We start from the raw sequence: 72,089 nt of genomic DNA, 5'->3' as shown, positions 1-72,089 counted from the left end.
TTAAGGGTTTGTTTCTCCTTTAAGGTATTAATAGAATATGCTCAGCAGGGCATGCCACAACCTCGCTGCCCTGACTGTGGAGGACCACCTTCTCTGCTTCAGATGAAAGTTCAATTTCTGGAGTTTAAAGGAGTTGCCTCTTATTCTTATTATTCTTTGTTATCATCTATGTGGAAAAAGATCTCCAGCTATCTGTCTATAATGTTTCCTAAGAGTTTTCCTGAGAAAACAACCCCAACGTTATATACTGAATTTAATGCAGCAGCCTAAAGGTTCAGAATCCGATGGTGGTCAGACAGGTACTAGGACCTGCACCCCTCCAGGCATGTGACTCTTTTGCTTGCACCTAGTTCTGGCCCTGAAGGGTTTACCATCTTGAATTTAATTAGAATGTCAGTGACACTCCCATGTTGAGTGTGCTCTAGGCAGCTATTGATATGGTAAGCTTAAAATGAGGATTGCCTCTAATAAGAGCTGATGCTACAGGGCTGGGTTTTTAAGTTTAAGGCTAATTGCACTTGTTTCTAAACTGGCATGTAACGAAAAACTGAATTAATTGGCAATACGTCATGCATCATGATGTTTATATTCAATCTGTACTGTATATTGTGTTGCCTCTAAGCTAAGCAGCACAGTGCATGTACACAAAAGAAGATGGGGGACAGATCTTCCCTGCTAAAACACTGTGGTTGCCTTGGACTAGTACAGAAGCCAAAAACATAATGTACTGCATTTCTACTCATTTAAACAACAACCTTCTGTGTGGTACTGTATCATATGCTTTAGCAAAGTCTAAGTAGATCACATCCACTGCCACCCCAATGTCTATGTTTCTGCTCACCTCCTCATAGAAGGCAAACAAACGTGTGTGGCAAGATCTATTATGCATAACCCCATGCTGGCACAAACTCATAGTAAAGGTAGTGTGATTTGAAATGTATTCAAGTATGTTTAATATTAGTACCGCTCTAAATGTTTTCCTACCACCAATGTCAAACTAGCTGAGAATGGGATCCATTTTGAATAATGGTACCACATTAGTAATTTGCTAATCTCTTGGCATCATGGCAAACATGAAAGAATCCTGAAAAATTAAGTAAAGAGGTTTGGCAATCACAAATCTTTTGTACTATCCTGTCCTGAATCTTTGTTTACTTTCATATGTTCTAGCCTTTTCTGAACTACCCCATGAATCAGCCATCCCTGTGGTCCAGAGAACAGGGGGTACGGACAGCGGGGTCTGCTTCCTCTATAGTTGCCATCCTCCTAATGTCAAGTAGGGAGGGCGGATGCAGGCGGGCGGAAAATGCCGGCAGGATGGGATTCTAGAAAGGAAAAGCTGTGGTCTAGGCCTCTAGATTTTTTTTGCAGGGGGTCCATTGCACATCTCTCCATTTCCATTTCTTATTTTTAACATTGTTGTTTGGAACCATATGGAATGTGAAGTAGATAGAAGGAAGTATTATTATCTAATATGTATAATATTGGATAATAATACTTCCTTCTATCTACTTCACATTCCATATGGTTCCAAACAACAATGTTAAAAATAAGAAATCAGTCTAATGTTTAGCCCACCCAAATCGGTTAATCAACAATGGAGGCTCATGGTGGAATTCACAAAAGTGATGTTAAGACAAATATGCCATTAAATTTAAGTAAAATGTCAGATTATGGCAGAAAATCAATGGAGGACAAATTCAAGGTAGGCCAAAGTCTTTTTTTTTACTTCACTTTTGTGATTTCCCTGCATAGTGTTTTATTTTTACCTAGTATGGATTGCAAATTGCAAATGGGTGAAACTTTAATCTGCCTACTAGTAAGGAAAAGTAACGTTCCCAGGTTTAACAGGAACTCTGCCTATTTGCTCCTCTCAAATGTGTCCTCCTACCTTCCTATGTCCCCCACCATAGACTTGTCAGCAACTTCAGGCTTGAGGGAGACAGGACAAAGTCATCAGTCAGATTGTACCCTGTATAAATGATATCACAGAACTATTTTATTGGCACATGTATATGTAGGTATGTGAATGCTCTATTTTAGAGATAAATCAACCATATATGCTGAACTGTGAACCAGCACAGGGACACAGAGGTTTGGCCTATTAAGTTGATATATCATTTTTATATATCCAAAGAATTATAGCAATCAAGCAGTGATATTGATACTTTTAAAATCCACAAACCATTTTTTTGTTACTATTTATACATTGTTGAATAGAAATTTGAGGAGGAAGCATTCATACTTGCCATATCAAAAGAATTTCTGTTAGTTTAAAGAACTGCTCAACATACTTCCCCTAAGCCTATGTGCATTGTCTGTCTGCATTACTCTTTACTTTCCCACAGCTTGTACAAGCACATGAAACAGAACTCCACCAAATGAACACACTGCATTTTTCCCTGTACTTCAAATTCAGTGAAATGGCATCATCTAATCTAGAAGGCACTTGAAACACGACTATTTACAGTTTACTGGTTACCAGTTCCACCTTGCAGCCCTGGTGTCTTAAATGTCATTCTGGCAAAGGCACTGCTTGTACCTTGTATTAGTGATGTTCAGGTTGACCTGAAACACTCAGGTTTGGGTTGAAATTTGGCCAACCATTGTATGTGAGGGTTGGAGTTGGGTCACACTGGGGAAGTACACTCATCCTCTGCTCGTGACTATTCGATTGTCTCGGAACCAGAGGCACACAGAAGTAGTGTACAGAGCGAGAAGACGTGGGTATGCATTGAGTGCGGGGTCTACAATGGCAACATCTTACAACTTAGGGTGGGGTGCATGTTAAGTTTCTCCTGACCTGCACAAGATGCACTGTATAGTCTCCCCCCCCACCAAAAGAAAATTAGCGCTAAGAAATTTGAACGGGCTGTAGTTACTCCACTGCAAAAACCAACTTCACATTGTCATCATTTGCAGTCCAGCTTTGTCTGGAGTCAGTGGCATCCATAAGGACCAGGGTCGGACTGGCCCGGGACACTGGAAAAGAACTCAGTGGGCCCTGGTCCCCATGGGTGCATTAGATTGTGCGCTTCCTGCACCCAATTGCTGCTCCCTTCTGCCCAATCACGAAAAGTACATGCTGGCAGGGTTAGGATGGTGGAGGGGTGTTGCGGGTTGGGCCATGGAGGGAGGCCCTGGGTGTGTGTGGGCAATGATGCTGCAGCCCCCCCCCAGTCTAACACTGATAATGTCAATTCAACATTTTAACTCCACTTTTAACAATAATATTTCTTACTCCACTTTCTGTGTACTCCACTTTCGTGAAGTGTTTTTCTCAACAAGAAGAAAATGTTTTGAGACTGGCTAGTGGTGGGGTGGCCCTTGGTGCTTGGTGATCATCTTTTTTCGTTACTACACCCATGTAAGAAAAGCCAATATGGAAAATGCCCTCTGATGTATGTATTTTGCTAATGATATATGGTATGATGTAATGTGTATGGTAACTAGGTGATTGTAGGCATTCTGACACCAGGAACAAATACACCTGGCTGACAGACAGGACTAGTGAACCATAGCAAGCAGTAAGTTGTTTGCTTTCCAGTAGACCATTAAATACAACCCATGTGTCAGTTCAGAGTAGACAAATGGAGACTACAAGTAACCTTACACTTGTGTTGTTTGCATGTGTAACTAATGGAAGTGGCAGCACTTGGGTGCAATGAACATAGGCTGCTGCTTAAAATAAATCCTTTATGCTTTCCAAGAGAGCCTACAGGAGCAGTGAATACAAATTGACCATATGAGTAAAGGCTTTCACAGTTTTAACTGCAATTCAGAATGATAATAAAGCTGATACACAGATCATTCTGTAAATACTGTCGTAGGAAAAATGTAATCAACTTCTATTCATCCTTCCCCAATTCCAAGGGGATGTGTTGCCTAAAGATAACATGGGGGTTTGTAGTTACTGTAACTGATCACGTGACTTTAGTACTCATCCTTACACAGGCATCTCAGTTCTCATTTGTATCAGTGACATAAAGCACGAGACCATAAACTACGTGCGTGGCAGTCTTCACAGGGAATACAGTATCTGATGTACAAGCTGCCTGGCCACAACATTGCTTGTTAACTGCACAAGAGGGCAGCTATGTCACTCAGATTCAGTGACAAAATGTATTTCCAGCCAGAGATCTGTGGTTACACGATCCTTTCTCTATTGTCCATCAAACATATAATCCACTATATCTTTTTCTAAAGCGCAGCAGAGCATTATACGCTGATCAGGTATCAAAAGCCTTCACCTGATCCTCATGTTTCACAGCCTTGTAAGCACGTGTCTCTTCTTGCTTCCCAGATAACTACAGAGAATTGATTCTCTCCTCCAACCCTGAGGAACCTCTAGCAGGATCAGATCATGTGCCTGCATTTATACAAACAGGTGGCACAGAGGCTTAAAGGAGAGCGAAACCCTAAAATGAATAGGGCTAAAAATGCCATATTTTATATACTGAACTTATTGCAGCAGTCTAAAGTTTCAGCTTGTCAATAACAGCAATGATCCAGGATTTCAAACTTGTCACAGGGGGTCACCATCTTGGAAAGTGTCTGGGACACTTACATGCTCAGTGGGCTCTGAGCAGCTGTTGAGAAGCTGAGTTTAGGGGTCGTCACAAATTATCAAGCAGAAAATTAGGTAATATAAGCTGATGCTACAGGGCTGACTTAAATTCTGATGCTAGGTGCACTGGTTTCTGAGCTGCCATGTAGCAATTATCTTTATTAATTACTAATCAGTCATATATTGTGACATTTCTATTCTATGTGTACTATATATTGTGAGTGGGTCCCTAAGTTCAGTAAGTGACAGCAGCACAGAGCATGTGCAGTGAATCAGCAGAAAAGAAGATGGGGAGCTACTGGGGCATCTTTCGTGACACAGATCTTTATGGCCAAGGGGCTGTGGTTGCCTTGGGCTGGTACAGAAGCCAAAAACATAATGGGGCAGATTTACTAAGGGGCGAAGTGAATTTTCAAAGTTAAAAACTTCGAATTTCAAACTATTTTTTGGGTACTTCGACCATTGAATAGGCCTAAATTCGACTTCGATTCGAATTGAAAATACTTCGAATATTCGACCATTCGATAATCTAAGTTCTGTCTCTTTAAAAAACTTCGACTTCGACACTTCACCATCTTAAACCTGCCGAATTGCTATGTTAGCCTTATGGTTACGTTTTTAGAAGTCAAAGTCAAATCGTTCTATCGATCGATGAAATCGTTCGATTCAAAGAATTTCATCGTAGGATAGTACAATTTCACTTCGACCTGAAAACGGCCAAATTCGATGAAAAAAACCCCCGGTCCGGTGCTCTTATGAGGAGAAAACTGCACTGGCCCGGGTGTTATACTAGTGAGAACCATAGAGCACTTCTCTTCCGGTTTCTTTGTGCGGCTGCGCAGTAAAAAGAAAAGCCGGACTTTAACTAAAAATTTAAAGTTAAAAAGTTTTTATTTTATAAAATCACAGCTTGAGGCAATCAACTTTTTTTCATATTTTTAATAATTAATGGCTTAATCTTGATTGTGAAAAAAGCTGCATGCAGGAAAAAACCCTTCTTTAAAAGCTAACAAACACTTCCCATTGAATTCTACAGCATCTCAGCAGGATTGATAAATCACTGCGAAAAAAACACCGATTTTTGTGACTCAAGGCAAAACCCCAATCTGAAATCAATCCCCTACCGTATCTGTAAATTTAGTAGTGGTCCCTTCACTTGAATAAGCCCATATGTAATGGTTTGGATATATGTAATGTATGAATTCTTGGAATCCTGGAGGTGGAAAGCAGCTACAAAAAAGTCAGCCTGAGGAATGTTCACCATTATTGATGCCTTATCTTAACAGACAGGGAAACAGTGTCCCATTGTGGTCTTTCAGTACAGTGACATGTTCGGAGGAGGGTAATATGGAAAATTATGCAGAAGAATAGACTGCTTTTCTTGCAGACAACATTTTTTTATACTTGCCTTCAAGCCCTCCTTTACTTAAAGGACAAGGAATGTGACATTCTCTGGGTAGTGTGAGGCACCCCTTATTAAGTAATGTGTTACAATTTTATAGATCAATGGAGGGCACACCAATGAAGCTAATATTTATAAAAAAAATTGTGAGGTGCAGCCAGCCCAAGAATACCCCCACAAGATTAACGCAATTTTCACATATTGGGCTTGCACACTCAAAGAAATTACAAAAACCAAGTGGTGTCACATAAAAGATATTTTTTTATATAAAGACAATACACAAAATATCAATCAAAGCAGTATTTTGCCACAAACATATATACACGCACAATTCTAACCAGCTAATTGTATATTCAAGGCAAAGAAAGCAACAAGAAGCGGAATAAGAACAGCCCCAATGTTAAGGCGTAATAGCCTTTGTGTTACCACTTGGTGCTTGTAATTTATTTGAATGGGCTACGATTTTGCCATGCATTTTGGTTTGCTGAAAAAAATTACTCAGTATTTTGTGCCAGAAAAAAAAAACACTGACATCATTATTATGTGCCCCTTTGCCTTTTCACATCAACCAATGGGAGCAGAGCCCTCAGCACGTCTATCTCAAGAGATGTCCATGTGCTGTATTTGGAAGAAATTGGCAATATGGCAGCTTTCTATTAAAGCACCAGTAACATCAAAAAATTTAATTGTTTTAAAGTAATAAAAATATAATGCAGTGTTGCCCTGCACTAGTAAAACTGCTGTGTTTGTTTCAGAAACACTACTATTGTTTATATAAATAAGCTGTTGTGTAGCAATGGGGGCAGCCATTCAAAGGAGAAAAGGCTCAGGTTACAAAGCAGATAAGCTCTGTAGAACATAATGGTGTTATCTGTTATCCACTATTTAACCTGTGCCATATAGACTTTTTTCAATTTCTGCCATTGCTCCCCAGCAGCTTGTTTATATGAACTATAGTAGTGTTTCTGAAGCAAACAGATCAGTTTTACCAGTGCAGGGCAACAGTACATGATATTTTCATTACTTTAAAACACTTACATTTTTTGGTGTTACTGTTCCTTTAAGTACACTTGTAGCAAAGTTGAAAGGACCATCCCTAACCAGCAAGGGCAATTATATGTTACTGCAGAGCTAAAAACTTCTTAACTGCAGTGTAATTTCACCTTCCCATTAACCCCAGTGCATTTTGGCGAAATGATGCTATTTTGCTAATTTTCTTTTTTTGGCAAAGAGAAACCTGTTTCAGTCATTGATAACCCTCAGTACTGCTAACATTTGTCCTGCTTAGTTCGTATAGGTTGACATATATCCAACACAGCCAATAAGCATATATATAAATACCATCTTTTCTGACCATCAAGATGTCCCCTTAGCTGCCTTGATTTTCTGACCCCAATAGCCTCAACTACCCTTCATCATGTCCCCTTATCCATAGATACTCTAGAAAAATACTCTAGAGCATTAATGTACATTTTTTAGTTTCACATAAGTCATATTTATATAGTATTTTTTTTTTGTCCATCTTCAGGGCGTGTAATACAAGAGGATCAGCAGCATCTTTCCAACCAGAGAACACTGTGACCCATTGTTTATTCTGTCTGCATCACCGGAAGAGACAAGGAGGGTGACCAAAGCTAAGAAGACTGGCTCCATAACCATCTCAATACAGTAGTAACACTGATATTTTTAAATCCCATGCCTCGTCATATTAGATTTCATTGCGACATGTTTACCAGCCCTGTTTATGCTATACTGTGCCACACTGAGTATAGTGACATGTCTTCATGGTATAATCCTTTGAACAGGGAGCTTTCTCGGGGGCAAAGCCTTCAAACTATTAAAATGAGCTTTACTGAAACTTTCGATTCAGATGAGCTCCAGCACTTGCTTATTGACTTACTTGCAAATGTTTACAAACGCCAATTCCAATCAAAATGAAATGCAAGTGATATTTGAATCCAGCAATGCATGGTGGAATTGATTGTGTCTAGAAAACCAGAGCGATTAAACGTTTTTGGCTTCCATTTCACCCCCTTTTTCCTATAAAGGTAACCGATACCAAAAACAGCTTTCCAAGAATTTTACATATACAAGATTTTTACTGTATCAAGTCAACTGTGGCAAGACAGCATTAAAGAAACAGACCCCATTTAGCCAAAAAATTGTATATTTTGTGTTTTATTTATTTTTGTATACAAAGTTGCTATATTGTTATCTAGAAACATGGACAGATTTAATCTGAAGGGCCCGGAGGTCGGCATCCTCCATTGCCCCATAGTGCCCGCCCCTCCTCCCAGAGGATTGCATGCATGCGCATCCTTTATTTTTACTGGAGCAGCTCCAGAATCAAGGAAACTATTAGTGCAGCTGGGTGGCATGCCACCCCTTCATTTATACTGCCCTAGGCCTGGGCTTTTGTGGCCTTGCTGTAAATCCAGCCTGTCTAGAAATTTGTCTTCTAGTCATTTCAAGAATATATATTCACTTTAAATAATCCCACACTTTGTTTATTTTCATTTATTAAAATTGCTTGAAACATGTTATACTATTTATTATGACTTTGTTAACTGAACAAAACACAAAATACATTTTTTTTTGGAGCAAAGTATACTGATATCAGTTCCTGAGATCTTTTGGCTTGAGAACCCAATGTATTAAGATACACGTGTTTGTACATATTACATGTATATATTGTTTGTAACCATAACTATGTGTTGTGGATATTTTGTCACTAAAAGTGAGATAATGATTGAGACAGGCTGTTTTATCTTTTTTAGAGTCATATATAGTTGTGATCAGGTCCCCCAAATCACTCTGGCCATTTTTTTTAGATACAAGACACTTTTAAAGGGCACTAATTTATTAAGTTTATGTATTTGATTTATTTATTTGGGTATCCCCTAAGGGACTAGGATATTGGTGGTTAATTCTTTCCCATATATTATCACAATGCTTAAAACATTAACTCTTTGGACAGAGCTTTGATTAATCCTTGAACTTTGGTCACTTACAAGAACAAAATGAGCCAAATTTTGCTATGCCGCACACAACACTTGAATAAATAATCAAAGCGGCATTCAGACATGGTCAGAATACACCAGGCCTTTTCTCTGAAAAGCAATTATTTGTGTTTATGAAGGATTTATTTGGTGCCACATGTAAAGCTTTTAAAAGCCTTAAGTGGCCACCTTTGTAGTAACCCTAAGACAGGGATCCCCAACCTTTTCCTTCCATGAGCCACATTCAAATGTAAAAAAGGTTGGAGAGCAACATAAGAATGCTAAAAGTTCCTGGGGGTGACATATATAGGATGTGATTGGCTATGGATAGCTCCTATGTGGACTGGCAGCCTAAGGCTCTGTTTGGCAGTACATCTGGTTTTAATGCAACCAAAGCCAGGAATTCAAAAATAAGCGCCCGCTTTGAGGACCCTGGGAGCAACATCCAATGAATTGGTGAGCAACATATTCCTCACGAGCCACTGGCTTGGGGATCACTGCCCTAAGAAGTTGTTTTCTATCTTTCCTTTATTATAAGGAAATAAAAAACCTATTGTGAATGTAGTGGTCCATTTTCCAAACAACAGTCAATAAAAGAAGCAGAGTCAGACATTTGAGACCCTTCTCAAAGTGTTGATTCTGTAACCTCTTTTAATGGACCAAAGGATAGAGAATGATATAAAAAGGTCTGTTCACTGGATGTAGCTCCAACCACATCCAAGGTAATGTTCTACTGGAGAGATACCACTTGAGGTCTTATATGGGTCTGGCAACTCCATCAGATTCAGGGAAATAAGTCGCCCCAGCAACAAATCTCCTCTTCAGGGCGACAATCTCTCCGAATTGCCTTCCACCTGGCCTCCGCCGGCTAAAATGAAAATCGCCTGCCTCAATGCACATGCGGCGCTTTGTTTTGCGGTCGCCTGAATTTGCTTCTAAGTGCCGGAGGGTACGAAACGCGTAAGGTGGACCGTGTGGGGTCAGTATGTATCTAATTTTTCAATACAACCTTGAATAAACATTTTGTTTTTACCTATGAAAAGCCTGGGGACATATACCTTTTGTATGCTGATTGCCTGTGAACTGGGGCAAGTCCCTTTGGTTTGATTGAAGATATACAGAGATCAGGAAATTATAATTAGTGCTCTGAGTAGCATGGGCTGATAAAATAGTTATATCTACAGTAAAACTTCAAACATCCCCTGATTTTAAGTTTTCCCTCATTATACATCTTTTTTGTTGTCCCACCTATTTATATAATGCATAATACATTTCCCTGATTTACACCATTTTTTTCTGGTCCCTTGAAACACATAAAATGAGGGTTCTACTGTGACTGTACTTTAACAAAGATACATAATCAGCTCAGTGCTTGTGTCCTTAAAGTGTGTGGATTAAATATGACTGCTTCCTTGACACATCTCATAAGTTACTTTAGACTTAGCCAATGCCTACATACACATTTGCAATTGCTTTCTCACATCAGAGTTGTCTTTTTTTTTTGCAGTAGGGGGACCTCTAGTGGGGAACTGAATAAGCCTTTGGCAGCAAATATGAAAAATGTTTTTTGTCCAAACAATCAAGAAAAAAAAAACATTTTACATGGAAAATAACTACACAATTAGTACTAAACAGCAACCTCTACAAAGTTAAAGTGTGCAAACACAACAAATTCTACCCATAAAAAAACAGAAAAAGCCAAAATCACACACCTCAAATATAGTATATAACAATCTCCTTTGAAATGAAATGTAAAACCCAGTGGGCTGATTAGTGATGGTCAGGAATTGCCTTACAGCATTACAGTCACTTTCAGACTGGAAGACTAAGAAAACTGTGTTACAGTGTTCAGAAAACTGTATGGGCTACTGTTTTTGGGGAAGAGGAATGCACCGACCTGGGACTGGAGGTAATGGCTAAAACCAATGGGGGATGCCTAAAAACTTAGCACCCTTAAGTTACATAGTTAAATTGGGTTGAAAAAAGACAAAGTCCATCAAGTTCAACCCCTCCAAATGAAAACCCAGAATCCATACACACACCCCTCCCTACTTTTAATTAAATTCTATATACCCATACCTATACTAACTATAGAGCTTAGTATCAAAATAGCCTTTGATATTATGTCTGTCCAAGAAATCATCCAAGTCATTCTTAAAGGCATTAACTGAATCAGCCATCACAACATCACCCGGCAGTGCATTCCACAACCTCACTGTCCTGACTGGGAAGAACCCCCTACGTTATTTCAAATGAAAGTTCTTTTCCTCTAGTCTAAAGGGGTGGCCTCTGGTACGGTGATCCTCTTTATGGGTAAAAAGGTCCCCTGCTATTTGTCTATAATGTCCTCTAATGTACTTGTAAAGTGTAATCATGTCCCCTCACAAGCACCTTTTTTCCAGAGAAAACAACCCCAACCTTGACAGTCTACCCTCATAATTTAAGGCTTCCATCCCTGTAACCAATTTAGTTGCACGTCTCTGCACTCTCTCCAGCTCATTTATATCCCTCTTAAGGACTGGAGTCCAAAACTGAACTGCATACTCCAGATGAGGCCTCATCAGGGACCTATAAAGAGGCATAATTATGTTTTCATCCCTTGAGTTTATGCCCTTTTCCCCCATTCCTTCTTTACAAATAAAAACAATTTCGCTTTACACTCACTTTAATTTTAGCTCAATTTGGTCTGTTCTTGTCAGATATTCAGCTCTTTGTTGTTGAATCTCCCCACTGTTTGTTGGCCCTGTGTTTGGGATCATTGTTCTGCTGAAAGTCTGTGACAATATCTGTAAAAAAAGGTAAAATCAACTGGACTTTTCCTTGAAGATGTTTCACCAGTCATCCAACTACCTTTCTCAATTCAGAATAACTTGTACATAGGATCTTGTTTCGCTATATATCCTCTGGAATGTTGCTCCAATCAGAACAATCTGTTTATCATAATCCATAATGATGTCATTTAGTTAGGTCTTGATTGTGTTGACGGTAGGGGGCGGGGAGGTCGGAGGGGGGCCCTGGATAGTGGTCCCCGGGTCCCCAGTCCGACCCTGCCTGCACTGATAAGTGGGAGGCAGCATGACGTTACCATCACCTTTCTTCTCTGTTGGTATTGTGTTTTTAGCTGTCAACCAAGTGTTAGATTTGTACAGGTATGGGACCCGATATCCAGAAAGCTCAGAATTATAGAAAGGCCGCATCCCATAGACTCCATTATAATCAAATAATCCACATTTTGAAAAATGATTTCCTTATTCTCTGTAATAATAAAACAGTACCTTGTACTTGATCCAAACTAAGATATAATTAATCCTTATTGGAAGCAAAATCATGATTTACATGATATTCTAGTACATTTAAGGTATGAAGATCCGGAATTACAGAAAGATCCATTATCCGGAAAACCCAAGGTCCTGAACATTCTGGATAACAGGTCCCATACCTGGACCACACACAGAGCTCCGAACTGAGGTCACAAAGCTGCATCTTGGCATGACCACATTAAAAAAAAGAGAAGACAAAGACCTAATTTCTTATGATTCTTTTGAGCACTTTCCTATGCAAACCAGTGTTATAGGGAGCTTTTGGAAGTACAGCATCTTCTGGGTGGTTTGATGTAACTTCTACTTCCTAATAACTGAACCAACTGTGCACACTGGGACTTCCAAGCACTTGAATATTGTTTTGTTACCTTTAATAAATGTATTCCTTTATTTCTAACTCCTTTGGAAATGCTCTTTAGTTATTCTCCCAGCTATCCTTCAGATTAACACCAATAATGATCTTTTAAACTATGGGGATTTATCCAGATGAAGGGTTTTGCTTGTGGTCGGGGGGCCTGATGCTTTGAAGTTATTCCGCTGACAGGGGTAGCATTGTGACACTGGAGAGGACAGGGATCCTGGGTTGGGGACTAAAAAAAAAATGAAGGGTGACATGTTGAATTCCTTTAAAGTAAAAGTCAGGCATCATACAGTTCATGCAATCCACATTGCTACTGATCACTACAATTTTTGTCTTTTCCATATCTCACCCAGAGATCTTCACTCATTGTTGTCTTCTCTATTACACATTCCTCCATCTCTAACCCAGTGACTAGTGGATTCTTTTCCCTCTATGGCAGAGTCACCACATATGAGAGTCTGTCTGAACTTACACTACATTGCTGCTCTCAATCATGATAACTTACTCCTGGCTAAAATAATAATAACCATTAATATCTATATCTACCTTGCTTGGCTGAGAGTACAAGGAAAAGAAGAGAGCCCCTAAATCTATACTACTGTATAAAATGCGTTTCCATATATTACATTTAATTTGCATATTAAAAAATTAGTGTAGTAACCCAAAGCAATTTAGATTGTACTCATGATCATCAATATTTTAGCCATTATGCAGGTACCAATAACAAAATGTAACATTTACCTTTTTTTATTAACTGAAATCACAGCAAAAGCTATGTAAATTCATTTGAAACACTCGCAGTGGCGTAACGTTAAAGGACAAGGAGAGCAAAAAAAAATAAAATCCCATTTTTACTTTCTTTAATGAAAAAGAAACCGATCTCCAATATACTTTAATTAAAAAATGTGTACTGTTTTTATAAGAAACCTGACTGTATGCAGTGAAATTCTCCCTTCATTTACTGCTGTGGATAGGAATTGTCAGACGGTCCCTAACTGCTGAGCAGGGAAACAATTATACTTATGAACAGCAGGGGGAGCCCCCTCCTTACTTACCAGCCATGCAGAATTCAAGCAGCTTTGTTTATGACGATCCCTAAGCAGCCCAGACCACACTGAGCACGTGCAGGGTCAGGCAAAGATGTTTAACAAAGTTACAAGATGGCAGCCCCCTGTGGCCAACTTTGAAAGCATAAATCATTTGTTTGATTAGGCTTGTGGTGCAGTAAGTTCATGCTGATGTTTAGTATACAAAATACAGCATTTCTAGCCTTATTCTATTTTAGACTTTCCTTGTCCTTTAATTTGTTGTAAAACACAACAGAATTAAAAGGGGTGGTTTGGGTTTTAGAAGAAGCATTTCTAGCCAATCTATATACACATTTGTTTCAGTAGGTTTACATTTTGTTTTATTCAGTTTTTTACACAAAACTACATTGAAAAGTGCATCCGGTTCCTGTACTTATGGTCCTGCCACTGCTGCAGCCCAGAGACCTCCCAAGCTAATAAAAGTGTTCCAGTATGATGTTTCTGTTGTATGCCTAAGATGTCAATGTGCATGAGATGATGCCCTTACCAGTCACAATACTGATCTTACCAATTTACTGTTTATATTCATTTTTACATGAAGTAATGTAACATCAACATGCCTTTAAAGTGCAAAGCTTTTCATAGTGCCCTATTTGTCATGGGGCCATGGTGCAATGCAAGCTGGGTCTCAGAATTGCTGCATGTCACCCCATCCAACCCAAAGGTTCTGCAAAACTGGGCACCAGAATTACCAAATATTCCCTTGCTGTTATCCTTTATCCATTTCTGATGCAGTTGGCCGTTAAATTACTACACATAAAAACACGTACTTATGGGAGTCTTCTTGTGAAACTAGGTAGGCAGAATAGATATACATTTACATTTGTTATACATTAACTACAGATATTCCGTGTGGACTCAAATAGGATACATAAACACAATGACGGCCCATTTAGCACAATTTTTGTTTCGAGTCTAATCAAGTTATCCATGAAGTGCTTCTCTGCATGAACATGTGAGTGAGGATGAGGTTAAAATATAACAGAGGGTCCAAACACTGCAAAATGCTCACGATGGCAGCCTAAAAATAAGAAAAGAACAAATGCAGCATTTTCTGCATAATGGAATATTTTATACAACGGTCTTTCAGCATTTGTCCTTACAAAAAACCCCCCACTTTGCTCCTTTATCTGTTATGGTGGGCATGCCCTCAAAGGCTCAAGTTCTGAGAATGCAGTAGTCTGTTACTCAATAGTGTCTCTTCTCTGAACAGTGCCCTTTGTGACATCTGGCACTTGTCTTCTCTGTTAATTTCCCCAATTTGCACATTACAGCAGACATTCCGTGAGAAAGCAGCCAGCCTATGTCGTACTGGCTTGGGACTTTCAGTGAAATATGCCATTTCAGAAAGCAGTTAGCCTCCTTCCTGGTCCAGCTAACAGGCTGTTTCAGTGTTTGAACACTTCCTGCTGTCACTAAAATTTTGCAGACATGCATTTGTCAGGCCGTCTGCAGCAGGCAGCATTTCTTAAAGCAAAGAAATCATCAGAATGTGCTTTCTAGTAAGCAATGGCAACCACAGCCAGTGGGACAGACTTCTTGGGTGCTAAACCACTCCAACATGTGTGCGGTGTGCCCCCCGTGTCCACAACTTAAGCAGAAATTAGACGAGCCTCGGACTGCCACGTGACAAATGGCACACTGAAAAGTGAAACCCTTGCAGATTGCACACTGTGTTCCACGCACCTCGCTGCGGCAGTGACTGCAATACACTCCAAATTCTGCATAGGAAACAAAGGCACAGAGTAAAATAATGGGCATAATGGGTAAGATAATGGGCCAATAAAATGAATGCTCACAATAATGTGCCTTTTTAAAAATCACTCTAAAAGTCCCCCAACTTACCACGCATGGCCAGTTGAAATCTTTACTTGCTACTGGACGCAAGTATGCACCCTGTATTGAAAGATTCTGACTTCAAAAATCCTTTATGAACTGTACCAATTTATTCAGCAGGAAACTGAGAATTTACAACCTCTCTTATCGGTAGAGTTGGTGTATTAACAATTTCTTTAGCAGAGATCTCATGTTAGGGGAAAATATATCACTTAAGCTATGACCCTAAGGGCAATGCTACACTGAGCTAAAAACTTGGCCTCACATGGCGCCCCACAGCAAATTAATTTAAGGGCCCCCAACATATCCAGAGGTTGTCCCGTTTTACCAATATATGTTGAAATTGCTCTTTATTTGGGCCTTGTGGGGCCCCTATAGCTGCTGGGCCCCCCTGCAGTCACAGGGTCTGCTTCCTCTGTAGTTACGCCCCTGATGTCCACATTCCCTACTGCAGCCATACTGTGCTGTTTACTATCACTTACCTATCCCCCGATGAGGCTCAGGGGGACAAGAAACAAATTTTAACACTTCAGCACGTTTCTCCTGTAGACCCCAGCGGTACAAGATTTCTCCATAACACTTCTTAAAGTCATCAAACTGCTGGGCATTTGCAGGGTCCAGCAACCTAAAAAGAATCATACAATGGCATCAGTCCTTTCATCATTTGCATCTCAATGTAAAACTGGGTACACAGAAAAAGTTGCCCAAGGGTTTAAACTGATTCAGTTTCTTTTCCCACTGAGGTATGCTGGTTATAGAGACTATTCTAAACCAACAGGAATACCAGGACTAGAATTAGGGTTAAGCAAAAGAGGCAAGAGCCTCAGACAAATTATTGGAAGTGGTGCAATTATATTAAATATCTTTGTCCCTTTTCTAAAGTCACTCTAAAAAAATGCCCCAGTTGCCATGCACAGCCAGGTGACTCCTCTACCTGCTACAGAACACAAGTGTACACCCTGATTGCTTCATCAAATTAGTTCAGTGCATAATTGAACGCTTCCCATAAAGGCTATACAAACATACATTGAGTGCACTATTAGGTGTTTATGTGTGGCTCCTTTGCACTCCACACCAACTCCACAGGGGGTGCTTAAAGGGGATTCTGTCAAATTTTATGGTTTACTTTTTATTTTTAAATTGCACTGTTTACATTGCAAATATTTCACTCTGCCATTTAAAATGTTATTCTTGAACCAACAAAAGGAGATTTTGTGTACTTGCTGTTAAATCTCTTTCTCTCCTGTTGCTTGCGGGACACAGGAACAATGTATAGCTGGTACCACTAGGAGGCAGGACACAATAAAAGAAGAACTGGCTCCTCCTCCACTGGCTGTAACCCCCATCAGGCAGAGCCCAGTTCAGTTTTGTACCAAAGAAGGAACAGGAGTTAAAAACAACTAAAACAATAACCGATTATAAAAAACATATAAACTAGTAGTCATTACAGAACCATGTTTGATAGATAATAAAGGCCTTTATCCAGGGAGGGAAGTCCTGTGTCCCCCAAGCGACTGGAGAGAAAGAGATTTAACGGTTAAAATCTTCTTCTCTCCATTGTCTGCTTAGGGGACACAGGAACAGTGGGGATGTACCAAAGCTGTCTCCGAGAATAGGGTGGGAGGAGAGGCCTATGTGGAATCAGCCACAGCAGTTTGAAGCACATTTCTGCCAAAGCGAGCGTCAGATGCCACAAAGGTGTCATAATGGTAGAATTTAATGAGAGTTGACGGAGGTCGATGTAGCTGCTTTGAACAGCTGCTCCGCTGACGCCTGGTTTCGAAACCCCCAGGATGTGCTCATTTTTGGTGTAGTGGGCCTTGATAAGGGATTGATAAGGCCAAGACCTGAGTGATCCCAAGGACAGACCCATGGAAAGGCCCTCCTGAAGAAATTCCAGGGTCCACAACCAAGAGGTTGAGAAGGTCCAAAAACAAATTTAGCAGTCCTGGTGTATAGATGAGTATTGGTCATCTATACACCAGGACTGCTAAATTTGTTTTTGGACCTTCTCAACCTTCTCAAAGTTGAGCGAGAAGGGTTTCTGCCCATTGAAAGAGGAGTTTGACTTTGTTTAGTACTGTTCTGCTTCTTGTGCCACCTTTGTGGTTTGTGTGATCTTTACAGCTTGTCCTGACAGTTCCTGTTGCCAATGGGACAGACCAAGGCGGATTGCTCATATTTGGAGCAGGTTGACTGCAGCCTTTTCTCCTCTGGAGTTCATTGTCCCTGTGCTTTCTGACCTTCCAAGTACTGCTCCCCAATCAGAAAGGCTTGCATCCATTATTAGCAGCTTTTTAGCCATAGAGTTCTTGAAGGATGCAGCAGTTTTGGAATTCCAGATGTCACTTGAGACGCCCACACCGGAATGGGTTGTTGGTGGTGTCCCTGAAAAAGGCAGATGGCTCACCCTTTGAGGCCTGGTTCATCTGGGGATGGGGTGGGTCCTGGGAGTTCCGGGCCTTAGTCTAGCGGCTTACAATTAGAACCCATGGGATCTTTGTGGCCCGATGGTAAATGTTTGCGGCATTTAGCACAAGCAAGAAATTTTACAGATGCTGAAGGAGCTCCTCTGGAAAAGTGTCACTGAATCCCCCAGACATGGTGAGGGAATTTGGAGAATGCCTTCCACAGTTGTGGCTCTGATTTGATCCTTCATTGGAGCATGTTCGCTGTTGTGGTCGTGGGAACTTCCGGAAAGGCACACTTCCTGGTCTGTGTGAGATTACCGAGGCACGTGAGGAGAGCCAATGGGGAGAATGGCTCCAATTTTAAACACGCTTAACAATGGAGTGTCATCGCTAGCTAATTAAAATCCAGTAAGGCACAATAAAATACATCGTAAACTCCTGAGGACACAATAAAAAACTTGAACTGGACTCTGCCTGCTGGGGGGGTAAAGCCAGAGGAGGAGGTGTCCTGCCTCCTTGTGGTACAGCTATACCCCACTGTTGTTGTGTCCCACAAGCAGACAATGGAGAAATGTATTTTTAGCTGTAATATTGGTGTGGAGACATTGTGCCTGATTCTGAACTTTGAGAAGGATCCAGCTCTTCAGGATGACACTTCTGTGAGGCAAATATTGTTTCTCACCTTCTTACTGTACTTCAATACTACCCAAGTCGTGCTCCCTAGCCTCACCTAGAAGTGGACATAAGAAAAGCACCCAAGCAGGAAAAAACTGGGCTGCTTGGTTGTGGGCACCTGGGAAACCCCATGCCAAATTTCAAAATTAAATAGAAAAAAAACCTGTTTCCTCTTTTAAAAAAAACAGATTTCAGTGCAGAATTCTGCTGGAGCAGCACTAATAACTAATGTGTTTTGAAAAAACATGTTTTCCCATGACCGTATGCCTTTAAGTAACGTCCCCAGCCAATCCCTCGTGAATACATTGCTGCTGAATCCAGGCAGTGCTGTTTTAATGTGGAAAGTGTAGTTTCTGCCTAATGACCTGTGTTTTAGGAAAACCTATGAAATTCTCATTAAAAAAAAAACAACGAGAATTGTAAACAAACACTGTGATCACCGTTTGTTCTTGTCGTGCTGATCTCTCTCCCGTTCCCGTGGATCCACATAATTTATGTTACAATATCGATATTCATCTGGAGATGCATCTCCCCATGGAGCCCCATGTTCAATATCTTGAGTCCCTGTTAGAGAATATTATATTTTATATTCCAATATAATTGATTTACACATATTATTACACTCAACTAGATTTAATTGTTTTCAGAAACAGTTATTCTTAACACAAATATTCATAAAGCGCCAATACTGTATATTTACCAGCACTATACCACTAAAAGTGTGTATACATCTATTATTTACTACAGTACACATTACTTGTGTATTATACCTGTATTTAAATTATGGAATTAGAGGAATAATAGGTAGCATTAACATCCTGAAGTTTGGATTTTATGGCACCTTGCTGATATCTGTAGACAATCAAAATGGATAATCTCTCCAATAAATATGTAGCCCTGGGACAGTATATATTTGTATTTTATTGTTATAATGACCTGCTTGTGCCACTACTAAATTATTAGTTTCTACTGCACATTGCTGCGTGCAAAACATTGCTCTATATAGATAAATATATATGTACATACAAAATACATATTCCTCTTCAGTTCTCAGCACTCTGTATATCATATATGGTCAGTTTTCTCAGTCTTCATCGTTATATACCCTTATTATCTTAACTTTAACCCTAAAAGTCAAACCTCATTCTATTTACAGAATGGTGTGTAAATGGAACGATTTTAAATTGGACCTGTGCTGATAGCGGAGTACCACAGGGGTCTGTGCTTTTTAACTTGTTTATAAATGACCTTTCATTTGATATTGTAAGTCTCTATTTTTGCAGTTTTCTGAATTGTGAAAACTATAAGTTCCATGCAGAATGCTGCCACTTTACAGGATTTGACTAAACTGAATAACTGGGCATCAAACTGGCAGATGGTACTGTTGATAAATACAAGGTTATACACTTTTAACAAATGCTAGTTATACATGAACTGTTATGTGTTGGAGGGGGGTCTTTGACATTAAGGGGGATTTGAAGATTTTTGTGACAAATAGATCATGCAACTGTAGGCAGTGTCAGTCATCGTCTATAGACTTATTGGACAAACACATTATTTTGCTTCTTCACAGGTTCCTGTTAAGGCATCATCTTCAGAATTGAATGTAACTTTGGAACCCAGTCCTTAAGAAACTATTAATGAAATGAAAAGATTGCAGAGACATGTAACTAAACTGGTTAATGGAATGAAGGAAGCATTATAAAAGTTGGGGTTGTTTTCTCTAGTGAAAAAACTCTTGAGATGGGATGATGACTCTATATAAGCACTTTAGTGGCCATTATAAACATATAATGGGATTATAAATGGGATAGAAACAAGAGGCCACCCCTTCAAACAACAAAATGTCAACTTGAAGCGACACAAATGTTTCTTCAAGGCGACGTCAGCAGCGCCGATCGGCGCCTTTATGCCGCCTGAGGCGGCCTTCCATTCCCTCCTCATGGCGCTCACATTTTCTGCGCAGGAGGGGGTCGGGGCGCTGCACGACGCTAGTGCAGAGAGCGCAATTGCGCTCTCTGCACTAGAAGAGCCGAATTTCCGGGTTGAAAACCGGAAATTCGGCTCTTAGTTACCAGGAGCGGCATTTTTGCCGCCCCTGGTAACCAGGGGGGCGCTGCCGCCTGAGGCGAGTGTCTCAACTCGCCTCATTGGTGGAGCGCCCCTGGACGTCAGTGAGGTTGTGAGCTTGAGTAATATCAAGATACAGCTAGTTTTTATATATGTATATATTGCTGCAATTTTTTTTTTTACTTATATAGCGATACTACTATAAGTGCCAGAACTGTGCCAGGTGTTATGTTCTAAGAGGTGGGAAACAGGAGTAGTAGTGGGAGGTGCAACAAAGTGGTTGCCCTAAGAGGAGCTGGCCAGGAACGTATGGAGATGTAGAGAGGTGCAGAGAAATGAAGGGCTTGGAAGGTTACCTCCAGTCAGCAAAACATGCTTTAAAAGATACGGACACCATAAATAATTTTTTCATTGATCATAACATTGTCGTTGCATGCTATTTATAACTTTGCCATAAGAGTATTTGCCTGATGTGCTTACACTACTTATCTGATCCCCCATGTTTCTCTAGGAGGGGGCGGCAATATTTGTGCAGCAGTAATTCATTAGTATTAGAGGCTATAACTGACAGGTTGGCAAAACAATCAGGTTTAAGAAGTTCAAGTACAATTACTTACAAAAGCCGACTTATCAGTGGACAACAATAAACATGAATTGCAGTTCCAATAATTAAAGATATAGTATGATTGAAGAGTAGTTTTTAAGGGGCAGTATCACTATAAGCCATACCAGAGTGTTAGTTGTAGAAAGTTATACTGGGGATGGAGGGAAAAAAGATTTTCATGCTTCCACACATACAGTAATACGGACACATTCCTGTAGAATGAAATACACATTTCTCTTCTGTAGTGATGGGCGAATTTGCGCCGTTTCGCTTCGCCGAAAAATTCGCGAATTTCGCGTGAAATTTGCGAAACGGCGAAAAATTCGCGAAACGGCGCCGGCGTCTCGTTTTTGACGCCGGCGCCCGTTTTTTCGACGCCGGCGAATTTTTTGCCGCGAATTTTCGCAGGCGATTCGCGAATTTATTCGCTGGCGGCAAAACGCGCAAATTCGCCGCAAATTCGCGCCTGGCGAATAAATTCGCCCATCACTACTCTTCTGCTAATGATTTTCTAGTGTATTCAGTTTAACTTGCCTCCCTTGACAGGAATCTTTTCACATGATGACAATAACGGTTTTAATATTACAGTGAAAAAGGAAATCATTTTTAAAAATTTGGATTATTTGATTATAATGGAGTCTATGGGAGATGTTAATTCCGTAATTTGCAAGTTTCTGGATAACGGGTTTCTGGATAATGGACCCTATACCCGTACTACAGTACTACAATATTTTTAGGAGTCTTACCAATTGTCCAGCTGCTATTACTAAATCCAGGATCAGACATACTGGAACCTGACCCAGAGGAGGTAAAACTGGGCTAAAGAAGAAAAATGAAATATTAAAGTTAAAATACTATAATCTCTCAGTGCTTCTTAATTCACTTTTCTGTGCATTTCTGTGGTTGTCTGCTAATAAATCAGGCCTATTTAGTGGCGCTTCTATGTAGGCATCACTCACCCAAAGCCGTTATTAAACAAAGGAAACCCACACTTTTTGTCAGAAGTCATTTGAAGTGATAGTTGCACAGAATATCAAATTAACTGTAAATAACAAGACTAGTTACATCTGTGACGTTTTGTCACAAAGGACCAAAATCTTAAACACTACCACACTGTGGTTTTACAAACATATTGCCGCTGAACTCTGTTATAATCATTATATCTCAAGTTCAGACTTCTGACACTGGAGCTCATTACATCTATCACATCCGTCGTGCATGAATTAACAACAACCTTCTAACTCTAAACAAATAAGACACTTCTTTACTTGGCATCATAGTATCCCCAGTTTCTTTGGCAAATAAGCTGCCTTGATGCAATGAAAGTACACAGGTATGGTACCAGGATACTTGTATTCAGCCTATGTCATTACTAAGTAGTAAAAAAACAGGGATGCACTGAATCTAGGATACAGTTTGGAATTCAGATGAATCCAAGAAATTTTAGAAGAACGTTGAGGTCAGCCAAATTGGATCAAAACCATTCATGTCATGCAACTTTAAAGCTCTGGCCTAATGAACATGACAATTTTTTGTTCACAATTCATAAAAAACTGTGGATTCAGTGAACCTGTAGTATGACATACAAAACAAATTTCGAAAGAAAGCATACAGAGGTAGAGCACTTCAACATTGTGTGATACAAAACAAATGGTAACTGGAGAGATAATGGATTCAAATTTTAATGTTCAGAAGATGGTCTGAAGGATTAAGAAGAGGCAAGGTAAGCAGATAATTGCGGTGGGGGGGGGGGTGCTATTTAGAATGAAAACAATCCAGAGGGCCAAAACAGCTAGTGCCAATAGAAATTAAGTCAGGGTATAAACTGCCTGCAAATAAAAAGTTCCTCCCAGGTTTTACATGGCATCTTCCCTATTACTATTCCTGTCTTTGAGTCACACAACTTTTAAATGTATAAAATGAATTACCAAGACCTGACTGTCGATGCTACACAACCTATGTTTCTGGGTTTCTCTTTAATCTGTGTCATGGTGTGCGCTTACTGCCAACACGTAGAATGGAATGGCCATATCAGAGAAGCATGGAGGAGAACGGGATAAACCATCCTTCAAAAGCCTGTGGTATCTCTTACGCATCTCTTACACATGGTTTGTGTTATCAATTATATGCAATAAATGTACTTTAAAGAATTTACTAGGGATCTTACATAGCGGCTGTGGGTAGAGCGTGAAGTAAACGTTGGGCAAGTTGTTTGTCCACCTCCTTGCAAGAGAAACTGGGCATCAAAGACACTGCACAACATGGCCAGTGTTTGAACATCATGCAAATGGCAATAATGAGCTAGTCTGTGAAAAAAGACAGTGACAAATTAAAATGGCATCAATCCAAATGTTGTGGAAAAGAGCCATTTATATACAGTCATATGAAAAAGTTTGGGAACCCCTCTTAATTCTTTGGAGTTTTGTTTATCATCGTTTATTGGATTAACAGAAAATATGCAATATCCATCATAACAAAATTAGACAGGTGCATAAATGTGGGCACCCCAACAGAAATATTACATACATACTTAGTTGAGCCTCCTTTTGCTAATGTAACAGCCTCTAGATGCCTCCTATAGCCTTTGATGAGTGTCTGGATTCTGGATGGTGGTATTTTTGACCATTAGTCCATACAAAATCTCTCCAGTTCAGTTAAATTTGATGGTTGCCGAGCATGGACAGCCAGCTTCAAATCATCCCATAGATTTTTGATGATATTCAAATTAGGGGACTGTCAATGGCCATTCCAGAATATTGTTCTTCTCCCTCTGCATAGATTTCGAAGTGTGTTTAGGGTCATTGTCTTGTTGGAATATCAAACCCCTGCCTAACTTCAACTTTGTGATGCTTGAACATCATCCTAAAGAATTTGTTGATTTGGGTTGAATTCATCTGACCCTTCACTTTAACAAGGGCCCAAGTCCCTGAACTAGCCACACAGCTCCACAGCATGATGGAACCTCCACCAAATTTGACAGTAGGTAGCAGGTGTTTTCCTTGGAATGCGGGTTCTTCTTCCGCCATGCAAAGCTCTTTTTGTTATGACCAAATAACTAAAATTTTGTCTCATCAGTCCAAAGCTCTTTGTTCCAAAATGACTTGTAAATTAGCTTTTGCATACAAGTGACTTTATTTGTGGTGTGAGTGCAACATACAGATGTTCTTTGTGCAAATTGAAGAAAGATGTACAGATACACCATCTGCAGCAAGATGTTCTTGCAGGTCTTTGGAGGTGATCTTTGGGTTGTCTGTAACCATTCTCACAATTATCCGCTTATGCCGCTGCTGTATTTTTCTTGGCCTGCCAGACCTGGGTTTTACAGCAACTGTGCCTGTGGCCTTCCATTTTCTGATTACATTCCTTACAGTTGAAACTGACCGTTTAAACCTCTGAGATAGCTTTTTATAACCTTCCCCTAAACCATGATACTGAACAATCTTTGAACAAAGCTTTGAGGATCCCATGCTGTCACTCTTCAGAGGAGACAGAAGCACAACTTGCAATTGGCCACCTTAAATACATTTTGGACACACCTGCCTATGAAGTTCAAGGCTTAACAAACTAATCCAACCAATTTGGTGTTGCCAGTAATCAGTATTGAGCAGTTAGTTGAATTCAAATTAGCAAAATTACAAGGGTACCCAAGTTTTTGCACCGCCATTTTTTCACATTTGATTTAATTTCATACAACTGAATATTGCTTCACTAAAATCTTTGTTCAGAAAACACCCCAGTACTCAGATGTTCCTGGGAAATTAAAGACATACCACCGTTATCTTTTTTGTTGAAAGTGGAGTAAATTATTATGCAGACAGAGGGGGTTCCCAAACTTTTTCATATGACCGTATATTAGGAGCAATATAAAAATCAATCAAGGGGAAGGGAATGAAGAAAAGCTACAATAAAATGCTGGCAGTCAATAAAAAGAGTGAAACTGTACCAATGCATACTGTGCTTACTATAGAAACATAAGAGCTACAAACACACACAAACACTGAAGTAAAGCAAACCATACAGTGATTCCAGTAGCTGCCGGCCAAACGGGTGACGTGCCCATGGGGTCTCCGCATCAGGATCAGACTTGGGGCTCAGACATACATCATTAGCAGCAGCAGCGAGAGCCCAGACCTGCACAAAGCATGATTAGAAACAAATGCTAGTCCTTAGCTATTTACACTGGCTGAATGCTGTACAGAATCAAAAGGTAGGTAGGTTTTTGAACCAAGGTGTTCTGTTTTGTAGCGGTTTTAACTTTTTATCTGTGAACATTCTAACTCTGTTTATAGCTGCTTCTATACCCACCCACCTAAAAGCTGGTTACACAAAGATTCAAAGAGCGGCTTACACCCCACTGATAGAATGCTAATACCCATGTAGAAGCCATAAGGTGTGCTTTATGCTACCAAACCCAGTTGTGGTGAAACAGAAACACACCTGTACCAGATCTCTGCGTCCCACACTCAGAGCAGCCGTTGCATTTTTTTGACACATCTCTTGGAGGTTACCGTGGTTGAGGCTGAAGACAGGGTGGGAAAGGAGAATGAATGGGGCGTATTAGTGTTGACTGACACTAAAAGATCCAAAACTGAGCAAAATAAATAACAAAAGAAAATGCTGCAGGAAGAATGACATCAATTATTTAAATGTATATAAATTGGCTGTGTTAATTCAAAATACTTACAAATCAAAAACAAAAGGTGAAACAGAAGTTCTTACACACTTAGAGGAAAGGACACATGGGCAATTCTGATGCTATGTTTATCCAGCTTGGCTTCTTTTATAAAAGTATATGATTACTAGGTCTTTAAAAGAAGGAAGTTTATCAAATAACTAAAATTGCCAGGGCTGACTAATGTAATTCCTGTAATATTCCCTCAGTCTGCAAACTAGAAGTCTCATATGACGTTCCTTACAGTGAAAATGAAATTTGAAGGAACCTCTTCGCATGCATACAAACAGAGCAGCTTCCTACCTATTAAATTCATTACACCACTTCATGAGACATTCCCCTACCCTACAGAGTTATGAAGGTGCCCTAAAACTTACCTCTTCTGTGAAGCCAACTCTCTAACCAATTAACCTCTAGCAGCCCCCTTGTACATTTCAATTCAGTTCCTGACAATACAAAAGCCTTACCACATCCTGCTGATCTATTATCCCGTCACTTACAGTCATAACGCTAACCTTAATAGGTCTCCAACATAAACAAGCTAAGAACAATAAGCTACAAATGTTATGCCTTATTTCTGATAGATCCCTGCTCCACATAGTTTGTAAACTCTTGAGGGCTGGGCCCTGATTACCTACTGTATCAGTTTGTATGTCAGATATGTACCCTTATGTTCAGCACTGTGGAAATAAATAATTACAAAAATAATAATCTGCTGCTCCACTAGGAACAAAATGCATTAAATGTTTCCATCTTCTCTATACCCACCCACAAGTGTCCTAAGATTAGCAGGGCATTCCAAAACCAGCAATACAGTTAAGAACTAATACCTGCAGAGAAGTTCCTGTAAAGGAAGTTAAGGTTTAATATTGCATTGTGAACACACTTGTCACCTTTTTGAAAAAAATTACAAATAACTTTTCTGTAACTGGCAGGTGCAATTACTTTGTAAGACATGCAACAAAATGACCCAATGAAACATTCCTCTAGGGTTGTTTATACAGGCTGACACACAAAAACAGGCAAGTACAAAGTGCCCTTTGCACAAATCTCACATGTACATCTCTCCCAGGGTCTTGTGCACAGTCAGCAGGCAGGAGATGTCCTGGATTATAACTTTGCCAGCCGCCTTGATTGGCCGAGAGTTTGGGTCGCTGTTTTCACGTTTGGATTTCCACCTCCGAGATTTCTGAGGGCAGAAAAAAAGTCAAGACCTCATTAGCACAATAAGGAACAGAGAAATTGTATACCCTTTAGTTGGGATGGCTCAGTTAAAATAACAGTCCCCCAAATACTATACTACTAGTCAGTTAGCACTAATTACCCAGCTTCTAAAATTCATAGTTTTCATATGTAATAACAGATTGGTCATTGTGCCAGTAGATGACAATTGTTTTTTCAGTTGCTTTCTATTTTTTTTTCTATTTTTTATTAATTAGATTCATTTTCCCCAAACCAAACACAAGTTTAATTTTTTCCCCAGCATTCTCCAGGCAAACTCCACACTTAAAGGGGTTGTTCAACTTTGAGATAACTTTTAGTATGATGTAGAGAGTGATATTCTGAGACAATTTGCAATTGGTCTTAATTTTTTATTACTTAAGGTTTTTGAGTTTTTTAGCTTTTTATTCAGCAACTCTTCAATTTGCATTTAAAGCAATCTGGTTGCTAGGGTACAAATTCCCCTAGCAACCATGCACTGATTTAAATAAGAGACTGGAATATGAATAGTAAGAGGCCTGAATAGAAGGATCAGTAAACAAATGTAACAATAACAATATATTTGTAGCCTTACAGAGCATTTGCTTTTTAGAAGGGGTCAGCGACGCCCATTTGAAAGTTGCAAAGAGTCAGAAGAAAAAGGCAAATAACTATAAAACTATACAAAATAAATAATGAAAACCAATTTAAAATTGGCCATTCTATAACATACTAAAAATTACCTTAATGGTGAACCACCCCTTTAATAAGAGTGTGACTTGATAACACAGATGGCCATTCATTTAAATAGGATGTGATGATAGGGAATTGCAAGGGAACAAGTAGAATGGCCAAGATAAGTACATGAACAAAATATTTATGTATATTCTGTGGTTTGGCACAACTGTTCACCAAAGTGCCAAGTAATTAATTTTGATGGACAAAAAAAAAAAAACAAAACAAAAAAAAAAAAACTTATTTAACAAACTGTGATAGTATTGCATTCAATTATTACAGACAATATGAGCCAATTACCAGTATTATCTAACCTTCTCAAGTCTCTAATGGATCTGCTCATTAAAGGGAATATCAACCCAAAAATGTTTTTTGCTTAATAAAATAAAACATAACTTTGCAATATACATTCATGACATTTTTCTGTTTTTTAAGTTATTTGTATATGTATTGCTATTGAAATCAGTGTATCAGTGTATCCTGTTCCTTTCTAAAGCTGGCCATAGACATGTAAATTTACCTTCACATCGGAAAAACGATTGTTCGGTGTCATCTCCAGACCTGCCACTAACCATTCAGATCAAATGATGTAGTAAAAGAACAGATCAGACTCTGTTATCAAACGAAAGTTAATGTCTGACAAAAGCTGGTGACAGACTCCCACTGATATTGTCAGAACGGCAATACACGCAGAGATATTATCGGTAGCCGACAGAAATTTTCTAACCTGTCCAATCCCTGAACGATCGCCACGGGCCGAAAATCGTACAAATTTTTGCGTCTATGGCAATCTTAAGACGTTTACAACATTGTTTAAAGTGTAACAGAGTTACGCAAATGCTGCTTTTAATAATAATAATAATAATAATAATAATAATAATAATAAAAATAATAATGCACTGAAAATGTTTTAATACATGTACATTGTAAAGTTTATTTTATTATGCAGATTTTTTTGGGGGTTGACTTGTCCTTAAAAGGAGAAGGAAAAGTTAAAACTAAATAAGCTTTATAAGAAAGGTCTATATGAAAACACTAGTAAACCCTCAAAGAAATGCTGCTCAGAGTCCACTGTCAAAAGAAACACCACATTTCTTTCCTTCTATTGTGTCTATTGTGTATACATGGGCTTCTGTATCAGATTTCCTGTATTCATCTTAAACCTCCAGGGCTTGGGCTTGAGCATGCTCATTTTACTCCTCTCCCCCTCCCCTACCTGCTGTAATCTGAGCTCAGAGCTATGGGCAAGCAGGGAGAGACTCGGGCAGGAAGTGATGTCACAGCAAGCGAATATGGCAGCTGCCATCTTAAACAGAGACAGTGGGGGTCATTTATAAAGTTTGCGCAGCGCATATTTTGTCGCAAATGGTTGTATTGCCCATGTTTTTTCCTGAACGCTAAAAAAATTGCACTGCTGTGCCCATCTTTCCGTTTTTTGTGAATTCTGTGAATACATTTTTGCAAATGGCACACTGAGTTTGCGCAAGCGCACCCAATATGCGAGGTTGTTGTGCACGAAAATAGCATTGACAGTAACTTAAATTCGCACTTTGCAAAACTTTTATGCAAATATTTTCTCCACCACCAAAGTTGTGGCATAAAACCATGCACAGGGCAAATATATTCACTTTGCGAACCAATCTGACTTGCGCAAAGTTTATAAATGACCCCCAGTGTCTAGAGCTGTTTACTCAGGTATGGAAAAGCATTCTAAAGAATAAAAATGGTGTTCTATCTTGCACTATTATGGCTAATCTATTGGCAATAAACTGCCTTGGTAGTTTCCTTCTACTTTAATACAAAGAAAGTTTTTGGTAGTTACTGGGCTACTTTTACTATGCTACTGATGTACCTGTAATCTTGCCCTTATTTTCTAGCATGCCTGGCTAGGTACCTAGCATTTTTGAGGTTGGCAGGACAGATGTAGGTGTGACTAATGCAGCATGCCACAATGATAGAATGACTCCATAGTCTTATAGTGGCAGCAGAAAATATATTTTTTTAAATCCTTATAACCATACTTAAGAACTGGGCCATTTTCTCCTAAATGCACTATTTTGAATTCTTTAGCTTTGCATTTAGAAGTCCCCATCTTTGCCTCACATTGCATATTGCTCTTCACAAAGCAGCGTGATTCAGACATCAGAAAAGCAATTCTTTGCTTTACAAACGTGGAGGTCTTTTAGTTTGAAAAGAAGTGGGCACATTTTGTAAACAAAGCCTACTTAGCCACCTTCACCGTTCAAATTTTGAGGGCATCTGCTATGTTATGACTGATTGAATAAAGCTACACGTAGGCAGGGATGCTATTAATGGGTATAGTATACACAGTCAGCCAACTCTGCACAGAAAACAAAGGGGCAGATTTATTTGAATGTGAGATTAGAATTCACCACAGAAAATTTCACTCACTCTTTTTAATACTATGGGATTTTTAGAATCATATCTATCACTGGGTAAAAGTTCATTGATAAATACAATTAAAAAAAAAAACCATAGGATTGAATAGAAAGTGTGTGAACTTTTCTGTAATGAGCTTGAACTGGGGTCCTCAGCTGGTTCTGCTGGCAAAGAATGAAAATAATCAGGTTGCAATACATTTTGATCAGTCTGTAGGGCTGCTTTTAGTCAGCTTGGATTAAAATTATTTTATTGGCAGATCAAGTCTATTTGGAAAAATCAAATTTAATTTCTCAAACATGTAAATTACATGAACGTACAGAGGATGTTGAGGGCAGCAGATATAATGTCAACTGGTGCATTATCAACTGTTTTTCCAAAAAAAAAAAAAAAGGTGTATTAACAGAGCAGAAAGTATTGCTTTGAAATATTCTGAATCAGTAAGCAGCACTTACCTTTGTTTATGAGAAAAAATGCTTCATTTACTTCTCTCTTTCGTAGGATGTCCTCATACAGTATGAGGCAAGACCAAGTGACACTGTGAATTTATTTTACTTTTGCCACACCAAAATTACTATGGTTATCTTTGCTTCCCAATTACAGACAGTGTGCCCACGATATAAAATTACCATCTAACCGTGTCCACTTAAAAATTAACCTTGCTATGCCAACGCAGGATCACCAAGAGTGATTGTGCTAATTGGAGAACAGTCATTTGGACAACTGACATAAACAGAGGGTGATGGCAGGCCAAAGACAATTAAGGGTAAAGAAGTGTTTGCAATAGTCAGCCCTAGATTGAAGCAAACACTACTGGAAGGTGGTTAAAAAGGGAGAAAGAAATGTTGAGTGAGGTAGGGTATTTAGTTCCAGTTTCACACAGAAAAGGAAAATAACACCCAAAGTGGAAAGAAGGGAATAGGAACAAAGCATAGTTAGTGACAAAAAAAAGCAAGATTGTGCAAAAGAAGCAGCACACCAGAAAGATAGGCAACAAATCAAAATAACCAAGAAAATGAGAAAGGGAACATGAGAGGATTATGGGAAGGACTATAGCAAAGAAAAATAGAGTAAAAAAAAGCGACAAGAGACTCAGACATTCCCGATATATATATATATATTTGCAGATTGTGGCAAGAGGGAAAGGATTATTACAAAGCTTGGGGACTAAGAGCCCAAGAATAAAACAACAATTGGTGCAAAGTTAAAATAGTACATAAGCAATTATGTGGACTGGTTTGTGAGTTTCTACTTTATTAGTGTCAGGTTATATATATATATGCATTTAATAAGTGCATGAATTCCATTTTCAACAGTTTCAGCACATGTTAAAACAAAGGCCTTAGGATAACATACAGCCTAATTATGAAAGCCACATTATTTATGTAGTAGAATTAGGAAGCTCTATAATGTATAGAATGTGCCAGTGTCACTACTTTGTTGTATAGAGCTACAGTAGGTGAGAACCAGTCTGCAGTAGCAGTGGTCACTGGGTGTACTGTTAGAGAACATACAGTGAGAGCTTTATTCTTGGGGTCTCAGACAAACTGCACCAGATATTTGAGCAGGAGAAAAAGGCAGTTACTTAGCAAAGGGCACAGTACCGGGAAGTCGTTAATCACTTGGATGGACCATCGCCTGCGAGCAGACAGGGGGGGCGTCTGCATGTCAGAAGAGGTGAAGGGAAAGGAGGATGAAAGGGAGATTGAGGAGATAGAGAAGAAAAAAAGGGAAAAAATCATCAAGAAAAATATCTAAAATTATTTTGCTTGGCCAATGAACTTTGAAAATGTAAAATCACCCTGGCCGTCCTTCATTTTTCTCCAAAGAAGCACAGGTAAAACAAAATTGCAAAGAATGTGTAGTTGTTCTGTTCCAATGATCTAAGAATATACTGCACAGCAGCTGATTTGAATTTAATGACAAGTGCATTAGTGTTACTATTACACTTTATCAAACAAATCTGTGGGGTGTAACTCATTTATGCAGCCTGTGGTAGTGGACAGAGGCCTGATGCTCAGACAGAGTTTGACTGTTTATTTACTGCACTAAATGTTTCTGAAAGACCAACTTAAATGATGTGTGGAATATTGTGTGTAGATTCTGATTTGCCATATTTCTGAAATACACCAAGATGGCCAATTTAACAACACTTTAAAAATATATTTTCAGGGGGACACTGACCTAATTTTGGAACAAAAAGTTGGAACTGAACTTAAAAATAATGAAAAACACTAAACTACAGGGAACCTTGGACGTGGCACAATGGGAAGCGGTAAACCAAGGGATTTCAATACATAATTAGAAAGAACTGGTGTGTGTTAATTTAAGACTAAACTATTTAAGCATTCTGGCCATGACAAAAAAACTAGCAGCAGCAAGCTCATTTCTATATAAATGTGGTTAGCTTCTGAACATGTAACAAATATCACATTTATAAGAGAGAAACTAAAGGAAAGTTCTACAATATTTACTTCCACACTACTACTACTACTTCTAACAACGGAGGAGTAGTAATTGTGCTGCCTTAACCTAAAGCATGTTTTAGGGAGATGGGTGGGGCTGCCAAGCCAAGACACCTGTACTCATTCCTTGTCAAGCACACAGGGATTAGCTGGTGCAGTTTAAATCAAATCCAGCTAATTGTTAAATTGACATATCTGCACTGATGGTCCACAGTTTGCAGAGAGGTAGCTTGTGTACCTGGGGATCTAAAGCATGCTTGTTTCATAAGTGAGTATCTCAAGAACTTGAGTGTCTTGCCTAATAGGTGACAACTAGTCACCTTTATGGTAACTGGACATTGGCATAACTAGAAGAGAGAGAATTTATAAGTAAGAAGGCTATGGCAGAGCCTACATACCCTTTCTTTGTAATAAAACGAACTAATGGAAACTTGCTCCTTCTCACTGCGAGTTGGACTCCCACTATATATACGCAGGTTTCCTGGAGCCTCTGTCCGAATTTTCATGGGTGCCATGACTCCAGTGTGATAAGCAGAGAGGGCAGATAGAGATCTGCAACCAAAGTTAAAAGCATTTTATGGCTGTATAGAAAACTCTGCAAAGGGGCAAACATTAGCAGATATTTAATTCAAAAAATTAAATTTAATGAAGGATTTTTTTTTTTTTTTTTTTACACAGGATAACATTCTTAAAAAAATTAGGTACTCGGCCTCATAAAGGCTACCTAAGGCATGTCCAGGACAAGCTACTGCAAAAAATAGATTTTTATACTTACCGTTAAATCCTTTTCTCTTGTCCTACATTGAGGGACACAGGCACCATGGGGTTAAGACCTGTTGCTGGAGGATGGACACTAAACGGTTAAAGAAGCTCCTCCTCCGGCACTGGGTCTTATCCATGTCGGACTGGGATGCTAGGGGCACACCAGAAAACCTTAGAACTTGGGCCCACTTCACAAACTATTATTCCTCTTCACTCTGCCTTTTTATTCTCCTAGTCTTTTATATCTACTTACTATACCATATTCTTTCATTATTATGCCTCTTTTTCCCATAAAGAAGTAGGGAATGAGCAAAATAGGGCAAATGGTTAGAATCAAGAGGGCCCACTGACACCTGGGCCCACCGGGAGTTTTCCTGGTATCCCGGTGGGCCAGTCCAACACTGGTCTTATCCCCTGCCTACTTCCTGAACCCTCTGTTTTTTAGGCCGAAAAAGGAAGGACCATCCGGATATGCAAACAGAGGAGAAACCTCACCCCTTTATAATTTTAACTGTTACTATAGAACGAGTTTAAAACTTCAGAATATACAGGGAGGGAAGGCCTGTGTCCCCCAATGTAGGACAAGAGAAAAGGATTTAAGGGTAAGTATAAAAATCTATTTTTCTCTTGCCGAGATTGGGGGACACAGGCACGTCCCAAAGATACCCATGAGGGCGGGACAGAAACCCCAATGCTCCGGTAATAACAGTGTGAAGCACCTTTCTCCCAAAGTTTGCTTCTGCTGATGCGAAGGAATGTATCTTATAGAATTTGGAGAAAGTGTGAGTTGATGACCACACTGCCGCTCTGCAAACCTTGGTGGCGAACCGCCCAAGAAGTGCTGAGGGATCTGGTGGAGTGAGCTCGGATTCCGGCTGGTGGAGTTCTACTCTTAGCCGAGTAGGCTCTGATAATGGCTGTCCTGATCCATCTTGAGATTGTGGCCTTAGAAGGGCAGAAGGCCCTTTCGAGGTCCCTCTGGAATGATGAACAGACTAATCTCCTGACACTCTTGGTCGCTGAAATGTAAGCCTTCAAGGTGCGTACTAAATACAGTGTGTGAAGCTTCTTCTCAATTGCCGACTTGGGATGTGGACAAAAGGACGGCACCACCATATCCTGATTAATGTGGAAGGCAGATACAACCTTGGGAAGGAATTCCGGTGTTGGTCGCAGTACTACCTTATCCTCATGGAATATAGTGAGGGAGGCTTGCATGATAGGGCTGCCAGCTCTGACACCCGTCTGGCAGAGGTGATCGTTAGTAGAAATACGGTCTTGATCGTTAAAGTAGGTAAGGGAATCTCCATGAGAGGTTCAAATGGAGGATCTTGCATAGCGGATAGCACCACATTGAGATTCCATGGAGAGACAGGATGACGATATGTAGGAACCTGCCAAAGAGCGCCCTGTAGGAAGGTCCTAATGTTAGGTTGCATAGCCAATTGATGTTGGAACAAAATGGAGAGGGCCGACACCTGAATTTTCAGTGAACTAAGGGCCAGACCCTTGTTCAACCCTTCTTGTAGAAACCATAATATATGTTTCCCTCATCAAGGACCTGCGGATTCTCTGTGTTGCTCTTGCACCAAGCAATGAAGGTCCTCCACACCCTGTGGTAGATGCGAGACGGACACCGGCTTTCTGGCCTTCATTAATGCAGGTATAGCCTCCTTGAGAACCCCAGAGTTGGAAAGGATCAAGGCTTCAAGAGCCATGCCGTTAAATCCAGCTGTGGAGAATTCGGGTGGAACAGCGGCCCCTGTGACAAGAGGTCTTCTCTGCATGGGAGTTGGAATGGGGCCTCTGCTGCTAGCGTCATGATTTCTGCGAACCAAGGCCTTTGGGGCCAGAAGGGGGCTACCAGGATTGACTCTACTGCCTGTTCCTTTATTCTTCGGATGACTCTCTGAAGTAATGCAAGGGGAGGAAACACATACACCCGTTGAAATGGCCATGGAGCTACTAGCGCGTCTACTGCTATTGCGAACGGGTTGTTGCTTCTTGCCATGTATCTTGGTAGCTTGTTGTTGTAGCGTGAGGCCATCAGATCCACCTCCGGTATGCCCCACCTTGCCACGATCTCTTGAAATACATCCGGATGTAGGCTCCACTCTCCCTGGTCTACTGTCTCTCAACTGAGGAAGTCTGCTGCCCAGTTGCCTACTCCTGGAATATGTACCGCTGAGATAGCCAGTACGTTGTTCTCTGCCCAGAGAAGAATCTCTTGAGCCTCTGCTAGAGCAGCCTGACTTCTTGTGCCTCCCTGGTGATTTATATAAGCTACTGCCGTTATGTTGTCTGATTGTACTCGTATTGGCAGTCCGCTCAGGTTGGTTGTCCAATGGGATAGGAACAATCGGATGGCCCAGAGCTCCAAGATGTTGATAGGAAGAGATCTTTCCCTCAGGCTCTATTTGCCCTGAATAGTGAGATTGTCTAGGACCCCTCCCCAGCAGTGGAGACTGGCGTCTGTCGTGACTACAGTCCACGAGTGGTTGGGGGAAGAGCTTCCCGGACTTTAGAGTCAGTGGTCGAAGCCACCATGTCATGGAATCTCGAACAGGGCCTGTCACCAAGATCTTGCGGTCCAAGTCCCCACGAATCCTTCTCTGATGCTGCAGGATTAGTCGCTGTAGCAGTCTTGTGTGGAGTTGTACATAAGGTACTGCTGGGAACGAGGCTACCATCGTTCCCAAGGCTCTCATGGCTACACGTAGGGGTATGTAGTTCTCCCTCTGAATGGTTAGTAGCCGTGTGCAAAAGGAAGCTATCTTGTCTGGGGGAAGGAAGGCTTTTCCCCTGGATGTGTCCAATGTCAGACTGAGGTATTCTGTCCTCTGTGAAGGTGTGAACACTGAGTTCTGATGGTTGATGAGCCAACCAAGCTGGGTTAAGGTCTCTATCACCTTGTGAAGGTGGATTGCGGTCAGGGAATGAGACGGTGTCTTGACTAGGAGATCGTCTAAGTAGGGTATGAACCCCACACCCTGGAGTCTCAGGTCTGTCAGGGCGACTGCTATCACCTTTGTGAAGACTCGTGGAGCTGAGGAGAGTCCGAACGGAGAGCAACAAATTGCCAATGTTCTCCTGCGGCAAAGAAACCAAGGAATCTGTAGTGGTTGGGATGTATAGGCACATATAGGTATGCGTCCTTGATGTCGAGCACTGCCATGAACTCTCCTTTGTCTAAGGAAAACTGCAACTGATTCCATCTTGAAATGCTGCTTCCGGACGTAAAAAACCACAACCTCTGTCCCTGGGGGAAACTTGTTGAATGATCCCGATGATGCAAGGTCGTGAAGGATTCTTCGATATGCGGAGCATTTGGGCTCTCATGGTGGAAGGCGTGACACGAAGAACCGTGGTGGTGGAATCTGTACAAATTCTATGAGGTACTATCTTCTGCACCCAGGGGTCCAGCACCCTCTGTTCCCACACCTCCCGAAAGTTTCTTAGGCGACCACCTAAGAGGATGCCCTCGGGGATGGGCACCCCTTCATGTGGAGGTAGACGTGTCTTGAGAGGGCTTGCTGATAGTTCATGTTGAAGACCAACTGGTGCACTGCTTAGATTGAAATCTGGAGCGACCCGCTGACTGATGTTTATCTGTCTGTGGTCGCTGTCTCTGTCCTTGACGAAAGGGCCTCTTAAAGATTGGACGCTTAGGTCGATTTGAAGTATATAAAGGGGGAAGGAAGGGAAAGCGTTACTTACCCCTCCATGCCAGCTGATAGTGCCCAATACTGGTGCAGAGACCCTGTCCTGACCACTGGGGCAGCCTCCATAGAGCGGGATCCAGCAGTCACAGGGTAGTGAGGGAGCCTTAGCCTGCAGACCTCCGTGGAGCGGGAAGGCTCTAGGGGCACAAAATAAAAATCACCCACAGGATTAGGGAGATTGTCGGCTGGCGGGGGCACTGGAAAAATAACTCTGGCCCCCTTTGCTGGCATGGTACATGAATAAATCCGTACCACTGCTCCCTGCCAGGCAGTATCTGTCCTCCTTCTGAGGACAGTAAAGAAAAAAACGGAGGGTTCAGGAAGTAGGCAGGGGATAACACCCAGTGCCAGAGGAGCTTCGGCCATCCTCCAGCAACAGGATCTTAACCCCATGGTGCCTGTGTCCCCCAATCTAGACAAGAGAAATATTGGTTCAAATGGTAATTCTTATACAATGTGCAACGATGGAGTAGTACTTGGCTTGTCAAAGACTCCTAGCCTATCAGTTGTTAATTAAGCACTATTAGTCAGCAGTTGCAAATAGCTAAGCATCGTCCACTTGCTTAGCCTCACTGCTTTCCTTTTATTGTAGGGATTTGATAAATGGTGCATCAGCTCAATACTTTGCTTTTACATAGTGCTAACAGTTGTGCATAAATGGTCACAGGCATTGTCAAGTGATGGTTCCTTATGAAGAAAGCACTTATACACTTCTCTGTAGTTGCTGTTTTGTGTTTCTCAGTGATACATTCCCTTGTTAACATTCACAGTAATCAAGTCATGAACACAGTGAAATTTCAGAAGACTCAGAAGACAATGGACCACTGACACAGAAATAAACCAGATCAAGTATCTTTTGCTTTGTATGGACAGAAGAGTTAGAATAATAAAGGCACCAACTCATGATTCTGGTTTCTTTTTGAACCAAACCTCCACAGATGAAAAAACAGTGTGGCAAAGCACAATGTGCACATAAGCACACATGGAATTTAAAAGTTGCATACAAAAGGATATACAAAATTCTCATACAAAACACACTTGCTTTAAGTTTTTTTTGTGCTTTATACAGTGTCCAGGTACAGGATGCGACTTACTCTTTCTACCCTGTCTGCAGAACAGAGAGAGGCAGTTGGGACCTCCATCTGAATACAGTAATGCTTCCCGTCTGTCAGAGCTGAGCACTATCCACTTGCTTCTAAATTCTTTACAGGGAAATTTGAAGAAGGGTATCACTTCCTATGTTGTGTTTCTAAACCTACTCTAAATCTTGCATACCTTTCTTTGTCAACAATTTAAATAAATGAGAAGGAAAGGTAATATCACTGGGGGTCCAAATCTTAGGCACCCCCCTGTGATTATAATCACTTACCTGACACCCTGGGCCAGTACTCCTGTTAGCAGCAGACTTAACTGGACCAGGGTACTTATGAGTGAGCTACTTCTACTGTGCATGTGCAGCTTATGCGAAGAACGCTCCTTGATGCTCACTCGGAAGTACCCGGGCTAATGCAGTTTTTTGGTAACAGGAGCAGCAGCATAGAGTATCAGGTAAGTGATTATAATCACTGGCCTAACATTTAGCACCAAACCCAGTGATTTCACATTTCATTCTCTTTAAAGCAGAATAAATGATTGTTTTATTGCCAATGGCCATATTTGATTCAAATAATCTTTTGATAAACTTAAGCTAAAAATTGGTGCTTAACCATGGAGGGAGACAATTATTCCCAATCAGCCAGGTATTGCACACAAACAAAGACAGAAGTCAGCTAGTTAATTTTACAGTAACATATATTACAATTAACAGAAAAACAGGAAAAAAAATTTAAGTTTGAGTATAGAGCCTTAGATACTGTACAAAAAAGTACTATTATTTACTATTATTTATTCTGATTCTTACCTTGGTGTAGGCTCTGTAGGGGACACTGCACGATGCATGGTCATAGGTCTTGTAAAATATACAAGATAACCTGAAAAAATTCAAGTTCTTGGTATGTAAAAGAAAATTAATGAAGTATAATTCAATATCAAAGAAGGTATAATAAGATATAGACACAGAACTTCTGTGACAAGATGAAAGTGTTATCCCCTAGCATTAAAACATTCCCTATCAGTGGAAGACAAAAACAATTCTACACTTTCAAACGATTAGACAATGGCAAACAAGTAATACTCTTGTAGCAACTGTATGAAATATACAAAGTGTACTATGACTTTAAGGCATAAATAATGATTTACTGTGTATGGGGTATTATACAATGGTCAAATTGCATACAAATTGCACTGCTGCCCTTGCACATGTGTTTATTGCATAGTTATGTGCCTTACTTTAGGTCAGCTAAGGACTCAACACTACGTCTTGGATGTAATGCTGCTTTGCGCTTGCACAAGGTCTCCTGTAAGACTTTATCACAGGAGGACAAGGACTTTGCAGGACAAGGTCAGTTAACTAAATAATGGCCAGGGTGTTTAATGATTTTTATTAAAATAGTGACATACAAGGACATTTTCAACAATACTCTTTCTATTCATTAAAGAGGTACATTCAGTTGGCCCGTCATACTACACAGTTAAAGTAACACAAAAAACAGAAGTTGTGACTTCCCCTCAGGTCACTTTTACATAGAAAAAAATTCTGTCAAGACAGTAATGCATTTTGAGTGTACACTTACTCCTAATATAACTAATAACAATATACAGATTACTTACCTGCACCACAGAAACGGGCACCAGAAGTTCTTGGAAAGGGGATATTGGCATCCTGGTATGAGCCATAGGCATTGGGTACACGGGCAAAAGTTGGCAGCGGTGGGGTGATTGGGCCCTGTAGATTGTAGGGGCTGCTTAAAGGGCTGGATTCCTGATTCTGTGGCACGACAATGGACAAACAATGTGTTTAAGCAAAATAGATATGTAATAATTGTTTTAAAATACAAAATGAGAGATGATTTTATGTGTGTAACATGAGGCAAATCCATTCTTGAAAGACCTAGGGGTACTTATAAATAACAAATTTGACTGTAGCAAGTAATGCTAGTCAGGAGCTGGACACACAAGGTTTTGAGCTGTATTGAAAAAAGGCATATATAAACAGGAGGGGTAATGCTTTCTTTTTAAAAAGCACTGGTAAGACCACATCTAGAATATGCTGCACAGTTTTGGTCTCCAGTGCTCAAAGAGGATATGACAGAACCTCTCGTTTTTCTGTCTGGTTGAGACTGGTAAACAGTAATGCCACATGGGCCTGAAACTCAGCCTGCTGGAAAATGCAGGCCGAGAATCAGCCCCTACGCTGCAAGCGAAATACAAGAGTTTGCATTTTGGTGCCGAGATACACTTCATGTAAGGGGCAGATTGCAACCTAGGGGCTCAATCTGCAGTTTACAGCAGTCCGTGTTTCAGCCCCATGTGGGCTGACCTAAACTCTCAAGTTCTTACATTTGTTTGCTACTTTTAGCCCAATTTACACTAACCTCTCTATAACATTTATAATGTTATCATCTAAAATGCCAATCATCTAACATGAGTAACAAAAGCATCAAATCACAATATCCAGTGGCGAAAGGTTTTATTTTTTTTTTAAAGGTTTTTATTTAACATTTTCTTAACACAACACATACACTTGCATTGCTATGACCATATAAAATTAAATGACATGTTTGCTGGGTAATAGTAAGTTACACTCAACGGGAATGCAGAATAGGACATACACCAGTAGTCAATGGGAGGAACCTTAAGGGGAATTGATATTTGGAGGTTGGTTATGTAGAGTGAATTTCCTTGTATTCTTAGGGGGCTACCACTCGATGGATCTCCAGCCAAGGGTCCCAAACCTTCTTAATCTTTCGGGGGCACAGTCTGGCAGTATATTGTTTATTAGCTGGACCCATTGTTGTACCTGTGGAGGAAGGTGGCTCATCCACTTCATTGCCACATGTTTGTTGGCATAGAAGTAGAACGCCTTTAGTAGGGTTCTGGTCGTATTCAGTGGAACCGTGTCCTCTACTACTCTCAGCAAGCATACATCCGGGGCAAGAATGCCAGGTAGCAGGACTTGTTCGTTAATGTACCTCACTACTTCAGCCCAGTACTTATGTACCATTGGACATATCCATAATAGGTGGAAGAACCCCGCGTCTGGAGAATTGCATTTGGGGCATGATGCAGTAGGGTTCCTACCCATTACTTTTAGCTTTAACGGAGCTATACATGTCTTATATTCTGTACTGCACCATTTTGTTTTTGGTGGAGATTAGGTTTTCATATAATCCATCAATTGCCTGTACCCACATCTCGTCATTTAAGTGGGGTATGTCTACAGCACATTTGCTCCTTGCCCTATCAAAGTGTTTCCTGAACTAGGAATCAGATACTTGTATATTATCCAGATTAGCTTCAATAATAGGTCTTTCAACCGGTGAAATCCCACTCTGGGCCAGTAGTGAAACGGGTATTCGCAGAAAATTTACAAAGTGGTGCATTTGGCGAAGGTTGGGGGTTTGATTTGGATACTATTCTAATAGCGAGTGCCCATATTTTCTGTGGGGTCGATAGCACAGGTGGGAATTCAGGGGTGTCTCTAGCTTTCCTATAAGGCGCGTTCCTCAACGCTTCTATGGAGCCCACCATCGTGACCTGTAGTGCAGTGAGTGGATTATCAGGGTCTGGAGTGAGCCAATTCTGTATGTACATTACAGTGTTAATCCACCACAGTCCAGAACGGCCAATAGTGTTTGTCTGCTAACCCTGGGGGCTTTGTGAGCCCAAATAAAAGGAAACAGAGCATCATTCTATACACTTAAATATTTGAGGGGGAAGCCAGGCTGGAGTGTGCTGCATAACATACATACATTAAGGTAGGGATATCATTTTAAACAGGTTTATCCTGCCCCAAAACGTGAGTGGAAGTTTCTCCCATTGACTTGCTCTGGTCTTAAAATTTTGCAATACTGGTTCAACATTCTCTTGCACATATTCACCTGCCTTGCATATTATGACTATTCCTAAATATTAATATAATAAACCTTGTAACCCATTTTAGCCCATGTATGTCTCCTTCTGGCCAGGGTGTCTCAAGAGAAAAAAGGATGTGAGTCCGCTGAAACTGCCCAATTTGCCTGCTAAGTGTACTGCACTATGAAGGAAATCATTGGGGTCTGCTAGAAATAAGAGTATATCACCAGCTGTACTCTTGTTGGGCATAAAGCCAGTTAGATCTGGATGTATTATCAAGGATATTACTTTATTCAATCTTTGGGCCAGAATTTTTGCCAATATTTTAACATCTGTATTAATTAAAGATATGGGTCGATAGGATTCGCACGTTTCAGTGTCTTTCCCCTCCTTGAGTATGAGTATTATGGTAGCAGAGTAAAAGGTTTGTGGGAGAGAGCCTGATTCTTTCGCTCCAGTCAGTGCGGCGTGCAACTTGGGTACCAGATCCTCGCTAAGATGGCGATACCGTGCTGCCGGGAGACCATCTGGTCCCTGGGTTTTGCCGGGGGAAGGTAGCAACCTCCCCCTAAGTTATAGGCCCATCTAGATAAGAGACCCATGTGGTGTAAAGGTCTTTATAATAAGTGATGTGGCGAAGATTTCAGCAATTTTTTCCGCATCAAGTACATAGTTGCCCTGTGCATCTTTGATTCTAGCAATCATTGTAGGGGTATTTCCAAGTTTAGCCAAGTAGGCCAGGGTTTTCCCATTTTTGTCCCCTTGCTCAAAGGACCTTTGACTGGCATATAGTAATTTCTTGCCAGTGGAGGTGGGTTGAGATGTAATGACTCATTACCTTCCTGCAATAGTTTTCCTCAGCTTGTGTCACTTTCCCTGCTGCTTCAGTAATCTCTTGTTTAGCAGCTATGCATGCTTTCGCAATTGCCGAGATTAAGGTGCCGCGGGCAACCGCCTTGGAGGCTTCTCATACTACATTGCTATGAGCCGTGTCTTTGTTTGTCTCCCGGTATTTCACATACTCGGGACAAGAAGCTCCCACTACCTCTGCATTGTTGAGCCAGAGCAGAGATAATCTCCATTGAAAATGGTGAGATTGGGGCTTTGTGCATATTTTCAGTGACAGTGGGGCATGGTCTGACAGGGCTCTTGGGAAATATGTAACTTCTTGTGCCCATTGGATAAAATCTGTGGAACCCAGGGCCATGTCTATACGGGATAGCGCTCCTTTGCCTTTCGAATGACAGGAAAACTGCCTTTCATTAGGGTATTTATGTCTCCATATTTCTAATAGTCCTAGGGCTGAGAGCCATTGGCTGAGGGAAGTAGATTGTGATGTGAAGGCGCGTAGTCTGTCCATTGTGGCGAAAGGTTTTATTCTTATAGAATGCATAAAGTTTATGAACTGGGATAATTAGAGTAGGTATGACAAGAGGGGGAAAAACAAGGCAATTTAATTACACATCAGTCTGCCTTAAATGAAAAAAAAAGGCAAATTATTATTATCTATAAATGTAGTGGCTTTCTATATTTCTTCCTACGCATCACCTAAGATTTTAATCATTCCCTCCTCGGTTCTAATCTCTTACCACAAAACTTTCCAGACAGGAAACGAGTTGGCGTAGACAGGGTTCCAAGCAGCTTTGATTGCGTTTCACTTTTTGCAGCGATGTGTCCTTCAGAATCTGACAGACAGAAGAGAGACAAATAGTGTTTGCTACAGTATCTGTCAGCCTGAGTGTAATCATAATGTCAGCATGCAGGGACTAGGGAGAGCCTGTCACTGTGAGATAAGAGGTATCCGCAGGTATCACCACTGCTAATAACAAAGGGAGATGTTCACATGCCAAATTGATTGCTGATGTAAAAATGCATGTAATAGTAATTTGGTTCATTGGCCATCTGAAAAATAATAAGTATGCATCTATCACATTTGAAAACACCGTATCTAGTATTTATAATACTTTATGCAATGTGTAGGAAAATAAAGTATGCACACTTTAAGAGACCGTTAAAAATTAAGATTAGTAGAATTTACATAGCTATTCCTTATGTTACTTTTTTTTTTTTTTTTTTTTTTTTTTTTTTAAAACAAAACTTTTTTTTATTGATTTTCTTTTAACAATACAACACAGAGATAAAGATGGGGGGGGGGGAACAGTTCCGCCTGGGGTTATGCCTTATGTTACTTTACCAGTCAAACATATTCTTGGTGCAACAGTTGCATTTGTTTTTGTAGTTTACTTAATTATCCACTATTATGTCTGGAGACTTTAAAGGAACCGTAACACCAAAAAATGAAAGTGTTTTAAAATAATTTAAACATAATATAGTGTTGCCCTGCACTGGTAAAACTGATCTATTTTCTTTAAAAACACTTCCTTTAGATTTTATAAACAAGTTGCTATGTAGCAATGGCAGCAGTTGAAATGGGGCTAAATGGCAGAGGTTAAAAAAAGGATAACAAATAAGCTCCATTATATTATACAGAGCGTATCTGCTATATAACCTTAAATTATACTATATACTGTAACTATAGTAGTGTTTCTGAAGCAAACATGCCAGTTGAACTAGTTTAGGGCAACACTTCCTTATATTTAATTACAGTACATACACAGTACAAACAACAACCCAGTATCAGCTCCAATATATTCACTTAAACGTAATATAACGCAATATAATATAATGCAAATACATGTTACAAATATCAAAAAGCAATGCAAAATTAAAGGCATTTTTAAATAGTGTTTTCTATATTTTAAATAAAATCTTCAAAAAATCTTAAAGGGTTACAGCCTCTTTATCAATTTGTCTCTTTACTGCAGCTAAAAATTTCTCATCCCTCCAAGAATAAGTGTAGAAAAGAAGGAGAATTCTAGGAAGGCCAAGGTTAGGAAAGAAATGTTTAAATTTACCTTGAGCAGCTTGGCTTTCATGGCAGAAGATATGGTTGTCGGATGGACAAACTGAAAGGAGGGTGCTGCATTGTTGGGATACTGAACAGGAAACATAACCAACATCCTCACTCTATGATTCCCACAATGCACAGAAACAGTGCAGCTTCGGTTCATTGCATCCATCTAGTAGACAAGAACTGAATTAAAAATGAGAGCCAGGTAGGAGTACTTCAATGGCAGGCACTTACAAATGAGAATTAAAGATGTCAGCTAGTGTTGTAACTTTAAAAACAACAATGTCCCCTACCTACGGTGTGTAGTCTCTCCTCATCTGGACCACTCTCTATCTGCCCACCGCTGCTAGTTGCGCAACAAAGTTTAAGGTAGGAGAGGGGGGACTACTATACTGCAGACCACTTCTGCCCTCCCCTACAGGACCTGCTCTACTGAAGTTGCACTACTGCTGCCAACTCTGCATTTTTGAAGCACGTTACACACAGTGAAACTCTTGACTGTAATAGATGGAGTGAGGGATGGGGTGTGCGCAAGGGTTTATTTCCCCTTTAATAAACACATGCATAAATCACCTAAATTGTAAGATATACAGGGTAGATACCTCATTCTTCTTGTCTATTTAACACTTATCACTTAAACTTGAATGTAAATGTACTTTGTATTTATTTTATTTTTGTACGGTTTGTTCCATTAATGCATTTTTCTACTGTACAGCACTATGTGTAACACTACTCTGCCGGCCTGAGGAAGCCGAAGTGATGCTACCCCCACTCACGCTTAACCATTCAGCATCTGTGGGACCACATTGTTAGTGCAGAGCACTCAAAATCATTCTATGCACAAGTAGAAACAAATTTTTGATTTAAAGAATTACATTTCGGCTCTTAAGAGTTACCAGGAGCTGCAATCTCTTCAATAATTTTTTTTTTTCCACAAATTCTGTGAGTGCTAGATTCTCATATTGGTATTGTTGAACTGTAACGTTGCAGCCAGGCCCTTTATTGTTTGTGAGTGCTTCCTATATTTACACACTCACCTCAATGTTGACATTACGTATATGCACATTGATCAAGGAGAACTCTTGCTGCAGTGTCTGTGGAAGGCCCAGCTGCTCAGAGGTTCCTGGGATTAGAGATGTTGTGGGAGACTCCTCTCCAAAAGTTGCTGAAATAAAAAAATACATCAGTAACAGCAACAAGCAGATTTGTTTTTACAATTATTTGCAGGTACAGGGCTACTTAAGGTACAAACAGGCCCAAGGGCAAAGCTTTTATTTGTGGGTCCCCGCTAATCAAGAAAATGTGAGATAGTAAACCCTCAAGCTCATGAATGTCAATACAATAAGGCAGGCAGAGAAGTAACAATCTGCGTTTTCTGAAGCAGACATGATGCCCATGTGTGTCAAACAGGACCAAGTCATCACAAAATTGGGAAACCACAAAAAAGACCAAACTGTAGCTTGAAATAAAGGACAAGGCTATTTATTTTTTTCTCCTTCCTATCTATTGTTGTTTTATCTTGTTGCACAGATCTGTGAAATGCAACACTGTGAAAATTGCTATATATGCATATACATGACTGTGAAACTTGTAAGAGGTGCACAAAACAAAAGTTGAAAAAGAAAATAAAGATTACTGAAAAAATAAATAAATACATACATAAAGGGCAAGAAGCCTGAATCATATATGTGAATGTCATTCCTATTCTCTTATGTCAATTACATAGGGGCCTGTCAGACAAGCAATTTTCCAGCATGCCTAATGAAAATCTAAATTATCCACAAATAGATACCAATTCAGAACAGTATTATTTTTGGGCCCATATATATGCCAATGGGCTACTTAAGTGTGTAAAGTACTCAGTGTATACCCATGTCAGTACCCAGTGTGTACCCATTTCAGTACTACTCGTGAATGTAAAAAAGAAATACATTGGCAAATAAGAAATTGATTCTTTTTGCTGCTAAGTCCAGTTACTTTCTACTGCATTTACTGTTAATAAGAACACAGGTAGGAAACCCCTTATCTGGAAATCTTATTCCTCAAAGGCTTGCTGAATAAGAGGTTTGTCCAAAATTTGGAGTGCTACATTAAAATCCATTTCAGCAAATGTTGACCAAACTGCATTTGCTTCAGATTCAGAGGAAGGAGGGGGGGGGGCAATTTGCTCACTAATGTCATCTTAGGAGCAGATCTAGTTTTTGGGAATTGGATATGGGCTCCTAACATTCCACATATTTTGGACAACAAATAAGGGGTCCAGTACCAGTAACCTGTGTACTAGGAGAGAAAGACTAAAAAAAGAACTTAGACAGAGACAACCTGTCAATGAATGACCAAGTGGGGTTTTTCAATTTAACGTACCAGTGGTGCTAAAGCAAAACTCAAAATGAACACCTACACCTAAGATGAATCCACAAATCTCCAGTGATAGGCGATATATTTTATACTGCTTACCATCTTCTTCTGAGTGGCCGGAGATTTGTTCAGGTGGCTGCAAAGACTTCTCTTGTTCAGGAATTAAAGATAAACCATCCATAAGTTCATCTACTGGATCCATGATGTCATTAGCACATAGCTAAAAGGCAATTATGGTGTCAAAACCCAGTAAACTGTTCTGCAGTATTTTACAAGGCAAAAAACATTAAACGATGTAAAAACAAATGGACAACACTGGACAAATCCCCTGACTTCAAATGATTAAGACCCACTATTACTGCTATTTCAATACACTGCAGTGTACAGCAATAAAAAGATTTAATGCAATGTGAAATGGACATTTTTACCCTCTGTAGCTGGGCATCCACTCTCCACATGCGTAGTGTCTGATCCCGTGACCAGGTCACCAGCTGATAGTCTTTTAGTGCTGAAAACAGTAGAAAAAAATAAAACACAAAATAATCTCTTGGTAGGAGAGGAATAGGAACAGCAGTAATATGGCTTGGTACACTCTATAGACCTTTCATTCAAATCTATTTAATTTGATCATCAAAATAAAAAATAACTATTATGATATTGATGTCTATAAAGAGGGCTTAAGTTATATATAATTAACCAATTGCTTACTGGGTGAATGAAGGGACCCAAGCACATATGTAAGAAACATGTGCACGGTGATTTGCCAAAATGGATGCCAATTTGTGTATCAGTTCATCAAACGCAAGTTGCGGCAGATACTACTTAGCAACCACTTGCTATTAAGCTGCACTTTGCACACTGTGCACTTTGATGTCTTTGTGAATGAGCCCACACTTGACCAACCAAACATTAAGGGGGTTATTTACCAAAACCTGAATTCATCTCATAATTTAAATAAAAAAAAGCTGCCCAAACTCCCATCCCCGATTTTGCCTTATTATACCCCAGCATTGGGGTATAATTAATCTCCAAAAAATCGAGTTTTTGCCCCAAAAAGCCTGAATTAGGTTTAGTAAATAACCCCATAAACGTTACCTATATGGATCTATTATGGAAGTGCAAACAAACAGTTACATTTAGTTAAGTAATCCAAAAAAAAAATTTTTTCGGACCCTTACAGTAGATCTGCTCTATGCAGTGCAGCCACAGTTCACTTCCCATGACAGAGTTAAAATATTGGTAAACATGAACCCAGTCAAACAGAATATTTTTAAGATGTGTTTTGCACTCCAGTCCTAAAGTAAACAGACCCTTTGAAAGAACATGATTTTAAAGTCACTGACCTCCCAGTGCCTGAAGGAATATTGAGGTCCTACATACATGTTATATATATATATATATATATATATATAAATATAATATACAGATGGGCTGAGCTGGGAAGAGGACATTATAAACAAATAGCATAAACCCATAAAGAGGATCACTGTACCAGAGGCCACTCCTTCAGACTAGAAGAAAAGAAATTTAATTTGAAGTGACGTAGGGGGTTCTTCACAGTCAGGACAGTGAGGTTGTGGAATGCACTGCTGGATGATGTTGTGATGGCTGATTCAGTTAATGCCTTTAAGAATGACTTGGATGATTTTTTGGACAGACATAATATCAAAGGCTATTGTGATACTAAAGTCTATAGTTAGAATAGGTATGGGTATTTATAATTTGTGTGACAGTAAGGAAGGGTGTGTGTATGGATGCTAGATATTCATTTGGAGGGTTTGGACTTGATGGACTTTGACTTTTTTCAACCTGATTTAACTATGTAACTATGTATATTATTTTTTGTAAGTGTTAAAAAAATCATACCCTATACCACAATTGTACCAGCCATTTTTCTACAGCTAAGAGAAAAAGCTCTTGACTAACCTATGTACATTTAACTGTAGATTATAATGAATAATGTACCCCCACTAAGTCACAGAAGAGTAACTTGACCTGTATAAAAGGACTCAGCCTGTGGTCTTGTGTTTTATATGGTCACGTAACTCCTCTGTGATTTTATATATTACATTATCCACTACAAGATACATGATAGTTACTTTGTCTGTGATACAATGATCATTAGCTCAAGCCAGTATTATGCACAAACCTTCTTTCTGTTTCCGCCACTGGAACTCAAGGACAACATCATCATGTCCAACAAAAATGTGAACTGGAGCTTGAAGGTCACACACGTTCCAGAGCAGAAGGCTGTTCTCCCTCCGCAGCTGAGGTACCATGACTGTAACAAGGCCATTGTTGAAGGGCTTTGCAATTACAAATATATAAAGTCAATTATTTTAATTATTTCATACAGCAAGAAAATAATACATTTATTTAATTATCCATTATTTACTGTCCTGATAAAATCAATTCATGGTTTCTGCATTTATGGACCTGCTAAGACTTAGCAAATGCAAAAATAGCTGATCATTATCGTCATATTAGGTTCACAAAAAAAAAAAAACAAAAAAAAAAAAACAGTACACAGTATCAGTATTCCTAAAGACTATTTGATTGTTCGATACTCTGTGGCAACTCATTGTGACCCTGGACAAGTCACTTCATCTCCTGGTGTGCCAGCATACTAAGGGGCTGATTCACTAAGCTCGAGTGAAGGATTCGAATGAAAAATACTTCGAATTTCGAAGTATTTTTTGGGTACTTCGACCATCGAATTGGTTAAATTCGTTCGAATTCGAACGAAATCGAACGAATCGAACGAAAAATCGTTCGACTATTCGACCATTCGATAGTCGAAGTACTTCCCCTTTAAAAAAAACTTCGACCCCCTACTTCGGCAGCTAAAAGCTACCGAAGTCAATGTTAGCCTATGGGGAAGGTCCCCATAGGCTTGCCTGTGATTTTTTGATCGAAGGATTTTCCTTCGATCGTTGGATTAAAATCCTTCGAATCGTTCGATTCGAAGGATTTAATCGTTCGATCGAACGGAAAATCCTTCGATCGATCGATCGCAGGATTAGCGCTAAATCCTTCGACTTCGATATTCGAAGTCGAAGGATTTCAATCCGAGGGTCGAATTTCGAAGTATTTTTAACTTCGAAATTCGACCCTTAGTGAATCGGCCCCTAAGTGTGACTGTAACAACTACCTTGCTTGCTGCAAAGCATGGGAAAATGCCCTACATAAACAATGCCTTTTCCCTTTGAGATTTCCGTCCTCCTATATATGGATACATAGAATTAAGAGGAAAAAAAACGAGGGACAACCGTATGCATTCAGCCCCTAAACAGCAAAATAAATCCCAAGAAATATATCACAGAATTTAGTTCTATGGCATAGGGCTGCTGTGCTGCAGTATGTGGCCTGTAGCCTTATATCAGTAAAGTAAGAGTTGCCTGTGAAAGAAGAACTTAATTTCCAGGTCCCATGCAGAACATACTCTTGGGGGCAGATTCACTAAACTCGAGTGAAGGATTCGAATGAAAAATACTTCGAATTTCGAAGTATTTTTTTGGTACTTCGACCATCGAATTGGTTAAATTCGTTCGAATTCGAACGAAATCGAACGAATCGAACGAAAAATCGTTCGACTATTCGACCATTCGATAGTCGAAGTGCCCTTTAAAAAAAACTTCGACCCCCTACTTCGGCAGGTAAAACCTACCGAAGTCAATGTTAGCCTATGGGGAAGGTCCCCATAGGCTTGCTAACCTTTTTTTGATCGAAGGATTTTCGTTCGATCGTTGGATTCAAATCCTTCGAATCGTTCGATTCGAAGGATTTAATCGTTCGATCGAACGAAAAATCCTTCGATCGATCGATCGAAGGATTAGCGCTAAATCCTTCGACTTCGATATTCGAAGTCGAAGGATTTCAATCCGAGGGTCGAATTTCGAAGTATTTTTAACTTCGAAATTCGACCCTTAGTGAATCGGCCCCTTAGTGTTTGTGTAATGCACTGCCCCTGAGTGAAGAGAGACTATGTTCTCTGCACCCTGTTGACTCAAACTGTTCATGCACCAAATACAGAATACATAGCAGAGAAATATGCTAGGTGAACCCAAAAGTAAAAGGGATCCTTTCCTATATATTATAACAGAAGTATAAGTACTCCCTTCTGGATACCTTCCTAACTGCTTTTGAATATTTGCAGCTCCAATCTTATTCTCAAAGGCACTATATTAATATATACTAATAGATAGACTCTTAAATATAAAAAGCAATAGCAAAAAAAAAAAAAAATTCTTCCAATAATTTGATGATGCTAAATTAACTAGGCATGCACCGAATCCACTATTTTGGATTCGGCCGAACCCCCAAATCCTTTATGAATGATTCGGCCGAATACCGAAGGGAAGGGGGGGGAAATTGTACTTCCTTTTTTTTTGTGACAAAAAGACAAGAGATTTACCTCCCCACCCCTAATTTGCACATGCAAATTAGGATTTGGTTGGGCCAGGTAGAAGGATTTGGCCGAATCCTGCTGAAAAAGGCCAAATCCTGGCCGAATCCAGAAACTGGTTTCGGTGCAACCCTAAAATTAACATATGCAGAGAAAACAAGATTCACTGTCAATTTCCTTTCCCTTCTGCCCACCTATCCCACCTGCTTTCACATTTCATAATTTCCATAAAAATTCCATTTATAAAAAGAAAGGCTTCATTATCTGAAGTTTTTTTAAAAGGTCTTTCTTACCGTGTAACGTGCCTTCCAGACTGGCACCTGACAGGGTAACACATTAAGACACTTTCGTGGCTGCCGGGAATCCCAAAACTGTAAGAGAAAAAAGAATGACCAAGGATGGAATACAGTAGCCTTCTACTTCATGTGCCTTGCCTTGTAGAGGCCTATTGCCCATGTATGGGGTCATTTTCTAAGGTCTATATGCAGCTGGAAGACCTGCAAACCTAGCCTAAATCATGCTGTACTCCTTCACTCTTTGGATAAACACAATTTATCACATGGCAAAAAGCAAAATGAAGTAAAACACACACATGTGGGTACAATGAATCTAGTTTCACATAAATAACAAAAGTATAATATGTAAATATACAATCCAACCAAGTCTGGACTAATTCAAATGGCTTTTATATTGGCTCCAGCTTTGCATGTGTGTGCATAAATGAAACACAATATTAGTCTAGGATTCTTATCAGGCAGAATTTGCAATTTCTGCCTCAGGTAGCTTGACTAAAATAAGAAAGTTGGCTGAGCAACTCATGGATATTCCCCTCCTTTTCGTAAAGTCACTTTCATCTCCCTTTCAGCCTTGCTCGTTTTTCCAAAACATACAGATATTTTTGTTCCACTGAATGAAGCTGGTTCTCCTTTGCTTCTGTTTTTTTTCTCATTAAATTTCCCTTCAACCCTGACAAGCATCCCAGCTCCTGCTGATTAGAAGCACAATGAGAAGATTATGCTGCCAATGCTATGCTTGACAGTAGAACTGCTGTTGGCCAGCTGACACCTGCAGTAGGGGTGAAACAGATAAGATTTTGCATTTATATCAAAAACTTCTGAACACAAAACTGTTCTACCTTTGCAGGATCATACTGCACTTTGCAGGATAGGAGTTTTTATTTTTATTTTTAAAAAAAATAGCTATCCTCTTGACATTTTGGCTAGTATCTAATAATTTTAAAGGGGTTGTTTACATTTAGGAGGGTTATTTATCAAAGGTAGAATTAGAGAGTTTGTGAGTTTTTTTTATTCTAATAAACTTGAATGTACTCGCAATTAAAATGGTACCTTATTTACGAAAAAATCGAACGAATGTTACCAACCCGAAAACTCGAATCGAATTCCAACGCAATTTGACTTCTACATGAACTCTGCAGGTTTTAGGTGGCAACCTAACGAATTTGAATTACTTCCAGGATAGGTGGATGATAAATCACGGATTTGAATTTGAGTTGGTGGTTTTAAACTCGAAATTGTGAGTTTCGACCCAAAAAAACAAACAGAAAATTCAAATTCGATTTTATCATTCAAATCATAGTAAATCTGCTCCTAAAATCAACTTTTAGTATGATTTAGGGAGTGATATTCTGAGACAATTAGCAATTGGTTTTCATTTTTTATTATTTGTGTTTTTTGTTATTTAGCTTTTTATTTAGCAGCTCTTCAGTTTGCAATTTTAACAATCTGGCTGCTAGGGTCCAAATTACCCTAGCAAACATGCCTTGATTTGATAAGAGACTGGAATATCAATAGGAGAGGGCATAAGTAGAAAGAGGAGTAATACAAATTAGCAATAGCAATACATCTGTAGCCTTACAGAGCATTTGGTTTTAGATGGGGTCAGTGACCCCCATCTGAAAGCTGGAGATAATGTAAAAACTAGTAAAAATGGAGGCCACTTGAAAACGTGCTTAAAATCAGTCATTCTATAACATACTAAAAGTTAACTTAAAGGTGAAGCACCCATTTAATGACATGAATATTCTCCCCCGTATCAGCCATGGACTCTGCATTGATTAAAATCAACAAAATACATTTAAGATGGCAAGATTAATGCCTATCGTTCAAGCTGCTATCCATTCAACCACTTGTCACCCCATTTGAACACAAGCTTACCAGGAGCAGCATCATAATGTACTGGCATTATTTTATCTTCACAAAGCCTGTCCCATGAAAGTAAGATATCAGGTAATGAGATCTATCCCACAGTAAGTACATGCTTGCAGGTTTAAAGAGAAATTATACATCCCCTTTTAACATGTGCTCATTCAGTTACGCTTATGTAGAAGAGGTACATGAACACTGAATGAACCTCAAAAAACAGTGATCAAACCCACCATTTGAGCATTATCTTAGATTTAAGTGAAAACATCCATGAATCGTTCATGTTTCTGAACCCAATAAAGAAAATAGTAGATATTCAAATCCACCTTGACAATTAAGGGTTAAACATTTTTGATTTCATCCTTAGTTGTGTAGCCAACCACAAGCCCCGATTCTGTGTCAGATCAATCAGACCTTGCTCTAGTCACAGGCAATTTCTCTCGTCCTTGGACACTAACATTTAATATTTTTGTCCCTGTCTCCTGGGAACATTACCTTAACAGAGTTATCCTGGCTGGAGGTTGCCAGGATATATTCGCTGTCCGGATGCCAGTCTAGTCCGTGAATTTTATACAAGTGGGCAGCAATATATTCCACTGCAGTGCTGGGTTTCTGTAACAAGGACACCACTGTATTTAAAAGCCAGGGCAGAAAAAATTTATGAAATAGAGCATCATGCTGTTAGTTGAAGAAATATAGGTTAATGAAATAGGTCATCTGCATCTGTAAGGTAAATACAAGTCAAGTTTATTGTTCAACTTATGCCAGAAAAACTTGCCTTGAGGTGGCAGACATTTACAGACCATGTAAAAATTGTCCCAAATATTTTAAAGGTAGATTATTATTTATTATTAACATTTATTTATATAGTGCCAGCATATTTCGCAGCGCTGTAAAGTAAATGTGTTTGTACAACTAAATCACATTAATTACATACATATGGAGTTACATACATCACAACCAATACCGGTACAAAAGGTGAGGAAGGCCCTGTGCAAAGAAGCTTGCAATCTAAAGGGAAGGGAATAAGACACAAGGTGTGGGAGTGGGCAGATCAACACTTTTCTTGTACTGCTGTATATCAGGATATGGAATGTTTATTTTGTCTTTTAAAATTGTCCTATTTTTGGAGCACAATTTACTAGTTTTAATTTACTAAGTATGGAATGCAGAAGTCAGTCTGATGCTTGCTTTTTATGTGGGAGTGTGCAGCAGACCATTTGCCTCAAGTGAGTGTGGGAGTGTATTTTGACTTAGATATATGGTATATACAATGTAAAGCAGTTAAATCTCTCCACATGATATCTGGTCATGGGTATGACATAGCAATTTTAGGAAAGTATAAGTATCCCTTTAATATTTTTTACTTTTTACGGTCTATTTAGCTCCCCTAGTTCAAAAATGCAGGGTTATCTAACTGGGAGACACAATCCCCATAGATCATTATTTAATTATAATATGCCCAAAGAGCCTGTGCTGTAACTGACAACTGGTCCACTAGGTGAAAAAGGACATGTTTTATATACTTGGCAAGTCTGGACCAGTTTGTACTACTAAATTTTGCAAAAGTAATAACCATCTGTGATAATATTCATTTTCATTACTTACCCTTCGATCCCATATCCTAACATCACCATCATGGCTTGTTGCGAGACAGTTGGAGTTTTTTTTGTTCCACTTAACCTGTGATGCCCCAGCTGTATAAAATAGAAAACAGTAGTGAACGTTACCTTTTTCCACCTTTTCCTTAGTTACACTTTTTATAATTATACAGAACAAAAAGGCAGCGGCCACACCTATCTCTATCAGAACATTACAGTAAACAAAAAATATACCTAAGAGTTTTCAAAAGCGCTGAGCTTTAATTTGTTTGCCTACCCACCTGGCCCATTAGGCTGCTCTATTTCACAGTACTGGAGAACTATTAATCAGTGTATTATACATAATGATGGTACAGGTCCACCTACCGATCTAACCATGAAATTGTGCTATTCCATTTTTCTCGTGCATCCTGCCTTTGCAATGTTCATTTACAATGCTCAAGGGCAGACTCTTTTGGTTGCTGGCATTAACCCAGCAACTTTTCACTGTCAGCTTTATGTTCAAGAATGGGAAATGGAAATAATTTGTATATATGTGCTTCTGATTTTTGAGCTAAAATATTATTTAATAAATCTACCCTACAGTAAAAACTGTTTTGCAATGCAGGACACTTTTAAAACATATACATAAGATTTCATGGGCAATGATGGGTACCTCAGCTACTACTGCAGACAGTGTTATACTTAATTTTCTAAAAGAGAATGAAACTAAGTGGTATTCATTTAACACTTTTTATTCTCTGAACCCAACTTTCACCTGCATTATTATGCATAGAAATTAGACTACATAAAACTGGCTCAAGAAAAAAAACTTACCCACTGCAGACAAGGACACTGCAGGCTTTCTGGTGTCCCTGGCAAAGATAAAGGTTTTGACTATAGTTTGTGCCTGTTACAGGTTACACGTGATAAACAGAAATGGCTAATGTAACTGTAAATATGCTGTGCAAGGTGGAACTCACTAAAAATGTGGAATATTGTTTACTAAAATAAAACACGAAGAACAGCAATACTTATTTTTCTAATATTCCTTTTTTTGTTCTAAAGCAAGGACCATGAATGTATGCAGTCATGAGGTTACTGTTCCTAATTACAAGAAGTACATTTCAAGACTTCGGTATATGAAAAAATCAAACGAAAAAAACAAGATTATATTAAAATATTTAAATATATATTTTAAATAGATTTCACTTATCCTGTCTTTATTAAACAGTAAAGTATAAAGGCAAACTTTATTTGTGGCATAAAACATAATTTTTATAAATTTGTATTTCTACTTCCATGTTGGCTGCTATAGATCTTTATTCTGCAGAAACTTTAACAGAAAACTATTTAAGGCTACTAGATGATGATATTTCATAGTGAAATCAGTAGAGAAAGCCACTGCTGAGCGAAGAAATATGGAATATATTGGTACAATGGTTAAATTAAGGAATATTCGACTGGAACATAATATTTATAGTAGGATAGAGAGCTGGTTGAAGGATAGATTACAAAAAATGGTGGTAAATGGAACATTTTCTAATTAGACCAGTGTTATTAGTGGCCCTTTGCCTTTTAACTTGTTTACTAATGATCTGGTGGAGGGCATTGAAAGTACTGTTTCTATTTTCAGTGCTGGGCCAAGTTGGCCAGGCGCCCTAGGAAACCCAACTGACCACGCTGGCCCAACTCATGTGAACAAGCACGAGGTCTGAAGAAGCACGAACGAGTGTGCACACATGCCGGGGAGGCGCACACGTGTGGAAGAGCGCACATGCTGAATTTCTCCTGCAGTTGGGGGGCCACTAGGGGTTGTTCATTTCTCATTCTGTAACACTTGTTTGTTTATATTATAATTACTTTATTATATACCACTGGGTAACTTGCTGGCATTATTTAAATAAATGATGGTGATGAGAAACTTTTTTTGTTGTTTTTTTTCAATTCAGTTCTTACTTGATATCCCAAATATAAATGTATGTGTCAATGGAGCTGGTGACCAGTACATCTGGTTCATACACAGACCAGTCCAGATCGCTGCAAGATTAAAGAGAAAACAAGATCCGTTATTAAGGAAAAGCCAAATTTAGACATCTACTAATTTAAAGATATTAAAACAAAACAGAAATATTTCCTTTTAGTTTATTAGCATTCAGTAGCATTTTATGTGCTACTTTCTATAATTTCAAGCACAAAATGGTGGTTACTGACCTTGTTTTTATTCTTAAGGTGGTCATACATACTTGGATATGGTTGGCCAGTTTGTCCAATTTAGGTCATACTAGCTAACCATCTGGGTATATATTAACATTAATGAGGGCCCAGTAATCCAGCAAACCTTGTGGATTATGGGCCCTAACATCCATTTCCATGAGTGAGAGGAAAGGAAGTCAAGGAGGGCCATATTTATACAGCTCCTCTTTACTTCCTGCTATGTGATCCTTGTGGCGGTTGGCCCCAATGAACAGAACAATAGAAAAGTGGCCACATGTTTATGATATCAGTCTGTTATGTCCACAGGCTAATTGGCCAGATACCTTGAAGGTCAGCCTGTGTATGGAAAACTTTAATTTTACATTTTGTTGCTTAACTCTTTAGATGGCCATAACATAGGGAGATCTGTCAGTTTGGCGAAGTCGCCAAATAAGCAGATCTCCCTCAGATATGCCCACCTTGAGCTGGGCTATATTGGGCTGAACTGATTGTGGACCCTAGGGCCCAACGATTGGATCACAATGAAAAGAATAAGTGCGGTCAGATTGAGGACCACATTAACAAACCAATACTGTCTTCGATCAGATGGGATTTTTAAACTAACTTTCGCCCAAAAATCAGGAAAGCCCGTTGGAGGGCCCATACACTGCCCAATAAGCTTCAGAATTAATCTGTCGGGCAGCTTATATCTGTCCTTGTATGATTCATCTTCTAAATTGCCCTAGAAACTTAATAACAGTTAAAAACCCAGGCCTGAGAATCCTTCAAAAAAATATATCAAACCTGATAACTCGCGTGTGACCTTGCAAGGATGTGTTTATATCCCCAGTGCCATCCTTCCACTGATAAAGGTCTACACGTTGGTTACTCTGCAATGGTAAGAAAATTACAATCACCACTAGGTCAGGCAAACAGTTATCAAATAACCTACCTAATGTTCTGCTTTTTGCGAACAATCGAACAATTGGAAGCCTACCGTACATCAAATAATTTGGTGTATAATTATCATTCAGATTTAAACAAATGTGACTGCAGGAGAATCTCATTCAGTACCCTGTGCTTTGCAAGATGGGCCTCTCAGTTTTCTCTTAAGGGCTTTAGCAGACTGGCAGATTCAGGGAGATTTAGTCGCCTGGCGACTAATCGTCTCTTCTTCGGGGGGGAACTGCCTTCGCCCTGCTAAAATTAAAAATCGCCTCGCGGTGCTTCGATTTCGAGCTTTCGAGTTTTCTTCAGGCAACTTTGGAAATCGAAATGCTGCAAGTGCATTGACACAGGCGATTTTTCATTTTAGCAGGCGGAAGGCAGTTCGTCGATTAGTCGCCAGGTGACAATCTCCCCGAATCTGCCTGTGTGCTAAAGCCCTAATACAAATGGCAGATTATGCCTTACATACCAGTTATGGTAAATTGCATGCATAAAAATGCTTAATTATCGAATGGGGATGTGTTAATAAAGGCAATAACATCACTTACGGAAGCAGCAAAGAAGTGAGCACAACTTTCATGGGGGTTCCACTGAACAGTACCAATATCCCATTTACTTTGCCGAGAAATCTTTCGGTGGCCATCTGTTGGAGTGTCTAAATTCACAATATAAAGAAAGCGCCTCCTGAAAAGAATACATAATATGAAACTTATTTTTTTTTAATCTTTATCCTTGTTTTGAAGTAAGGTAGCCCTGACAAGATGTGAGGTTAAGTATTCATTATGGAAGTATAGTTTTCCTTTAAAGTATGGCCACAAACCCATAAAGTCCTAAAAAACATGCCAAAACAGCAGTTTACATAGGAAGTAAAGGGGGTTGTAAAGTGATAGTATTAAATATTGCTAGAAATACTATATAATATATCCTGAAATTACTGCATCATTCCAGAGGTTTAGAAGTTCAATAACATTAATGTTCCAGGCCTTTTTTTAGAGTAGAGCTTGTTCAGAGGGCACTGGGCTGCTGCTGAGAAGCTAAAATTAGGAGTAGAAGGAAATGATGCAGAAAATAGGCTGCAATCAATCACAAAAGTTGATCCTACAGGAATGATTACAGTATTAAATTCTGTAGCATAATACAATTTGCTACAGAACCTAAATTAATGACTTAAAGGGCATGTCAACCCAAAATTCTTATAAAAGAAAAAAACATAATTCTAATATACATTTATTAAAACGTTTCAGTGTTTTTTTTAAGTTATTTGTAAAAACAATTGCTATTGAAAGCAGCATTTGTTTAAAGGGGAACTATCGCAAAAATGAAACTTTAGTAGAAGCTTCATCATACTGATCAAGAAGTTTTATTAATATAATCAATTAAAAAGTCTGTACAGTTTCTGAAATAATCAAGTTTTATCTTCACTATCCATCTGTTTCTCTTCATTCTGTCTTCTTGCAGGAGTTGGGTGTCAGATATTCAGTTTGATTCAATATATCTTACAGGGCCTAGAAGATGAATTAGAGCTCACTCTATTAAAATCATCACACATCACGTCTCTCTACATGCAGGATTTGTGCAAAAGGCAGTTATTTTGTTAAATTTTGTTTGTACGGGAATCCATTATTTGAATGAGATATATTAGATCTTACCGTCAATAAATATTGGATACCCAACTCCTGCAAGAAGACAGAATGAAGAGAAACAATGCAGAATATTTGATTGTATTTAGAAAGTTTCTAATTTTATATGTATGACAAATCTTATATTAATTTTTTTTATTTTCGTTATAGTTCCCCTTTAATTCCTGGTTGTTACTTTTTAGACAATGTTGCAAAATCGGAGTTCCCCGGCACAGACAGGTCTGTTAATCAGCTGCATTGTCTTACATTGTATCAGTCTGAGTCACCAGTACAAAGAACAGAAAGGGAAAGAAAGACCTTTCAATAGCAGTACATAAACAAATAATATAAAAACCATAGAAAATGTGTAATGTATATATACTATACATTACATATATATATACGTTTATTAGAATTATGGCTTCTTTTAGTACGCAACAGATAAGAAGAAATTGAGAATTGTGTAATATTTTATTCAATCAAAATAAGACTACGACTGTTGTGCAGCACACATTATATAGCTCATGCAGCATCAATCTATTTTTTAACTGTACATGTTCATACAAGATGGTTACAAGCAAATGTAAAATACAGAGAAAAAAAACCAAACACTTCTTATTTAGAAATTCTGGGCAAACTGCCATCTAATGACTATGTAAAGCATTTTCTGACACTTGTTTCATAATGTTAAATTGATAGCTGCACATTAAAAAGTTTATGGCAGTTGGCATTCCATGGATATAAAACGGTTTTAGAGGAACACCAAATCAAGTCATTCAGACATGTAAATAAAAAATGCTATCTAAATCTACAGAATAATAGTATGTATAAAAAAAGTAGTAGTCCTAAAGCAAAGACTGGAGGTTTATAGGTATCTTTTAAAAACTGCCCTGTAGTCACCAAACACATGGCAAGATTAATTATTCTGATAGACTCGAGGTTTGCACTGTTGCAAGAGTGAAAAACAATATGAAATGTGACTGCCCTTAGAGTGTCATGTAATAAGCAAAGCATAGGCCAAGCTTGAAGTCCAATAAGAGTGACCTTTTTTATGGGGGGATGCTTATTTAAAGTCTTTCATATAATTTTAAATGTAGCAGAGACACTGTTGTAACCATATTTATTGGTTTAAACCTGAACAAAACACAAAGGCTCCATCAACTATGAAATGTGGGTCTGTGCTCTTAGGAGCCTACTCTACTCCAGTAGAGTACTTCAGCAGCAAGTATTTAATTCATTTATCCTCTTACTGCACAAAATCTCTACAATTAAAGCAGTGTCACTGAATTTGACTGTGAAAATCTGTACAATAACATTAAAATTTGAAGTTGGGCAGTGTGATTCAACCCTGTGGCACAACATGTGCGGTCTAATTCCACACCATCCAGTAGGACAGCAATGAAATCATAATGATCAATGATTATACTGCACCAGAATAAGATAGAAAGCAAGCGTTCTGCAGGAATAACACGGATTAAAGAGACATAGTGCTCAAAAAGAACCCTATGCACCGAATCCAGGATTTTCAGCAGGATTCGGCTGAACCGAATCCTAATTTGCATATGCAAAGTAAGGACGGGGAGGGAAAGCACATAACTTTTTGTCACAAAACAAGTAAACATTGTTTTTCCCTTCCCACCCCTAATTTGCATAAGCAAATTAGGATTCGGATTTGGTTCGGTATTTGGCAGGAGTCTTTTGTGAAGGATTCTGGTGTTCAACCGAATCCAAAATAGTGGATTTGTTGCATCCCTAACTAATAGCAAATAAAGCTAAAGTTTACCATACAGCTCAACTTACTGTTTACATTCTGGAACTAAATAAAAAGCAGTATATATTTATTGATTACAAGAGGTCTGTACAGGATCACGTGCACACTCAGGCCCTTTACCAAATGGTTCCGCTCGGTGCACGGCTCCTAAGGGAGATGGCCCTCCCAATCTCAATGTGAAAAGCAATACAGGCTGGCACACAAAGCGATTCAAACCGGGGTTTCGGGGGCGTCCCGCCTTCGTTAGGTGACAACCCAGCTCTGAGCAAAAGTTAACAGATGAGAGTTCATTGCAAAGGTGCACACGAAGGGCCTGTCATCGCCCGGCAGGAAATCCCCTCTTCCACAGGCGATGAAGTGTCCGACAATACCTGCCCCTTCACATGAGTTGTATTCACTGCACATAAAACTCATATGTCGTGATCCTGGGTAATTGTTAAAAAAAATTCTCCTTCCGCATTTTCAGACAATTACCTAGGACCACTGCATGTAATGTGTCTTAATTTGCTTCATCGCTTGCGGGAGAGGGGCCCTAATTCAGGCACAAGAAAATCACTGTATTTGAAAACAGAATAATCTTAATGATAACATCAGGAGCTGATGGGGGTATGCAGGGCTGGACTGTAATCTGTAGCTGCTGGCAAATGCCAGGACTGGCATCCAACTGGCGGCCCACGGGCCGACCCCCCCTTCTGTGGCCCCCCACATGCTGTGTCTGCTTTCTATATGTAAACTTTAAAAAGGTATAACTACAGAGATTAACTGGCCCCTGCATTGATTAAACCTCAAATTCAGACTAATCCCCTGTATTGTTCACACCAGAGACCCAGATTGAAACTGCCCACATTGTTCACACCTTATTTAAAATGCTAATGGAGCACCAGCACTGTGTCACTGTATGTAGTACATATTAGAATGATAGCTTTCCCTGTCTCCTGCTGTGTTCTGCCATTGTCTGCTTGCCCAGTGCTGCTTGTGTGTGCACCATTCTCTGCTTACTCAGTGTAGCTTGTGTGTGCCATTCTCTGCTTGCCAAGTGCTGCTTGTGTGTGCCAGTCTCTGCTTGCCCAGTGCTGCATGTGTGTGCCATTCTCTGCTTGCCCAGTGCTGCATGTGTGTCATTCTCTGCTTGCCCAGTGCTGCTTGCGTGTGCCATTCTCTGCTTGCCCAGTGCTGCCTGTGTGCCATTTTCTGCTTGCCCAGTGCTGCTTGTGCGTGCCATTCTTTGCTTGCCCAGTTCAGCTTGTGTTTGCCATTCTCTGCTTGCCCAGTGCTGCTTGTGTGTGCCATTCTCTTCTTGCCCAGTGCTGCTTGTGTGTGCCATTTTCTGCTTGCCGAGTGCTGCTTGTGTGTGCCATTCTCTGATTGCCCAGTGCTGCCTGTGTGTGCTATTCTCTGCTTGCCCAGTGCTGCTTGTGTGTGCCATTCTCTGCTTGCCCTACGCTACCTGTGGAATGTAAGCCTGTTAGGGGTTTGTTCTTGGGGTTTGTTAGCATTTGGAAATTGTTGTTAAGGGCCCCTAAGGTGTTTAATCATGTGTTGGGGGTTGTTCTATTATCCACAGGGGAGGATGAGGTATATGGATTTAAAGGTATGTTTCAACATGACTTAAATTTTTCACATATGAGTGATTTCCCTGCAGTGAGCACCAGCCATTTGGTTTTTTTGGTGTGCTACCACAGTTAATGTGGAAATTATCTTGAAAGTTCTTGTGGTAACATGGGTGTGGTTTACAGTGGGTTTAAAAGGGGGAGTGGCCAACACTGACTTCTATAATCGGCCCTCCACCATTTAGGCCAGTAAAATTTTGGCCCTCTGTACCACAGAAGTTGGACAGCACTGACATACATGGTCACTAATTATTTCTAGGGTTGCCACATTTTTCTCCAGTTTTGGAGAGATGCAGGGCAATGATGGGCAGGTAGTGGGTGATCAGGGGCAGGGAGTGTCAGATGGGAAGAAGGTGGGTCAGTTACGATGGGAGCTGCTTGCTATGAAGAGCCAACCAAACACATTAAAAGTATGTGCTGCTACAGAAAACTTTGGGAAAGAGGGGGAATAACAAATTTACAAGCAATTACATTGCTAGAACATATGTAATACAAGTTCCAGAAATAGCAGGTGATTTACCAGCTAGGTAAGCCTAATGTGGCCTGTGGGGGACTATTTGGGCTTCTTTGTACTTGAAATGCCAGGGCCTATTTTGGATTTCAGTCTGGACCAAGGGGTGTGTATTCTGATAGGGAAAATAAAAGTAGTGCTGTCAGAATAACAGACCAAATACTGGTTCTTATAGTCAATATTGTAACACAGGAGTGTCCATACTTTACTAACGTGAGGTCTACTTTTAGTGACGATGTCCCATTATGATCTGGAAATTAGCAGTTTGGCACGCACTCAGCAGGACTCCAGGTAGCGGTAAAAAAACTCTTTACTTTATTGCACAAACATGTATCGTCCCATTATGATCTACATCCATAAAATCATTGTTAGCATTCTGTTAATATTACTTAAATATTGATTTATGAGAAAATGTATATTGCTATTTTTAAGAAACAACTATTTCTTGTGTAACCTTGACATAAATTTCTGAATGAAAAGCATGAAATAGGAAGGTGATTTAGACAAGCTGTCTATACTGAACACAAAAGGTCTACTGGTAGATCCCGATCTACCATTTGGGCACCACTGTCCATTAACTCTGATAAGTGTCCCATTGTGCAAAGGTCCCCTTGTCATTGTTACTGGCAAAAACTAGCCTGTAAGTGCTAGTGTTAGGCAATTTATACATATATAGATCTATAAAACAAACAAACTATTGCAATGCTGTCTCAATTCATTCTGTAAGAATGTTTAGCACTGAATAATCAGCACAGTGCTATACAAATAAATGCATAAATAAACTACACACACAATTGTATTTCCTGTAAACAAACTCACCCAGAGAGTACAGCAAGCTGTCCATGGCAGTCCACTGACATAGCAGTTGCCTATAAAAAATATCAAACATACACAAGTTATGAATCTATACATAATACATACATTCAAAGCATATAATATGGGTTAATTTCTTTTTGCTTCTTTGAGAGTACTGAAGGAATGTACAGAAATATAAGTAGGAAGCCAAGTGATGTCAATAGTTAGGATAGTAACAGGAATAACCCTCTATAGAGGAATTGATGGACCCAGATTGAAATTCAATAAGGTGAGATTTGGAGTGAATTCTTATGGACAGGTCATCCATTCTGGACAGTTGAGTGCTCAGATAATGCTAATCCAAGCAAAGAAAGACTATACATACTCCATGAAGGAACTGTCTGGGTTTGAATCCAATCCATCTCAAAACCCCAGAAAAGCAGTTTCATTCACTAGAGCACATATTTATCTACACATATATTACATATTTATATATATTGCAATGTTTTGTCATCCCAGCCATTTATCACTCTGAGAGATGGGGACGAAAGACTGCAATTCTCACCTACATTCAGAATGGAAAAATACTCTGAGGAGAAACTGTCTGGTGAGTTAGAATCCAATCCAACTCAGAGACCACATTTTTTTTTAATATATGCGTGTGCGTTTATTTATCTATATAGTTTGACCCCAGTGAGGGTCGAAACGTCAATCTAAATAAAGTTCTTTTTTTATTTGCAAAAGTCCATAGAGTGCAATAGCATTTTTGCAAACTTTATATATTACTTCTGTTAGCACCAGGGCATTATCCCCTCTAAGGTGTGTGCAGCAGTCTCAGGGACTATCTATACTGTATATATATATCTCCCCATTTGCCATTACCTTTAAACTCATAGTTTCTTCCTTTTAGAACTAGGTATATACAATATTATCACATAAAATGTATTTGAAAAAGGTTGAAAATTACTTGTAACTGTATTTTATTTTCCGGTTTTATATCATACCGTATATACTCGCATATAAGCCGAGTTTTTCAGCACTGAAAATGTGCTGAAAAAGTCTACCTCGGCTTATACGCGAGTCTCTCCCCTGCTGCTGCGTGCTCGTGCCCAGTATCAGACAAGCCGCTCTCCTTCTGGTGACGTCACGAGCGCCATTATTGCGCGGCGGCTTCTGGGATCTCAGTACGCTGAGGGTGAAAAGGTACTTAAAAACAAAGCTCAACCGCTGGCTGCTCAGGGCAGAGTTTTGCGGAAGAAATGAGTCAGTCAATGATTCCAAGCAGCGTCCCACGCCAGAGAGAGACGAGATTGAGCTGCAGATAGAATGCGGTCCCAGGCATCCACCAGCGCTAACTGAATGGGAGCGCGGGAGTGTGACGTGGATTGTAGTTTAGCAGCCTCCGGAGAAAGGAAGCGCCTAGCGCAAAATGCTCCGGACCCCAAGTAAAAATGTGCTTTACCCCGTCACGGTGAGGTGAGTTCCAGCTAATGGGAGGCGGGGCGCGTTCTAATTGACTAATTGGCAGCCATTCCTGTTCTACATTTAGGCACCTGTTACTATTGCAAGTACAAGTACACTCTACATTGTCTGCTCACTGTCTGTACAGGCTCCTCTGCTATTTAGGGGATTTAGTCATGCATGTACTGGAACATTCCTATGTCGGACAGACCTCTAGTCACATGTGCTCAGTCACTAGCCCAGTGTCCAGCTGGTTCCTTTCAGTCTCACTCATCTAAAGTGAATTACTGATAAGCCACCCACCCAGCACCCTTATTCTACAATCAGCCCCTTCACCAAACATTCGTATTCATTCTATCAGCCAGTCAGCCCCTCCATCATGTATTCTTATTCATTCTATCAGCCAATCAGCCCCTCCATCATGTATTCTTATATATTCTATCAGCCCCTCCATCATGTACAAAGGTAATTCCTTTGTATGCGCTGAGCACTGACACATGCGCAAATGTCACATAAGCAGCCTAATTAACCTGAAACAGCACCTTCTATACTTGCGCGTGTCAGTGCTCAGCGCATAGGGAGGGGGGAGCAGCTTTAAGTAAAATGTAGCTGTGCAGGCAAAAGTGTAGTATAGGCTTATACACGAGTCAATACAGGTTCCCAGTTTTCCTAGGTAAAATTAGGTACCTCGGCTTATACGCGGGTCGGCTTATACACGAGTATATACGGTACATTTATATTGTTCCATGTGACACTTTTTTTTTTTTTACCAAAAGTCCAATATACTGCAACACACTGCAAATTGTATAATAATCAAAAGTGTACTTTATTGGCTTAAATGTGAGCAGACATGCGGCAACGTTTCAGGGCTCAAAGGACCCTTTCTCAAGCCTTTCTCACTTTTTTTTTTTTACCAACACGTTTTTTATTGTTTTCACACAAACATATCATATACATAACAGTGATGTCATGCAACAGGTAAACCTCTGTGTTCCTCTTTCCCCCTCCTCTCCTTGTGTGACTGCCTGGTGCTGGTTAGAGAGGTCTCTCCCACAGTATAATCAGGAAAATTAGCAACACTCGATGGCTAGTATATTGGCGTTAACTCCTGCGTGTTTATTGCGTCAGTAATGTAGCGTTTCAGGGGGCGTGCCCCTTCGTCAGACATGTCGCCCCGAAACATTACATCACTGTCGCAATAAACACGCAGGGGTTAACCTGCTACACTAACCATTGAGAGTTGGTAATTTTCCTGATTATACAATAGGTAAAAACATAACATGGGGTAAGGGGGAAGGGTACTTGTTTCCCTTTTTGGATTTTGTAGTTTATTTAGTCCAGATCGAGACGTTCTTGTTTCAACCATGGCCCCCATACTTTTTTGTATTTAGCTAGGTTTTCCCTCATGCATTTACAAAGATTTTACTTCATTCTCATCAGTCCCTGCCCCAGTGTAATTTAAAATCTCAGGTGTACACGTGTTAAAGATGCCACGTGGCCGGTAAAATGTATAGCATATGCTATTGATATGGAAAATAGATAAAAATATATGCAGGCCAGAACCTACATGCACTAGTCACTTTTCAGGAGGAGCCAATAAGCCTGCTTGTATAATCTTGGAACATGGGAGGAACGTAAAGAAACAGGACAAGGAAAATATTGAAATGAATTCTACACTAAAAACTAGTTTGTTTTAGTTTTTAAAGGAGACAAGCAACGTGACTCTCGATATAATTGAATATATGGTCAATAATGTGACAATTTAATAAGATGGCCTCCTGACTATCCAGACAACAACAGTGGCTGTAATTAGAACGCCAGGCAGTATATACTGTGTAATTGAGCTGCTTTTTATAGGTGTAATATCGTACGAGTATTTTTAATCGCCACAAAGCCAATACAGCGATGTCAATACAGCCTTCCCAATTCTACTTCCCCTGACAGCTAACAAGTGACTCAAGCGTCAGGCGTCTACCACTGCGCATGCGCAAACCCTTCCCTTCTATCGGCTGTTTTTTCTGCTGGTTAAAGCAGCAGTTTATAAAGACGAGAAAAGTCGATATCTACAATGAAGCCGCAGCTGCTACATTCTTTCAACTCACCTGCGAGTCCCGAAACTCTACCACCACGTTCTCGCTGCTCCAGTGAGCCGCCATCTTTCCCTACTTACCAGGCGGCCGCACTAACAACAACAACGTCTGACATCATGACGTCCTTGTCACCGAGCAACACCTTAACGCCAGTGATTATAGAATTCTGGGACTTGTAGTTTTCTTTCACACCTTGGCATTTGCAAACAATTTTGGTGAAGTTGTAAAGAGGTCCTTGAGGTCTGACGCTGATGTAATTTGTCATGACTAATAATAACCATTGAGACTTACTTATTATTACTTATGTTTATGAATGACGCGGCTCCTGTGGTCCCACAATGGATAAGCTATTGTTTCATTGTGGATCAAGAGGTGATCCTGTGAACTTTGGAATCTTTAGTTTGTTGGCAATAAAATGTATCATTCACCAAACAATGTAACAGGAATAACCATCACGTGTATCACATCTTTAAAATTCTATGACTGACCCTTTATAAAACACTAATTGCAACTGATTTGTCAATATAGGGGCAAACTTTATATAGTTATAGGATCCATAATACAGAAACCTATATTACAGGGCATCCGTTTCCTCTATTATTTCCATTTCTATGTAATAATAAAACCGTACCTTGTACTTGAAGCTAAGTAAGATATAATTTATCATTATTGTAGGCAAAACATTCCTATTGGGTTTGAATAATGTTTAAATGATTTTATCGCAAACTTACGGTATGCATACATTTGGCAGAGCTGGGGTGTGGCAAGGGGTACTACCGAGGCATAATGAGGCACAGAAATCACTCAAGTTAAAGTCTGGAGATTAAATTATGTTCACAATGCAATTTAACATAAAACAATTTAAGCCCATGGAACACATGTGGGCATATTTATTAAGGGATGGAGAGATGAAGATATGGCACTTGAATGTTATTACAATGGTATAGAAAGTGTAATATGCACAGCATTTTATTTACCATATATATTTAGGGGGCAGCCTACGGGTGGAATTAAAAAAAACTCTTAACATTCAACCTTTGATAAATCTGCCCCTTAAAGGAGAATTCAACCCTAAACTTAAAAAAACCCTACCCTACATAGACCTCCCCCCAGCCTAAGTGTTACCCCGGGCAAATGCCCCTAACGTTTTACATACCCCTCGATGCAGATTTGGGCGTCGGAGTTCGCAGGCGCCATCTTCAGCTGCTTCAGTAGTCTTTGCAATGAGACCGGTGCTTGGGCAATTTTCATGAGTTTCCGCGCATACGCGGTTGTTGGGAGACAAGACTTCCGAAGAGAAGAAGACGGTGCCCGTGAACTCTGATGCCTGAATCTGTACTGAGGGGTAAGTAAAATATTAGGGGCATTTGCCCGGGGTAACGCTTAGGCTGGGGGGAGGAGGGAGGGGGTCTATGTAGGGTAGGGGGGGTACAGTAACGTAACTAGGTGGGGGCAGGCCCAGGCTGTGCAGTCGGGACCACCCCCCTACATGCCGATTTTCTACACGGCTGCAGCCGACAACAGCCGGCTGCAGCGGGGAACAATATGACGGGGGCCCTGCTAGTTATGCCACTGGGGGGGTAGGGGTTTTTTAAGTTACGGTTGAATTCTCCTTTAATAAATAAACCCTCCCCAGCTCACTGCTAGATACTTGGCTAAACTGAGGGGTAGGTGCTTGTGCAGTACAGCAAGCCTGTCTGTCATGTACCAATTTCAGGATGAGGGGGCGGGCTGATGACCAGTGCTTAGGACAGCACCAGGCCTTAATACAGCTCTGCCTTCCCAGCCGAGTGTTTTCTATTCAAGTGAATTGGAAGTCTTTTTTATGAGTAAGGGTGATTTGGCACATTATTTCTTCCTTATGACATTATCCTAAAACCTAGTTCACATCAGTGTGCATTTTAAAATCTACCACAGTTGTCCTGAATATGTTGAAATATAAAAAAAAAAACTCTAATTAGTGCAGCCTGGAAAAAAAGTACCAGACTATCCAAGCAAAAATGATGCATTACCTGCCACTTTCATAAAAGCAAAGCACTGCATTCTGTTTTTAGCCATTTTCCTTTGGGATTCCTAAAACAATTTTTCTTCTGTTATTCTTTTGACAAACACAAAAAAGCATTTAGTTGCCAATAAAATGTAACTTTATTTAAGTGGGTCTGCATAAACAATCCTGGTAATTTCATATGTGCCTTAGAAACACGAATGTAACTACAACGATACCTGATGGTCTAGTGGGGCGGCGGAGATACTCGCTGCTCTCCTTGCGGGGGCACCTGCATTCTTCTGTTTAGTCGCTTTCGCATTTTCACCCACGCGTCCTTTTATTTGGTGCGCCACGTCTGATGTCATCGTTCTTGGAGTAAATAACAAATATTTAAAGGAGCCTTGTCTGTTTTGTTTTCATTGACCCTGACCTCGGCTGATTCGATGCCTGTACTAACCTTAGCCTGTACAGGATCTTCCAGATCTTGACTTTGTACTGCCTTTACTGATTAGTTTCACCCGGCCTGTGTCCTTGACTACACTTCTGGTTCCGGATTCCATACTGCCCCGTCTGATTTATATTAAATCCGGCCTGTTCTACAACAACGCTTACTCTTTCCCCATCCTTCTTGACACATGCTGGTTCCCTTGCCTGCCCAGAACCTTTGCCTTGGTTCTCTCACTATAAGACCTGGTGGCATCCGAGTAGCAAAGGGCTCCTCCCTACTAGAAAGGCAGCTGTTATAGAAGCGTGAGCTGTGACTGGAACCTTGGCGTTGTTCTGGGTTTGGGATACCAGACGTGACATTATATTGGGCCAGACATGGATGCTGAAGGAGCAGCTGCTTCCCCTGCCACCACAGAAGCAATCCTGGCAAGTCTCTTCCAGCAATCGAGGAACAAGAGGCAAAGCAGAATAAAGTCGTTCAATGTCTCAAGGAGAGGGAATGCCGTCTACCTGATCTCTTATAGACTGAACATCAAAACCACTTAAATGTTGGGACTGAGAAGTGATTGTTTTAAAGCACAGTGTAAGTACATTACTTTTAAGATTTTTAAATAATAAAAGGTTTTGGCAAATAGGATATTGCATAATTGAAATTTCACACTACAGCCCCTCCCTGGCCTCTTTTAAGGGTTTAAAGGGTAACTTAACCCAAACCTCAAGTTGATGCCTGGGCATGGTATGGGCAAAGTATGGACAAGGTATGGACAAGGTGCAAGATGGGGAACCCCAGCCCAGAAGCAGATACCTGGGTAACTTAGAAGGGTAGGAGGCCAGATGGGGAACCCACCCAAAGTAGATAAATGAGTGGTTTAAAAGGGGCAACCCCTGTAAGAAAAAAGCCAGCCAAATACAGTTTAATTCAGCAAGACCCCCACATCTCATCCCAGGCAGGTGACCACTGGCTCTACCTTGGCCAGTCCTCCTGCATTCACTCTT

At 39.9% G+C, this 72,089-nt stretch overlaps 1 protein-coding gene across 3 annotated transcripts; it reads right to left on the bottom strand.

Moving 5' to 3' along the window:
• Positions 1-13,920: 13,920 nt before the first annotated feature.
• wdr59.L (WD repeat domain 59 L homeolog) lies at positions 13,921-68,809 on the bottom strand. 3 transcript variants are annotated; one of them, XM_018258065.2, is made up of 27 exons: positions 68,672-68,809; positions 65,133-65,182; positions 59,351-59,486; positions 58,659-58,744; positions 57,618-57,698; positions 56,496-56,533; positions 55,687-55,775; positions 54,574-54,690; positions 52,210-52,287; positions 49,661-49,817; positions 47,940-48,019; positions 47,611-47,731; positions 46,191-46,318; positions 45,158-45,322; positions 43,832-43,927; positions 39,999-40,155; positions 39,190-39,259; positions 33,204-33,357; positions 31,945-32,001; positions 27,061-27,194; positions 25,771-25,852; positions 25,352-25,464; positions 23,501-23,639; positions 22,080-22,152; positions 19,100-19,223; positions 16,056-16,198; positions 13,921-15,458 (listed from the first exon to the last, which is right to left on the bottom strand). In XM_018258065.2, exons 1-27 carry the CDS (start codon positions 68,723-68,725, stop codon positions 15,223-15,225), a joined length of 2,958 nt encoding a protein of 985 aa, XP_018113554.1. In that variant the 5' UTR covers positions 68,726-68,809; the 3' UTR covers positions 13,921-15,222. The 3 variants fall into 3 exon arrangements, 2 of the variants coding, with proteins under 2 accessions (XP_018113554.1, XP_018113555.1); XM_018258066.2 differs by lacking the exon at positions 31,945-32,001; XR_005966983.1 differs by lacking the exons at positions 13,921-15,458; positions 16,056-16,198; positions 19,100-19,223; ... (3 more) ...; positions 31,945-32,001; positions 33,204-33,357 and having other exon boundaries at positions 25,766-25,852.
• Positions 68,810-72,089: the final 3,280 nt, after the last annotated feature.

Source organism: Xenopus laevis, chromosome 4L, assembly GCF_017654675.1.
Source record: "Xenopus laevis strain J_2021 chromosome 4L, Xenopus_laevis_v10.1, whole genome shotgun sequence".
NCBI classification, from domain to species: domain Eukaryota; kingdom Metazoa; phylum Chordata; class Amphibia; order Anura; family Pipidae; genus Xenopus; species Xenopus laevis.
The sequence above is the reverse complement of the archived record's forward strand: the minus strand, read 5'-3'. Positions and strand labels throughout refer to the sequence as shown.

Bases quoted from the DNA above. Each gene is read 5' to 3' on its own strand.
- wdr59.L (XM_018258065.2), bottom strand. From the start codon at position 68,725: ATGGCGGCTCACTGGAGCAGCGAGAACGTGGTGGTAGAGTTTCGGGAC. The intron at 47,732-47,939 runs GTAAAAATGTCC...ATTGCCTTTTAG, and splicing joins TGGATGCCCAGCTACAGAGG to CTATGTGCTAATGACATCAT. The intron at 46,319-47,610 runs GTAAGCAGTATA...TTTTTATTTCAG, and splicing joins CGGCCACTCAGAAGAAGATG to CAACTTTTGGAGAGGAGTCT.